General features: G+C 39.1%; 1 protein-coding gene across 11 annotated transcripts; it reads left to right on the top strand.

Annotated features, from left to right (window-relative positions):
* Nucleotides 1–26,228: 26,228 nt before the first annotated feature.
* Nucleotides 26,229–59,052, top strand: SLC35B3 (solute carrier family 35 member B3). Of its 11 annotated transcripts, none has more exons than XM_036350883.1 (10): nt 26,229–26,251; nt 29,840–30,133; nt 32,864–32,985; nt 41,205–41,359; nt 42,691–42,798; nt 49,341–49,438; nt 52,749–52,841; nt 53,247–53,358; nt 56,540–56,609; nt 57,731–59,052. In XM_036350883.1, the coding sequence occupies exons 2-10, from the start codon at nt 29,933–29,935 to the stop codon at nt 57,879–57,881; spliced, it is 1,110 nt and encodes a 369-aa protein (XP_036206776.1). In that variant the 5' UTR covers nt 26,229–26,251; nt 29,840–29,932; the 3' UTR covers nt 57,882–59,052. The 11 variants fall into 11 exon arrangements, 7 of the variants coding, with proteins under 7 accessions (XP_036206776.1, XP_036206774.1, XP_036206775.1 ...); XM_036350881.1 differs by lacking the exon at nt 26,229–26,251 and adding an exon at nt 26,710–26,821; XM_036350882.1 differs by lacking the exon at nt 26,229–26,251 and adding an exon at nt 26,892–27,269.
* Nucleotides 59,053–72,089: the final 13,037 nt, after the last annotated feature.

Genomic DNA, 72,089 nt, shown 5'->3' on the forward strand with positions numbered 1-72,089 from the left:
GCTGATTAGACTGGCTGTCCTTCCAGACGACCTCCCAGACAAAGCCACAGTGGCAGGGGTCGAGGCAGAGGCAGTTCGGGGCAATCAGGCAGGCAGGCGAGTGGTTAGGGTCAATGAGGTAGGCGGAGTGGTTAGGGGTGATCAGGCAGGCAGGAGGGCGAGCAGTTAGGAGCTAGCAGTCCCAGATTGCAAAAGGGTGCAGGCTGGCTGAGGGACCCTCCCCCCCCCCCCCAGTGTACAAATTTCATTCACCGGGCCTCTGGTCCTATATAATAAAAGCGTAATATGCTAAGTGTCCAGTCATCTGGTTGTCCATTTAACCAATCCTATATAATAAAGAGGTAATATGCAAATTGACCATCACTCCAACACACAAGATGGCTGCCCCCATGTGGTCAAAGATGGCCGCCTCCATGTGGACACAAGATGGCCTGCAGGGGAGGGCAATTGGGGTGGCCAGGCCTTCAGGGGAGGGCAGTTAGGGGTGACCAGCCAGCAGAGGAGGACAGTGGGGGGCAAGCAGGCCTGTAGGGGAGGGCAGTTGGGGGAGACAAGGCCTACATGGGAGGGCAGTTTGGGGGGACCAATCCTGCAGGGGAGGGCAGTTGGGGGGGACTAGGCTAGCAGGGGAGGGCAGTTAGGGGCAATCGGGCTGGCAGGGGAGCAGTTAGGCGTCGATCAGGCTGGCAGGGGCATGGTTACGGGGTGATCAGGCTGGCAGGCAGAAGCAGTTAGGGGCAATCAGGCAGGCAGACAGGTGAGCGGTTGGGAACCTGCAGTCCTGGATTATAAGAGGGATATCCAACTGCCCATTTAGGCCCGATCCTTGTGGGATTCCAGATTGAAGAGGGTGCAGGCTGGGCTGAGGAACAAACCCCCCCCCCCCCCAGTGCAGTAATTTTATGCACCAGGCCTCTAGTCAAAGCAATATGCTAATGATATGCTAAGGTTGCTCAACTGCTCGCTATGATGGGCAATGACCACCAGGGGGCAGACACTTCGACCGGTAAGTTAGCTTGCTGCTGGCCAACCTCCTGTGTCCTTCCCTGGCCTTGATCGTGCACCGGTTGGGTTCATCAGCCTGGTCTGTGCCCTCTCACAATCCAGGACTGCTCGGGGATATCGGAGAGCCGATTTCAGTCCAATCCCATAGGCCAGGCAGAGGGACCCCACTGGTGCACGAATTTATGCACCAGGCCTCTAGTAGACTATAAAGTAAAACACATTACCAGAGATAAAAAGGTTGATAAATATTTTTAGTGTACCAATTCACCAGGAAAATATAACAAGTATGAATACTAATAGTGTAACCTCTATATATGTAAAGTTAAAGTTGTCAACTCCTCAGTGATAGTGAGAGATTTTAAGATAACTGTCTATAAAATCAGTGAAGGTATCGAAAATATGATTGCACAATTAGCAACCTTAAGCTAATGGCTACCTAGGACTGCACTCCAAAGCTGGAGAAGACATTCTTTGCAGATCGTACATGCAATGGAACACTGTGACCAGGTGTTAGGCCACAAAGCTAGTTTCCACAAATCTTAAAGAATTTGTATCATAGCAAAGTCCTGATGACAATAAAATTATATTAATATTTGGTACTAAAAAGAACTAAGGAAACAACACTTGTTTGGAAATTATAATACTCTTCTAAACAATTTATATGTCAAAGAAAAATTCATAATAAAATTAGAAAATATTTAAGATTTAAAAATGAAAAAATCTACGATAAAAACTTATGGGGTGTAGTTACTAAAGCATCAATTAGTGGGAAATTTATGGTGCTAAACACTACAATATGAAAAGAACTACAGAATAAGCCCAAGTTATGTAGAAAGCACATGATTAATGATACAGAAAATATACTATAGAAGAGATAAAAGTTAGTTCTTTGTAAAAACTCATAAACAAACCATTAGCAAGAATAGTCATGATAAAAGATTTTTTAAATTCTATTAATAATAAAAAAAGGAATGTAACTTTAGAAACTGCATAAGTGGAACAGATAATAAGATAATATTATGAATAATTTTATGCCAGGTAATGTGAAAACTAGCTGAAATGGGTAGATTTTTACAAATCACAATTTACCAACTAAAAAAGAAAAATATATATGAATAGTCTTGTTACCATTAAGAAAAATAATGTATATTTAAAACACTTCCCACAAATAAAACACCAGATCCTGGTGGCTTCTACCAAATAGTCAAAGAAAAAGCAAATTTAATACCGCAAAAACTCATTCACACTCACACGCATAAAAAAAAGTTACTGGTTGATTAAAAGTCAGTGTGAAAGACAGCAGCATGAAAACTTTTAAAAGATAATATAGGAAAATATCTTTATTACCTGCAGTATTAAATATTTCTTAAACAAGACACAAAAAGTACAATCTACAAGAAAATAATATTGATAATTTTGGCTATACAAAATTTGAAAATGTCTGATGATTAAAAGTTACCATAGAGTACAGATATAAGCTCCAAGCTAGGAGAATGTATGTAAAACATACAACTAGAAAGAGCTTATGTTGAGAATATACAAAGAACTCCTATAAATCAAGAAGAAAAAGACAACACAATATAAAAGATTTGGACAGGTCCTTTAAAGATGTTTGTTTGCTAAAAAAATGTTTAACCTCATTAGTAATCTGAGAAATAAAAATGAACCATAATACAATATTGTTTTATACCCCTGGATTGAAGAATAATCTGTTAAATTCAGACAATGTAGTGTTGGCAGAATGTAAAGCAACAAAAACTCCCACATCCTATTGAAAAGCATGTAAATTGGTACAGCCACTGTGGCAAACAGTTTGACATTACCTAAAAATTGGGACATGTGCCCACCCAGTGATTTAGCAATTCAACTAGTCAGTATATACTTGAGAAAAGCTCTTGCATGTACATACCAGAATTTGTATACAAGCATAATCATAGCAGCATTGCTCAAATAGTAACTTAAAAACCTAAAATGAGTATAAATATCAATCAAGACTATTATGAAAAAAATAATTTTATATTCATACAATGCAATATTATACAGCAGTGAAAATAAATTAACTACAGCTATTTACATCAACATAGAAGAATATCAAAAACATAACATTGAACAAACTAAATAAGTTAGGTAAAATTATATACAATTTGTTTTCACTATATAATTGTCATAAACAATTAGAACAAACAATATATATTTTCACAAAAATAGGAAAACTATATGGAAAAAGTCAGGGGAAAATGTACATGAAAACCTTGTTCTTGTGACCATTAGAAGGAAAGGAGAGGTTGGGAGAAGAATAAAATCAAGGAGGATCATAACAAGAAGAATATCAGGGCACTATTTTAATTCTTGACCTGGAAAATAGATTCATTAAGGCTCTCTTCATTATTATTCTTTACACTATAAATTAATTTGTATGTATTTTTATGTATATTGTAAATTTAACAATAAAGTAAGAAGTTCCAGAGACAAAGAAACAGCAAACAGACCATCCAATCTCAGAGGGAAGGCAGGGGAGAGGCGAAGGGGGTAAGAGATCAACCAGCCCTGACCGGTTTGGCTCAGTGGATAGAGCGTCGGCCTGCAGACTGAAAGGTCCCAGGTTCGATTCCGGTCAAGGGCATGTGCCTTGGTTGCGGGCACATCCCCAATAGGGAGTGTGCAGGAGGCAGCTGATCGATGTTGCTCTCTCATCGATGTTTCTAACTCTCTATCCCTCTCCCTTCCTCTCTGTAAAAAAAAATCAATAAAATATATTAAAAATAAAAAATGTTCTCTCATAAAATTAAAGATAACTATTAAGATGCTTTGTAAGTTACAAAGCACTTTGTTATAAAAAAAAAAAAAAAGAGAGAGATCAACCAAAGGACTTGTATGCATGCATATTAGCATAACCAATGGACACAGACACTGGGGTGTGAGGGTTTGTCCTGGGGGATGGGAGTGGCCAGGGAGGGGTCAATCAGGGAAAAAAGAAACATATGTAATATGTTAAACAATTAAGAAAGAAGGAGGAGGAGGAGAAGGAGAAGAAAGAAGAAGAAGAAGAAGAAGAAGAAGAAGAAGAAGAAGAAGAAGAAGAAGGAGGAGGAGGAGGAGGAGGAGGAGGAGGAGGAGGAGGAGGAGGAGGAGGAGGAGGAGGAGGAGGAGGAAGAGGAGGAGGAGGAGGAGGAGGGGGAGAAGGAGGAGGAGGAGGAGGAGGGGAGGAGGAGGAGGAGGAGGGGGAGGAGGAGGAGGAGGAGGAGGAGAAGAAGAAGAAGAAGGAGAAGGAGAAGGAGAAGGAGAAGGAGAAGGAGAAGGAGAAGGAGAAGGAGAAGGAGAAGGAGAAGGAGAAGGAGAAGGAGAAGGAGAAGGAGAAGGAGAAGGAGAAGGAGAAAAGAGCCAAGAAGAGAAAACACATTTTGAGATAGAAAAAAGACTCTTGCCCAATCAGACATTAAACCTTTTATAAAATTATTAGAGGCCCAGTGCACAAAATTCATGCAAGAGTAGACCTTCCTTCCCCTGGCTGCCGGCACTGGCTTCCCTCTGGCACCCGGGACCCAGGCTTCCCTCACAGCCCTGGCTTTGTTCGGAAGGTTGTCTGGAAGGACGTCCAGTCTAATTAGCATATTACTCTTTTATTATTATAGATAGCATTAAATGGTGTGTAAGAATAGGATAGGAATAGACAAATAAACCAAAGGAATAGGTTTACCTAGGAATAAAGCAGAGCCTAGGAACACTCTTGCGTATGGGTGGGAATTTGTTACATGATAGAGGAGCATTACAAGTTCTGGGGAAAGGATTCACTAATTGGAGGTGAGATGATAACTATACAATAATAATGGTTATTCTTACTCTGAATAACCTATGTTTTGTCCTGCAGAGCAGGAAGAGTGCGCGGGTGCCACTTTCTAACCCCTCCTCAAGTACATTAGAGGTAAAGGCCAGGGCAGGTTCTCTGGAACTCACCTCACTTGTCAGTAAAATGGGGATGATACAATAGCACTTGCCTTATAGCCCCATTAAGATTAAATATTAGCATAATCCATTTCAAGTGGTAATTTGGAGATGTCTAATGATTAAAAGATACCATAGAGTAAAGCTATAAGCTCAATAAATGGCTAGTTTCCAAAAATTTCTAATTTTAAGTTTCTGAAGTTAAAGAATTAATGTGATGAAGGGGAGAGAAGGTTTCTTAAATGTGTTTTCTGTTCTTGGCTTCTTACTTTTGTGCTAACATTTTTTATTGTTAAATTTACAATGCACACAAAAAATACATAAAAATTAATTTATAGTGTAAAGAATAATAATGAAGAGAGCCATCATGAATCTATTTTCCAGGTCAATAAATGGCTAGGGTTAGTCATTTGCATGAAGGCTCAATAAATGGCTAGTTTCCAAAATTTTCTAACTTTAAGTTTCTGAAGTTAAAGAATTAACGTGATGAAGAGAAAAGCGGGTTTTTAAAAATCATTGTTACTTTTCTATCTCACTCAGCAGACTTTGAATTGCTTGAGAGTAGCAATTATGCTTTTTCAAGTTCATTCAGTATGTAACAGAACTTGCCATGTAATGGGTGCTTAATAAATATATGTGTTGCATTGATTCGAATTAAGAAGGGAAGGGAAGTAACATTGCTATAAAAAAGGAGAGAGTCAATGTGGTTGCCAGAAAATGCCACAGCTTTCACCACTGTGTGGAGAAAAACAAAGTAGTGTTTTAAAGGCCAAATTTAATGGATTCCCAAGGTTATGCTACTGTGAAATTATACTCTGTGAAACAGGAATTAGAATCAGTCAATCCAAAATGTAAAATAGCATGGAAGATAAGGTGGTAAAACATAGAATACTTTAAATGAATAGTCCAATTAGCCAAACACCAGGGAGAACTTAAATCAGAATGTAACTTTATATGAGCAGAGCAAGGAGCAACTACCAATACCGACAAGTAAAACGGATGAAAAAATAAAAGAGCAGTACAGCAATTATGTGGTAATATGCTATCTCATAGCAAACCTAATCACCAAAGAAATACCTATAGACTAATGCACCAACACAATTCCTTTGTGGGATATTTAAAGATATATATTTGTAATTAAAATAATTCAAATCACCAGAAAGCAAAATGGATGAAAAAAAATGTATATTGTCCATCTTCAAAGAATAATGTTTGTGTTAAATTATTCATGTTATAGGAGAATAAAGATCATGGCTGCTTAATTCTTTAGGTTAACAGTCACTGGTTTGAGGTTTCATCAAAATAAAATGTACATAGAATAAACATATGACTTAATTGCTATCATTATTTCTAAAAATACTGAAGAAAACATATTTTGTTTTGAAATCTAAATCAGTAATATTGTTTCAGGTGGCATTAAAAAGTTTCATAATTTTTCATTAAAAATGTGTTGTAATTATACTACATATAACATTTTATAGCAAATTTTTTGAAATACTTTGTCTTCCTTTATAAATATATAGCTAAGAGGTTTAAATGGAGAATTATAAGGAAATACTCTTTATCCTCTAAAAAAGTACATTTTCAATTTCATAACCAAGAAGTGAATACAAAAAGCTCTGTTCCTTTTTGCTTTTTTTTTTTTTATCATTCCAGAAATGATTGACTGTATATCAAAAGTAGATCTTCCAAGCTATTACATTTCACCATCTGGTTAACCTTATCAGTAAAGCACTAGAAAATAAACCTCACACATTAGAATTTCATCCACTCTGAAGAGTTATCTTGGTCATAAAGACTTGCCCAAAACTGAGATAAATTATTATGGAGACCAGAACTGGGGCTACCTTAACTGTGCGATTGAATTCATCTAGAACTGCACCGATCACAAACCCTAATGTGTGATGCCACTGGTAGTGGGGCCTGTGCATAACAGATGATGCCAGTCATTCAGCTCATGTTTACCCAACACAGCATAATCATTTACAATGTATCCAGATACAATGACATTTAGAATTTTCGGTTTTTTAACAGTGATTATGCTTGACACACTGGGCATCTCAATGCTCTATCACACCTTTTATACATTTCTCCAATGTTTCTGGACCAAATCAGATTTCATGCAAAAAGTATCATGATCCTAAAATTATGATGAAACTGATTCCTCATAAGTAACAGCAAAAACTCATAAAAATGGTAGGATTGAATTCAGATTTAAGATGAGTAACCAAATCATTATCTACACTACAGTTCTAGGAAATACATGTTTCAACCTGAAGAATTTGTTTAAATGGTCCCAGATTTTACTGGAATTAAATGGAAGCTAGCACCCGAGATTCCTTTTTTAACCTTGCCCCATAAGTGTAGGAAAGAAGGGGGATGTACAAGTGAGAAGTGTCACAAAGAAATTATTTGTGATCTAAAACATTCTGGAATTAATACACAAGAAAGAATGGTGCAAATGTGCTAAATACTCGTGTTGTTTACTTTGGTGAATGTAATTATTGTGGGTGTAGTTATAATTTTTCATAATTCAGAAACTACCTTACCATTTCTCCACCCACAATAAAAAATTACTTGGTGTTTGCCCATAAGAGTATTCCATGGAACTCCTATCACAGTTTTTCCTGTCATTCCCATAGAATGCCAAGAACTTCCAAAGCGCATTACCATGCAAATGTCTTGGGTGACTTTACTACACATTTATATTGCAAGGTAATCAATAAATTATTATTTCAATATTTATTGGAATCTCAGAATAAAAAAGAAGATAGATTACGCAAATTCATCTTCTATGATTAATGGATGTTCCAGCAGAAGGCATACACTGATGGAGTAGGTCAGTATGCAGACTATATTACTGAATATTTCAGCCCGGGTTGTAAATATAGTATCTGTTTCTCTTAGGGACTGTCACACTGAGTGCAGTATAAAAGGCAATAAATTTCAACAGATTAATTAACTCTTTGGTTACTGGGGCTGTGTGTCACCTATCCTGGCACCTAATAAAAATTCCTTTAATGCCAAGACATAAAGAAGGGCCTCTTTGGAAATGAGTTATTAACAGCATTTCGTGAATAGATGGAGAAATTGTAGCCGAGCCATTTAAGTGTCATAAAGTGCAGCAAAGGCTGCTGGAGGCCTCTGAGGGACGCCAGGCAATACCATAACAATCAAATCTGAGATGGAAGAGGGATTGAGCTGTCCACTCAGAATTTTTATATTGTCAAAGAGCAGCGAGGAAATAATGTGATCAAGAAGTGAATTAACCTTGTGTGTGAAAGAAAGGGGATGATCTGATGGAAAAGGCAGTAAAGTAAAAATCACTCCATAATGCCTGCATTGCAGGCGAGTCATGAGGGGCTCCTAATGTCTGCAGGCTGTCAGAGGACGGACGCAGACCTCTAAGCACCATAAACCCATTACCTGCATTAGCCTGTAATTGGAATACATTTATTCATGCTTTCGTAGTTCTTCAGGGCCGGCATCTTGTATACCCACAGAGCATTAATTCCTATACGTGTTCTATCTTTGCGGACTCCTGCAAACAGCTAGATAGTCTTGGGTGGGAATTAACATTCAGCAAGGAAAGAGGAAAGTACTCTGTGTGTAGTACAAGATTCATATCCACCTTCCATTTCATACTATGTTTTAATTTAGTACCTTGACTGCTTGCCCTCAAATATTTCTGGATGCTTTCTGATAAATATCTAGCTCTCATAATTTTATGTTTCAGGACAAGAGTTCCAGCAAGCAGAAAATAATAAACATCAAATACTAACCAATTGTTTTTTACTAATGTTCAGAAAACTATCATCCAAAATGTAAATTTCACTGTGTTACTTCAGGCTTCATCTCAATATATAACAGTTCTACACATAACCCAAGATATATGTAGAAATAATAATAAAATTTAAATCAATAATTTTTTCCTGAAGGCAGCACCGTTAGCCTAGGTTACGTAGTAGAACCCAAACCAGCAAATACTATAACGTAGGTACCTGGTACACAGATAATCTACCATGTACGAGGCACTGCTCTAAATGCTTTGCCTATGTTAACTTGGCTCACCTTGATGACAACCCTATGAGGCGGGTAGTTGTATTACTAACTTCACTTTATAAATTAGGGAAGTGGAGGTTATGTAAATTCCTCAAGGTCACACAGCTAATTTGAAACCCCAACAATCTAAGAGTCTGTATTTTTAACCACTTCGCAAAACTGTCTCACCAAAAAGTGGACAGCCTATGTATATTCCAATAAATAATTAATTCTAAAATTACATTTGGATGTGCATAAATGTGTGTGTTGTTCTTGCGAATTCTACACCTTCATCTTCGTTTCTTCATCTCCACCTCCTACTTCGTTTCTCCTGCATTATCAATCATTTCCTTTTTTAAGGGAAAGTTCCCATTAGCATATAGTTGTGCTTCAGGCTTTAGTGTCTTCTGGCTTTAGCCTCATTCTCCTTGACCCTACCTAACCTGGTAGCTATCCTTGCCTCTTCATGGCAGACTTCTCTAGGGAGCTGTGTTTGCTGTCTTTACTTGCTCTCCTCCCTCTTCAGCCTCTTGTGATTCAGCCTCCTTCTGCACCACTCCACAGAACGGCCGTGCAAACCAAGGGGCCACTTTCATGTCTTCATTTTGATCAACCTTTTGGCAAACAGGACACAATTAACCATTCCTTCCTTCTTAAAAACGCGGCCTTTATGGCTTCCAGGACAACACTATGCCCTCCCTCCTACCCCTACCTACCTGGGTTTTCCTTGGCTGGCTCTCTTGTACCAGCTCTGAGATGTTGAGGTTCTTCAGAGTGTGGCACCAGCCTCATTTTGTTGCCTCTCTTACATGGCCACATAGTCAAATCAGCTACTCCACATATCCAAACCATCTCTTTGCTATGTTTATATTTTCATTTCCTCTTTTTACTCCAGATGTAAATATCCACCTGTTCCCTGACTTCTTGATTTTGTCTTATAGACATCTTAGATTTAATATATACGAAATGGAACTTTTAATCTTCCCACACCACACACACACACACACACACACACAGAAAACAAACAAATAAACAAACAATGGATACCTACATTTCCATATGCTTAAGCCAGAAATGTAGGTATCCTATCCAAAGTCCCTGCTCTCTCCATCTCATTTGCCAGATATTGGTGTAAAGATAATGTGTTACCCAGTTCCGGCCACCAAGAGTGAGGTAAAGATTTTCAGTATCTAAAAAGATGCCGAGGAGGAAATGCCAGTTGTATTAAATATCAAGTTATAAGAAAACAATGAGTTTTTAACAATACTCTATTCCAACTCCCTCATATACAAATCTGTTAATTAAGCACATATAGTCATGGAATATCCCCTATACAGCAAGCACTATATCAGACGGTGAGGATTAAACATATGACATGGTCACTGGTTTCTAAGAGCTTACGGCCCAGTAAAAGAGTAAGGTGATGGGAGAAGCACAAAACTGCAAACACACTGTGATTACTGCGCTAATAGAAGCAAACAGAAGTGAGTATAAGAGTTGCGGTGCCTCAAGAGGGAGAACTGTTAATCTACTTACCAAACAGGAGAATGGCGAGGGATCTTTAAGAAGATGCTACTTCTCACAATCATAGAACTTGAGAATGGCCAACCTTGGTTCAAATTCAGATCTTTGGATTTCCAGGTAGTATTTATTTTGCTACACTGTCCCCTCACAATTTGATCAGAGATCATCAGTACTATAGCTATTGTATACATGTACAGGAATGAGATTTACTTTCAGGCATGCCTTGCTAAAAATTGCTTACTTCACAGAATGAATAAAGACCTTTTAAACAGCTCTACCAAAAGCAGTTAACACTCATGAACATACACAGTATGATATACATATGCATGTATATGTAGTTTCACATAGAAGTTAATAGATATGCACAGCTAGTGAGAAGTGTTATCTCAAAACAAGTCCAATTCAGTTTATTTACAATCAATTTGGTGCTGAAAAGCTTATAAACTAACCAATCGTCAGACTATGTTGTTACAAAACTCTTATCCCAGCAGGGTACTTAGATTGGAAGCAAGAATGAATGTTTTCATTATTGCCATCTCTCTTATTTAACAGAATGTGTTTCAGAGGGATCACCTTGCTTTAAGCAGGTAATTCAATACAAAACTGAGTTGGCTACTTAAATTGTCCAAATAGCCTATCCTCTCCAAATGTGTGCAAAGCAATAAAAACCTCTCATGTTACTTGTGATAAGAGGTAAAGTACTCCAGCATGCCAAATGTCAATTCCCAACAGATAGCCAAAGAAAACATTTGGCATTGTAATAGATAGTCCTTACTCTTTCCAGTAACTGAAAATACTGAGGCAATACATTGCTTTTAAAGGGATAGCGACACTCTACTCAGTCTTAGAACCAATAGCAATAATAATGGATAATAATTAGTGAATCATGCCATCCACACCACATTAATGAGAAGACGCAGCTTGTGTACAACTTTTGGTATTTTCAAAGCTCAAGAATGATTGTTAATATAAGAGGAAAATGCCATTTATAAAAAACAGAGTGGCCTTTAAGATCCTGGGCCCATTATTTCTTAAAGTGATGTGCAGGACGTCTCCCCAGAGTCAGGTATTCACAGAGGTTATACTCAGCAGCACACCCTTAGAAATAGAGCTGGTAGCTAATGTTTAAGTGTATTGTGACACCAGATTTGCTCATTCCCCAGTCCCTCTGCTCTTTATGCTGCCACAGATGTGAATGGCACTTCTGCTTTCTAATAAGCCTGAAAAATACCATTTTTATTCCATTACTTTGAACAAACATAAGACAAAAAAATGGGAGGAAAAAAGGTAAGAAAGAACACCTTCTTCTTTATCAAAGCATGTTAAAATAGAATAAACCAAATGCTACAATTTTTCTCCAAGCTATGTTGGTCTTCAGCCTCACCCCCTCCTTCTGATTAATCTAATAGAATATTGCTACAAGATATCTTAAGTAATTTTCTTTTTCCACGTTACCTCTATCATAGATCATTTTAAATGTAAATGAATAAAAAAATAGCCATTCTATTTCTAGAAGAATTTACTTTGCTCTTAAGACCTAAGTGACATTAAAATAATCACATATAGCCCAGCTGGCATGGCTCAGTGATTGAGTGTCAACCCAGAAACCAAGAGGTCACCTATTCGATTCTGGTCAGGGCATATGCCCGGGTTGCAGGCTCAGTCCCTAGCAGTGGTTATGCAGGAGGCAGCTGATCAATGATTCTCTCTCATCATTGATGTTTCTATCTCTCCCTCCCTCTTCCTTCCTCTCTAAAATCAATTAAAAAATTTAAAAAACATAATAATTATTATGATAATAATATACAATATAAACAAAAGAATATATATATATATATATATATATATATATATATATATATATATATAACTTTTGGCCCAATCCCTCGCCTGCGGGGTTCGGGCCAAAACTGGCAATCCAACATCCCCTGAGAGGTCCCAGATTGCAAGAGGGTGCAGGCCAGGTGGAGGGACCCCACCAGCACATGAATCCATGCACCGGGCCTCTAGTATGTAAATAAAATATATGATGATAATTTTAATACAATAAAGAAAACTATGGGGACTCAGCCATTACTAACACCAGTGACTCAAAAAAAGTGAGCTAATACTTTTCTATGGTTATTAATTATCATTATAGTTTTTAGACTGCTTTTATGGCTCCTGGACTGTGAGTGGGCGCAGGCCAGGCTGAGGGACCTCCCTACCCCAAGTGCAAAAATTTTGTGTAGTAAAATAAAACAAGCAAATCAATTTTTTTATTTGAGCAGATACTGATAGCCAGCAAGGAAGCAAGCTCTTCAGTCCAAAAACTGCAAGGAACTGGATTCTGCTAGCAACTTGAATGAGCTTGAAGAAAGATCCCAAGCTTCAGACAATAGTCCTTGCCAACATTTTCATTTCAGCCTTGAAAAATCCTGAGCAGAAATCCCAGCCAACCCAAACCTAGACTTCTGATCTACAAAACTGTGAGCTGACACAAGGGTCTTGTTTCAAGCTGTTAAGTGTACAGTAATTTGTTTAGCTGTAATAGAGAACTAATATATGTGGTAAAGCTATGATGAAAGAAGTATTGTAGAAATGTTAATATTCATCTCACAAGTTGTACAGTGGGTTAAGTCAGGAGTAGCAGATGCTATTGGTGCCTTGGCTTCTCCATTCTAGGATGCAACCATAGCGCTGAGGGGGAAAAGCAGCCCCTGATAGCTGGGAGCTGCCCTGGCATTATCTACCTGGCCATGGTGTCCTGTTGAACATAAACAATGTCATAGAACACCAACCTCAGACAAGACCACTCATGACCAGGATAGATCAGGACAAACAAGACCACTCAGTAATTGTGTCTGAAGTAAGACAGAAACAAGAACATTGTCGAAACTCCAAAAATGGCCAAACATGCCCCTATCTGAGCTAATGGAGTGACAGCTACTTCCTTACCAATTACAAGTTTATCTTCTCTTTGTTCCTCCTTCCTTATGAAGATAATAACCAATCATAGATAACTCTGTTTCCTGGCAATAGACACATTTCTGTTGGATTTCCGGGAGAAGTGCCCACTTCCTGTAACCCTCCCCCAAATCACCTGACTGATGGTCCAAATTCTTTAAGTCCTTTCTAATACTCCCTTTCTGAGATGCCTCCCAGGTCCCACTTAATATGCATTCCCCCTCATTGCAATAGTCAGTAGCAGAGTGTTTTCATCCTCAAGCACGTTCCTGCTGGCCCTTGCTTGGAGAGCACCGACAGTATCTTACTGACTCCCTGCTGAGCGCTTTCTCTTGGCTTTGCTTGTTGGCATGGGAGGACTGAAGTGACCTCTGAGGCGTTACAGACCTAAAGAAAAGTCCTCATCCAATAGGAAGGAGTTGGAATATAAGTATCCAAGTTTCCTCACGTCTTGAGGAAAATAACTTGGAGCTGTGTATTATACTGTCCCTCAGCAGTCCCCAGCGGGAAGGAGGCTCAGTTGACCGAAGTGGTAACCTGCTTGATATCACAGCCTTTATTGGTTTCCTTCCCTCTGCCAGCTCGCTCCCACTTCCCTACCAGTATTTCCAGGATCCACCTTGCAAACAAACAACTTTTATTCAAACCCTTGTCTTGGAACTGCTTCTGGGGAAACACAGCCTAACACAGTGGTAAGATTGGTGTCCAGAAGTCCAGTCAAGGGCAAGTGTACTGTAGTAACAGAATAATGCCCCTTCCCCAGCATGCTCATGTCCTAATCCTTGTGACCTGTGAATAAATTATGTCACATGGCAAAGGGGAATTAAGGTTGCAGAAAGCATTAAGGCTGCTAATTAACTGACCTTAAAACGGGGAGATTATTCTGCATTATCTGGGTGGACTCAATGCAATCACAAGGAGGTAGAAGAGTCAGTGTCTGCGTGATCTGTCAGTGTGAGACAACTGACCTCTGCTGGCTTTGATGGTGGCAGGAGACCGTAACACCAGGAATGTGGAATGTGGTTAATCTCTAGCACAGGGGTGGGAATGTCCAGCCTGCGGGCTACATGAAGCCTGAGAAATCATTTGATCTGCCCTGCCAAGGCATTAGGGGTGAGTTAATTGTTTGACCAAATACAGCATGCTAATTTTTAAGGTGACAATTTTGTATGGCTCATGAATTATGTTATAAATATCCAACTAGCCCTTGGCAGAAAAGAGGTTCCCCACCCTGCTCTAGATGCTGGAAAAGACAAGAATATAAACTCTCCCCTACAGTCTCCAGAAAGAAATTCAGCCCTTTGACAGTTTGAATTTAGTCCAATGAGACTCATTTTGAACCTCCAGAGAAAGACCAAAAACATTGTCTTTTAAGCCACTAAGTCTGTGGTAACATGTTACAACAGCAACAGGAAGCTAATCCAGCCACCTGTACACAAGATGAACTCAAGTGTACTAACAGTAAGTACAAGAGAAAGAAATAGAAGTAACAGATAATGAGAGTTTCATTGACAAAAATAAAGAAGTGAGGGGAAATACTGTTTAGTGAAAGAAACTGAGGTCAGGTTTAGGATAATCTCAAGGTTATGTTACTACATCCATGTCCTAGTGAGCAATTTGAAATATGAAACTAAAGCATAGGTGGGTGGAGAACTGTACAGGAATAAATATAGAAAACATAGTATGTGGCCTAAATTTGAATGTATGCAAAAGATCAGGGATACAAAGGTTGAAATATGTTTATTCCGAGGCCAGAGTAGGTCAAGAACAAGTGAGGAGGGAGACCTGAAAGTACAGTATTATGGAAGGCAGTTTCAAAATGAAGCTGTTTGCAGCCATGAAATAAAGAACAGCCTTCAGAAAAGGTTACGTAGGTTGGACAGTTAGTACCACATACTCTTCAAGAATGGCAGTGCCACAGAGGACGGCAGGAGGAAGACGCTTACCGTGAGCAAAACAGGAGCTACTCAATGTTCCACCCACTTGCGCCTACAGCCCTGGTAGGAGTCTCAACTACTGCCCAACCCCAAGCTGGCCACAGGTTTTAGCCTCCTTTAAGTTCACCTGAAATAATTCACCTGCACAAAGGCATTAATGAGCAATGCAGATTTACCAAAGCTTTTCAGGAAGCTGGAGTGGTAGAATTGCAACTTACATATTTAATGTATAATTAATTAATTCCAATGAGATACCTGTGCTGTCCCCACAGCCTCCTCTAAGCCAACCTAACCTGATCGTTCTCTTTTCTCTCTCCTTCCCCCATGCAGCTTTGATCTCTGCTCCTGGATTTTCTGTATTACTTTAAACTCCATTCCCCTCCAAATGTGTCATCAAAATTCATCAAAATGCTCTAAAACTGCACTGTCTAATGCACTAGGAATAGTGCCATGTGCTTTTGGCTACCTGCAATGTGGCTCCTCAGAACTGAATAGTGCTGGAAGTTACCATTCACACTGGATTTTTAAAACTTTATGTAAAATAAATTGTAAAATAGCTCATTAATAACTTTTTATTGCATTTTGACATGATAATCTTTTGTCTATATTGAGTTAAATAAAATATATGACTGAAATTTATTTTACTTGTTCCATTTCACCTTCTTAATGTAGCTAGCAGGAATTTTTAAACTGCATAGGTAGTGTACATTATATTCCTATTGACAGCATTGTTCTAAGAAGTGAAAGGAACTTCATGTTTGGAAGACTAATACTGAGTAGCATTCCACTGTATACATGTACCACATTCTTTACCCAGTCATCTATTGAAGGACACTTCAGTTGTTTCCATGTGTTGGCCACCGTGAATAATGCTGCAATGAACATAGGGGTGTTTATATCTTTATGAACAAATGTTTTCAAATTTTGGGGGTAGATAGCCATAAGAAAAAATTAAATACTGCCATTTGTGACAAAAGGAGACCAATACTCCATAGAAAGTATTTTAGGAATAATTTTCCAAGAGACTTACCAAATTCCTTCTTACAAACAAACAAACAAACAAATGTCCCCAAAGAGATTCTCAAATCAGGTGCTAAATGGCTAAATACTTCTCCCTGTCATTACAAATGCTACCTCTTTTGTAGAATTTTCCAGACAGAAATTATAGTGCTGGGAAAGAAAGAGAGTGGGGGCTGGTGTCCAAGTGGCCCAGCTCTGTGAACCTCTGTGCATTTGGGAGAGAGCAGAGCAGAGACTGTAGCCTGGAAGTCAACCAGCCTACAAGGGAGTTGAATCTATAGCCACAGCCTCATTAGCACTGTCTACGGCTCCCATCACATCCTGTAGCTAATTATCTTATCATTAACGCCAATCACATTATAATTACTTGTGTAAATAATTGTCTCCACCACAAGAGTGTGAGCTTGGTGAGGGCAAGGATCCATATCTGCCTTATTCATTGACATCTCCACAGTGCCCAGTAGCAGGTATAGCAAGTGAAAATTGAATTAATTAGATTTTCTGTTCACTTCATCCTAACCTACATATCTACCAATGAACTGCCTAGCTTGAAAATGCTGTCTAAGATATTCTTCATGACAGAAATAGAAAGAGGCAGCTGGTGATAATAATATGTAAATGAAATGAATGAAGTGTAATGATAGTAAATCGTATTAATAAAAATAACAGCTAACACTTACTGAAGGCTCATCAGATGATAAGCATTGTGCTAACCATTTAATCCTTTTTCACTGAACCATCACAGCAACCAGCCAGTTAAGTACTATTATCATCCCCATTTTACACATAGGGAGACTGAGGCTTAGAAGATTGAAGTAAGTTGCTCAAAGACATCCAACAAGCAAGTAGTGGTGTAAGGATTTAAATTTAGTCTTACTCTAGAACTAACTCTTAATGCTATGAAAGATGATTGACCAGGACATAAGAATGTGAGAAACATGGAAAAGGCATCCAAAAGTGTCCTCCTACTGGAAGGCAGGAGCATTTATACATAGGTGCCCATCCCCCACTGGTGGATCACTGCCTGGAGATGTTCACTTCTCCAAACCATCTAAGCAGCAGCTGTGTGTGTGTGTGTGTGTGTGTGTGTGTGTGTGTGCAAGTACATGCATGTGTATGAGAGATGGGGGCGCAATGAGCTCTTCAGGTTTCTGCAGTATCACAAAAGCAGAAAACAAAAACACATAATGCAAGCTTGAGACAATACACTGCAACAGGAAGTGACTGGGTGAGATTGAGAAGATTCCGTCTCTACAGAGGATTTAATATCTAAGGTTTAATAGAATAAGCTAGAGATCCAACTGCTCCCACCTGTCCTGAGGCTGTAGTTGATAGCTACCTTCTCATTCATCCACCATCCATTCTATATTTATCTCACCCTTGGTCAGCACTACAACTGATTGATAGCCTATTGGAGTGCCTTTTCACTAATTTGAGCATGGAAACACCGAGACACTCCAGTGAATCCACTAGCTTTGTAGACATATATTCCCCTTGTCCCCACTAGGTGGAGCAGCATTCATAATACGCAGGGTCTACTATGAAGCAGGTCCTGCTAAGAACCCAGGTTTCTTCTCCGTCTTCTTTCTTGGCCACTAGTGTGAGGCATCTAAATGATCAAGTGGTACATATATTCATTGACTCCTATTATAGTCCATAGTAGAAGAGTTTTTTCCAAGATTTTCTCTAATTAGTAGAGAAATGAGAAGCACAAATTCTGCAATCGAGTCACTGTGAAGCATTGTGAGAGATCAATATTATTTCCACTTCTTGGCTCCCAAGTTCATGTATTCTAGTTATTGGGAGCACAAGACAATATCTGTCAGCCTAGGTTTCTTTGCCTATAAATATTCAGACAATGACCTCTCAACCCTATTGGTGTATTGCTCCTGAGGAGACTTAATGTTCCCTAGACCATGCCATTGTCCTATTAGGCCAGCTGCCTCCAGCTGATGCAATGTATAGTAATAGGACCAGTAGATCCCATGATCATGTGTCCATTGTCACACATCCTTTACCATAAAGCAGGTCTCAATCAGAGGCAATATGTCAAAAAAATAAGTATTTGGAAGTTTATCAGACTGAAGTGCTGGCAGAGGCACTATGAACAGGACAGAGTCATATCAAGAGAGGTGTCAATTACACAAAGACAAATCACTGCTCTCTCCAGGAAAAAAAAGGGCTTTTATGTAATCAAGCAAGTGGCTTGCTCCTCCTTTTTTTGGATTTACCATCAATCTTTGCTGCTGACAGGCTGGACATTCTAAGAGGCAGTAGTTGCACCAGCTTTAGTAAGCAGGAGCGTTAGCTGCTTGGCCAGGTATGTGCCCCTCCTTAACCTCATGGTTTTTCCATATATGAGCATATCAGGCAAGCACTGAAGCTGCTCACAACAAAGGCTAACACACATTGGACAAGTCATCCTGTCTACTTGCTTACTGAGTGCCTCCCCTGCAGTAGGGCTTTACATAGGGCATAAAATGAGACACAAAGATTCAGGACTTTGTGCCCACTCCTTAGGTATATCCACATGCCTCTTCCCCAGAACTCCTTGTATCCAATCTGCCATTTTTATACCTTCTTGTCCCCTGACCAAAGATATACACTATTCAGGAGGGAGAGGCAAGGCCATTTTTCACTCTATACCAAGTGAATATGAAGTGTCCACAGTTCTGTGCACTGGAGGCATTTCACCCCAATGTCTTTTTAGAACCACCCCTGAATGGGGCAGCAGTAGAGCAGTAATTCATTTTCAGCACACACCAAGGTATCCAACCAACTGATCTTTGAATAAAGGTCCATGTTGTGGTGGTGGTGGTTGTTTTCTCTTTCATTAGTTAGTCACAGGAAAGGCCTTCCTGAGGCCATAGGTGTGAGCTGAGGGAGAGGCACTGGTGCAATACAAGTAGGTAATATGAGAGTCTAGCCCACTCTCTCAACTAATTTATTTTGCCGTCTAAACTTGCTCAGGCCTAGTCCTTAATGCACCATTTTCCTCTTACAGCAGATTGCTCTTGCACCTGTCTGTCTTTATGACTCAATGGATCTGAATTTCACAACAGCGAGGTCATGATGGGCACCTGCAATTTCATAGCCACTGGATGTCCAATGGTCAGCACCCAGTCTCTGGTAGACCCCAGAAGCATCACGGGAGCTTAAAGTTGAGCAGTTCTCAGCTACAGAAAGTGGGGGCCGGTGTTCTAATCTGCCAGTATTCACTGTAATTCTTCTATTGGGGTTTCCAGAGTTCCATTCAACAATATCCACCACAGATTCCTCGACCCATTGAATCTACTGGGTCACACAAATCCAGTGGCAGAGTAAGCTGACAATCCAGGACAGCCTAAATCTCGCTCTGGGCTCCACTGTGCTGAAAGTTAAGTGGCCTAATGAATGGAATGAAGCAGTGTGGTATACGTGGCTCCGAAATTAAGGGCCATCAAGTGCTGGATCTCTCTTTTTTGCAATAGGAGCTACAAAGTGCAGTAGCTTTTTCTTCACTAAAGGATGTAACCAATGCTTCTGTGCCCACATGACATCCTTTCAGTAAATCTCTGATTTAAGCCATAGTCTGGAGAACATTTTTGTGGACACTCTGATCCACTTTTTACTGACAGTGTTTCAGCTCAAGCAGGCACTGCAAGTCTTTCTGCTTCCTGTCTTGTGGTCTTCTTTGATACTACAGATGTCCTTTAGAAAGTACATTCAGGAAGTCTGAGCAACAGGCTCTGTGGAGAAATGTTTCAAACTCTAGTCCTTCAGGCTTTCAGTTCCTGAGGGAATTGAGCCCCGCTGCCCAGAGCAGCTTCCTCCATATGAACCCTAATATGCCTTTGTGTTTTCTCTCTCTCCCTCTCCTTTTTGTTTACCTTCTGCTTCCTCGGATGACTTTCCAAACAAACTACCTGCACACAACTTCTTGTCTCAAATTCTCATTTCAGGTAAAACCAAAAGAGGATGCCACAGACTCTCCCAAATCATTCGATGCCCCTAACTTTGGCAGGTTCTAAATCCTTATGTTTTCTCTCTCCCTCGGTGGAACACAGGTATCTTTCTACAGTATCCAGACTTGTCTCTTTTTTCTCTAGGTCCAATTAGTATGATGTCAATAGTACAGAGGAGTTCATGACAAGAAAGATTCCTACAGGACTCAATGTTAACAGAGTGGGAAGGTTGTCCTAGCCCTAGAAAAAAAGACAGTGAATGCCTACTGAAGTCATTTTCACAAAGGAGCAAATTGCTTTTGTTCTGCTTTACCAAACATTTGCCAGCTCAATAACTACATAACATATATGAATGGCTATTTTTATCTATTTTAGTAAAAATACAACAACTGGCACAATAGCAGCTGCTATTAGAGCCACAACTTGTGCATAGTGTACCAACATACACCATGATCCACCTAATTTTCCCAAGGTCTAAAAAGGTGAATTGAATGGGTGTATGATGGAGGTCATCATCTGTACATTTTTGAAGTCTTTGCTGGTAGTACAATCTGCATTTCTTCCTAGGATGCAAATGCTTCCAATGTACTCTCTTGGCCCAGGGAGAAGAGACGATTTCAGGAGCTTCAACTTGGCCCTTCCTACCAGAAGAACTTTTATCACAGATGAGAGAGGGCTTTATCCGTTGCTAAGCATGTCAATACCAATTATACTTCAGGGAACCCATAGACCAGCTGTGGGCAAACTACGGCCTGCGGGCCAGATCCAGCCCATTTGAAATGAATAAAACTAAAAAGAAAAAAGACCGTATACCCTTTTATGTAATGATGTTTACTTTGAATTTATATTAGTTCACACAAACACTCCATCCATGCTTTTGTTCCGGCCCTCCGGTCCAGTTTAAGAACCCATTGTGGCCCTCAAGTCAAAAAGTTTGCCCACCCTTGCCATAGACCCATTGGACATGCTATGAGACAGATTTTGGGCAGAACTCCTTTTATCACCTGGCCTCCATTTTGAATGCTTCAAATCATTCAATATCCATTTAGTCCTTGTATCAAACAGCCCTTGAATCTGGTAATGCATGTTGCATACTAGTATGCTTGTCCATGGGTAAATGGCTTTTGGTACCTTAGGGGATATATTGGGAATTCATTGTAGATAACTCATGGTGGCATTGCAAGATTCTTCCTCAAGGGACTGGGATCCCCCTCCATTGATGGGTCAGCGTATGAGGTTACTTTTGTTAAGGCAATTAGTGTCAGCCTTCTGCTCACTAGTTCTTTTGTTTGCTTTCATGGTTATTCAAGGCAAACAATATTCTTAAGGTACACATCTGTCTCACCCTTAGGAACACTTTGATTAAAAGCCTGTGGACCAAGGCAACATGGTTGCCACTCTGGCTTTGCTGTTATTTTGGTAATTACATCCACCTTGCTTCTATTGGCCAAATGACGTCACTGGGCTTCGGCTCCTCTAGAATTACATCACCCATGTTGTCCCTATTGGTTATTAGGGATCCTACATCTATGCATCTTCTACTTTAGCCTTGTTTTACAGAGGACACTAAGCTTCTCAGAGATGCCAACATCCTTCTCACTAGTGTATTCTGTGTTGCCTTATTGAAGGCAGCAGTGTCCACCAAGCCTTCCCAGGGAACATGGGCAGGTATTGGGTTCTTGGTTCTCACATAACAAATTCATTCTAAAAACACCATCTCCCTGGGGCTTCTGATTCCTTCCTCAATATTATCAAGGTCATTTCACTATCCCTGCTTCATTTATTGTTGACTTTCTGCATTCAAGCTTCAAGGAACTGTCTCGGCAGGCCATTGGGACTAGCTATAGGTGTCCTCATCCCCTATTAAATTCTGAGCCATAGAGATTGCTCCTATGTCCTCCTTTATCCAGCCTGATATTCTGCTCCCTTTTCCTCTCTCCCCAAGTCCAATGGATTCACTCCTGGATTCTGGCATGTGGTCTCATAATTCTTGTTAGTTGTTACCAGCTAGATTTAGTGATATTTCGCATGACACAGCTATTTCCTCCCCAAAGTGAGCTTCACTTCCCCACTCAGGCTATATTGAGAGCTGACCCTAATTTTTGGTCTGGAGACAAAAATTGGAGGTTGGAGCAGACCTTGAGAACAATCATGATCTTGTCAGGCACCTGTCTCTGATGAAACTTTTTCATGGTGTTCAGGTGAGGGAAAGTTGTTCTCCTGATCAAAGGGAAAGGATTGCTTCTACCATCCCAAGGGGCTCAAGGGGATTTAGAGGTTCATGGTTCCTAGAATTGCCCACTCAATTGTCCCCTTCCTAGAGCTCATGGTCCTTTTCTTCCCCTATCAGGACCCTGACTTTAGCATAGAGATCTCCAAGGGTATACATTTAATCATCATTGCAACCCTGCTACCCTTATAATTAAATCCTGAACTGATGTTTAGCAGTCTTTCCTGAGGCTGCAAGAGATGAAAGTCTCTTTAAATTCTAATATGAAGGCTTTCCAGCCCTTGCATTGAGTACTGAGTTGATAGCTGGCTGATCATGAAAGTTTAAAAGAAAAAATAGCCAACAAATTTCCTCATTCTTGTAAGTACCATTGCTCCTTCCCCATTCACATGTCAGAACTACCATGCAGATTGTTTCATGTTCATCTTCTGGCCACCACAGGTAAGAAGAGCCTGAGCAATCGCGATGCCGTAGCACACCAGGAGGTATTCCTGCTGTCATCTGAGTGAGGAGTGACCCACTTTGAGACCGGGGAGGCTGCATTAAGGCTTTCTTCTTACACCAACTTTAGTGACGTGGTTTTTCCACAAATGCAAACTTAAGACAATTACTTCAGTGAAGTTAGATCATTTGGGTGGTGATCCTAGCAAGAAGCAGTAAGGAAAATGGGAAGAAAATATAAAAGATGCAAGAGTGTATTATTAAAGTTGTTGCTGTGGGCAACCAGCACTCAGTTTCACCAGGACCACTTGACAAGTCCACAAATGGCCTTACAAAATTGTCTTGCTAAGGAAAATTAGCCCTTGGGAGGCAAGGTGAATTTTCACAGATGAGCTATTAGCAGTTTTCCTGTTTAATTATGCTTTTATAGATCAGCATATTAGCAATTCTATAGATTGGATTACTGCCTTGTTGAATGCCTCTGTTTATTTTGGTTGACTCTGCTTGGACTACCCTTTCTTCCCCTCTTTTCCCCATACCAAATCCTCAGCATCATTTAGATTCTGCCTTCTAAAGGAAGCTTTCATAATCCACTCCAGTCAACATTTTACTACTTCTAATTTCCATTCTGCTGTCTTAGCACTCATTTGGCACTTAGTCATAGTCATTCATGAAGTATTTACTGAGTGGAGGCTATGCCCCAAGCACTCTGTTCTTGATGATGGTAGTATAGCTGTGAATAAATGAGAGAAAATTCCTGTTCTGTGGAACAAAATTGCAGCAGCACAAAAGATGTGGGGGAGCTCTAGCTGGTTTGACTCAGTGGATAGAGCGTCGGCCTGCGAACAGAAGGGTCCTGGGTTCCATTCCAGTCAAGGGCATGTACCTTGGTTGCAGGGTCCAAGGGTCCTGACCCTGGTCGAGGCTCATGCAGGAGGTTACCAATTGATGTGTTTCTCTCACATTGATGTTTCTCTCTGTCTTTACCTCTCTCTGCCACTCTCCCTAAAAATCAATGAAAAGATATCCTCCAGTGAGGATTAACAACAACAACAAAAGGTGTTGGAGAGACTGACAATAAATATGTAGGAAGTGATCAAAACTGCTATGAAAACAAGTAAAGCGGGGTGAGGACAGTGTGTGTGTGTCTGTGCGCACGCACGCACTTTCAGGGGTTAACTCTCCTAGAGAGGGAAGTCATAGAAGAACTGTATGATCAGTTACCTTTGAGCACTGGCCCAAAGAAAATGAGGAAGTATGTGTTGTGGACATCGGGGAGGGCAGCATTCCATGCAGAAGGAACAGTAAGTCCTGAGCACTGATGCTTAATATGCTTGGAGAGGGTTGGATGGCTTTTGAAGAGTAGCTGTGAATGTGGTCGATCCACATCAAGTTCTTTCTTAGAAGCCACAATAAGGGTTTTGAACTTTAATCTGAGTAAAACCATAAGCCATAAAAGGTCTTTCAGCAGAAAAATGTATATTTGGTCACAGATTCTGAAAGGGTCATTCCAGCTGCTGAATGAATTTGGATATAGAGAAATAAAGAGAAGTAGAAAGACCTGTTAGGTTACTGCAATCATGCATGCCTGAGTGGATGGTACCTTATGACACCTCTTGTAATGTAAATTGTTTTGTACCAACATTTACTTTTTTGTCATGTATATCCATAACTCCTTGAGGGCAGAGAGCTCATACTGTTAAATGATGGATCATGTGTATGACCTATACACATGTCTATTTAATACAGCTCAATAAATTATTTAAATGCCTAAGAGTAGTATTAAGTCCACATTATTTGGTAACAGTATGGGATCACTGAAAGCCTTTGTCACTTACTATTTCTTTAAGAAATTTTTATTCTCCAAGCCTTAATTTCAACATTATAACATGCTTATAACACCGACCTAACCTAGTCTGTTGTAGGTGGCAGGAATAACACCAGGCATTAGACCACTGGGATCAGACCAAACCTGGGTTCAGCAACCTCAGTACTTCAGTTCTGGTTAGGAAAGAATTATTCAGAGCCAAGACTCAACCATAAGAGAACATTTATTTATAAAATCACAGAGGTGGAAGAAGTAACTCGTAAAAGAAATGAGCTTAGGAAACAAGTTATAGAGGCAGAGTTTGGGAATGAGGAAGCTAATGGTAACAAGCCTGGGGGTGGGAGAGGGGAGGGAAAGACATGGATGGGCATGTTCCTAGAGGGAGAGCTCACTGGATCCTACATCCTAAGGGTTTCAAGAGTGGAGATTTTAGGGGAGGTCCCAGGGGAAGATCTTAATAGAATATCCATCAACTCTCCAGGTGTGTCCCTTCAGGGTCTAGGTCTCCACTGATTGATTGGGTGGCACCAGTGCAGGGGGTCATTATCCAAATCAGGTCCTGAGGTCAGCCTTTGTGACCCTTGTCTGGTTTTGCTGCTTTTCTGGGACTAGAGCTGAATACAACTGAGGCCTAGATGGTATCCCTAGGGAGGAAAGGTCAGGGGGTCCAAACCAAATGACCAGCAATATGCTAGGGGAGGAAAGGTCACCCTGGAGGGGGAGGTCCTACCCAATAATTGTCCTTTGCTAGGCACCTGGGATTTTTGCCCTGGTGGCCTTCTGAACCTGGCCCATTGTCCTTGCTCTGCTCCTGTCTGTCTAATTGCCTACTACAAGTCAATAAGGATTGAATAAAAATGCCTGGCCACACCCACCACTTACAATGGAAGATATCTGTGTTACATCAACAGAAACCAAACACCCAATACAAAACACACATGCTCTTTCTGTAAAATGCCTGTGAGATTTTAAAAGCTTTACATAACTGACTGGATTCTAACATATATTAATCCAATTCATTCCTTCCTAGTTATACAGAGCATGCACTTAAAAATGTTCCAGCTCTGTCCTAGCATCTTTGCCTTCGGTATCATTTTAGTGTTAACTAAAATCCACTTATCACCTCTCCATCCCATCTTGGTTTGTCACATCATTACATCCCAGTAATTGTGGATGTAGCCCTAAACTCGAGGTAGATGTTTAGGAGTTTGATAGATGGTCAAGCTATGGAATCTGCATTCTGAGCCGTAAGTGACGCTGTCAAAGCAATGCCGGCAACACTTCTGTTGTGTTGCAAGGACCGGGTTGCGATAGCTCCAAGCTGAATTATAATGTCAGAGGCAACCCAAGTGTTACTTCAGTCCATTTACACCGGAAAGCAGGTGCAAGCCAGGTAAGAACAGGGAAGCCGAGAAAGGTACGTCGACTTCGCCTCATCTCATTAGGATCAAGTAGAGGAAAGAGGGAACCCCAGAGATTTCTAAATGCGGGTCATCTTTCTCCTCTTGGCCGCCTTCTCAAATTTCAGTGCAGGGCCCTTGACGTGAGGTCTCCTCCCGCTTGGGCGCCCACGGGGCTGGAGAAGCCAGGGAGTCCCAGGCCCCTGCTAGCAGGAGGCTGCAGAAGCTGAGGCTTGCACCCAGGAACAAGCGGAGCACACTTGCCCCCACTGGCGGTCGCCGCCCCTAGGCCATGTTTAGTGGGCACGGAGCGCTGTCCTCGCAAGGTAGGGCCCACCTCGGCTGCACGCTTCCCGCGCCCCGGAGGAGAGCGAGCATGCGCGAGAGGTAGCCGGGCGCTGCAGCCAGAGGCCAACCGGGAGGCGGGGCCGTGAGACTGCGCATGCGCGCCGAGACACATAGGCGGAAGTGGCGCGCGGGCGCCGGCACCGCGAGGACCTTTGCGTGGAGGCGGCAACCTGGCGGACAGTGCAAGATTAGTCCGAGAGGAGGAGAAGCCGGAGGTGATGGCGGCGGATGTGGGAGGGGGAGACGCTCGCCTGGCTGGCGCCGCCCAGTCTGGGGTCACCTGGAAGGCTCCGGAGGGGACGTGCCGCACGGGCCCTGCGTCCTATTTGGGACCCGACCGCCCCGCCCCCCTGGCCCCCCGAGAACCTCTCCTCATCCCTCAGGAACCTGCGGAGGAGGCTGAGGCTGGCGTGGAGAGCGCGGGTCACTTCCTCCTGTGCAGACCGGAAACCCGCTGTCACGGTTTCTCGGGAGGAGCGTTGCTCTTGGCCCCATTCCGCCCTCCCCCCTGCCTGGCCCCTGGATCGCAGGCCTGCGGCCACGCTCAGGGGCCCCTGGAGGAAGATCCACCCCCCGGGGTCCGAGCCCGCATCTTAGTTGGGAGCTTCTTCCGGTTCCGCGCCCAGGAGGGTGCCCCGCTGGCCTTTTGGTTTGCAGGGCAAGGTGATGGTTCTTACAGGTTATTAAGTGCGGGTCTTCAGCCTCCCCTGGAAGCTATGCCGGTCCTCCCGTCCCTGCAGCTCAGCTCTCTCCCCAGCCGTTTTATTTTTCTTTTAAATATGGAACGAAGGCAGGAAGATTTGGTGTGCTAAGAGGGTTTTGATTTTTTAGCGTTGGACATATTCAGGAGGATAGCAGATGTCGAGAATTGTTTGTTGGAAAAACTTTCTAAGAATTGAGGTAGTTTGTGACTTGGAAGAGAAAAAGATAGTAGCATTTGAAAATAATTTATATAAGTGTGTTTTATACTTAATATATATATGAAATTATACACACACACACACACACACACCCTACATTTAGCTTTATCGCTTGGAAAAGAAGAGTAACCTTCAAAAGGTACCACACGGTTTCTTAAACTTTGTACAGTGAGGTGTGTCCAAAGAATTGGATAGCATTTATTATTCTCTGTTTTATAATCATTCCCCATAGGTCATGATTACTATCTAGAAACCACTTAATCTAACTGTAACAGTAAGATCCTTTATCTGTAATAATGAGTGTGACAAAATACAGAATCAAGCTTACTTCAGGTTACTTACACTGAAATGGCATAATTTCCTCATATTTTACCCTTTTGTGGGAGACCTTTCAAAGGTTGGAAAAGACTGGATTAAGAAATTTACTGAAGTACTTTTGACTGCAGTAGGTCGTTGTAGATCAACATTATCACCAGTTACTTATAATTTTTTAAATTTACTATGTGCTAGAAATACTGCTTTTTTATTCGGTTTTAGCTGTTATTTGTGCTTTCAGGTAACTAAAATTAAATATCTGGGTTGCCTTTAGTAAGAGGCCTCAGGCAATGTGTTTTTTGTACTTAGTTTCAAGAGTTACTGTAAACTTATAAAGCAAAACAAAATGTCCACCATTTAGTTTGAAATGTTAACCAGTGTTAACTTTATGCTTGATTTTTTTTTTTCCTGCACCACAAGGACATTGGCCTAATTTCTTTAGATGTTGATTTGTAATGTCATTAATGTCTGAAATGGAAGGGATATGACAAACATTTAAGATTACAATTATTGGGTTTCAGAGCTCACAGGGAATTCCTTCATTAGTCACATGATCTGACCAATGGTGTTCTGATTAATAAAACTACATTCTAAATGCAAAGCTTTAAAAGGGAGGTTTTCTAATGCTGGTGCCTCAAGTAAGCAACAGAAGTGAATTTATCTTCATGTTCATTTTAGATGCTCTGTGGAAATTTTCAGTATGGATATTAATATTTTGGCACAAATGTCCAAGAAGTAACGTGCTACAGGGATTTATGCGTGTCTGGTATAGGTCTGTGGCTCATAAGATTGCCAGTAGGTGTGTTGAAGTGACAAAGTATTAGAAGAAGAATACAATTGATATAGAATACTATGCAAAACAGAGTTTATCCTTATCTTATTAATCATTAATTATTGTATTATTTTTCCATACCATCAACTGTAGACCTACTTTAGCCCCACCATGTATAAATCCAAAGAAAACCGACAGTCATCTATGGAGGCTTCATGATTTTTTTTTTTTTTTACAGGCTAACAAAAAATTGTGTGTTTCTCAGCTTTTTGAAATACCAAAGAGTTTTTTTTCCCAAAGACTTTTTTCTCTTGTTTTTAAACAGCTTTATTGAGGTATAATTGATATGTACTTAAAAACAACCTGCACATTTAATATATACAATTTGATGAATTTGGATATATGCATATGCCTGTGATACTATCACCGTAATCAAAGTAGTAAACATATCTATCACCTCCAAAAGTTTACTTCCCCTTCTGTGTGTTTATATGATTAAGAACGCTTGACGTGAGATCTACCCTTTTAACAAATGTTAAGTGCACAACACCTTGTTTTTAACTATAGGCACTATATTGTTAACAGATCTCTAGAATTTACTCATTTTGTTTAACTAAAACTTTACAACCATTGAACAACACCCCCCTAAAGACTTTTAAAATTATTTTCTCCAAAGAAAGAAAACTTTTTTTTTACCTAAGAGATGCTATTGCTAAAGTATATCCTCCTTTCTGTAGTTTCTGATAAATCTAGCTTTTTAAGTCACTTACAGTTGTTTGATTTTATTTTAAAATGTCATTAGCAACTATATTGTCTTAGTATATGAGAAGCATTAGTTGTTCTTTACTCTTCTGCAAATAAGAATTGACATTAATGTGAAGATGTCATGCATAAACTGTCATGGGCTTTAAAAATTATATTCTTCTACATATAAAAACATAAAGGTGTATTTACTTCTTTGATGAAATAAATATGAGATTACCTTTTGGAAATGAGAATGGTATATGTTTAATTTAATGACGTATTGGTCTTTATTAGGTGAAGATAAATTGGAGAGTCGACATGTTTTTGGTTGATTGGAAAATTGAATAGGGGAATTAATATATTAATATCCAGAGACTATGAGATTTATTTGTATAATTTTAAAGTGTGATTTGAAATATTATTTGGAGCATAGTACTTTATGATCCAAATGTTTTGCTTACATGGCCTATTTCCTTCTTTAGGACTTTGCTCAGCAAGCAAAAGAAAAACTGAATAAAGGAGAGGAAACCAACAAAGATACCTTTGGAAAATCTGAATGTGGCAAAATAAGAACAATGGATCTCAAGTTCAACAATTCCAGGAAATATATTTCTATAACTGTCCCGTCCAAAACCCAAACAATGTCACCACATATCAAGTCAATAGATGACATTGTAGTGCTTGGCATAAATCTTAGCAGATTTAACAAACTTACTCAATTTTTCATATGCGTTGCTGGAGTTTTTGTATTTTACCTCATTTATGGATATTTACAGGTAAAAATTAGTTATTTGTTTATGGTAATTATAACAAGTATGGTCAATAAGAGCAGTTAAGAGTTTTGTTCAAGATATTTTCCTTTATAAGGTACTGGTTTATTCACAAATTTGAAGTTTTCAGTATAGTAGTAGAAGAGGGCCTCTTAAAAGTAAATCTGTTTCAGCAGAGGTTACGGTTTCAGAATTCAGTATTTTAAGAGGGAAAGAGAGCAAAGACAATCTTAAGAAATTAAAAGTATGAAAAATTAAAATATTTAACAAAATATAGATAATGTATTTGTTTTTAAAAGTGAATAATTCAAGTATTGATTGGTTTCTGGAACACAATTCTCCATTAAAATTTAATGATAGCACAAAAGCTGTATTCCAGTTCATTCTTCATTCTTGGAGCTTAATAATAGCAGGTCAATTTTGAAAAAAGCTTATATAGATGTTTTATATTTTTCCAAGGGTATCTCTTTGATTCTGTGATCATTGAATGCTTTTGTTTTATTTTTTTGAAACACCTATTGTATTTTCATTCTTGTTAGTTTCTTTTTCTATTCTAACTTTGGCAGAACCTTATTTTTTTTTACCTGTGCCAAAATTTCTAACATTTCCACAGTTTGTCTCACATTTGCATTGTGTTATGGCATAGGTGTATACATTTAACCAGCAGTAAATTCCTGACTTTCAAAGACATGGGTTGGATGGGAGGATCTAGGCTAGTGTAAACAGAATTTTGAAATGGACTAATATTATTAATGGTCAGTTCATTAGTATTTTCAGCCATTACCAACTTTGCTTTTTATGCAACTCCCCAACATGAGAGAACCCTTTATAATTCAAGAAAAGGAGGGTGAAGTGTTTTTTTCAAACACAGATATTTCTGGTATGCTGTAGTATTACTCAGAGTGAGCTTAATCATTGTACTCTGACATTGTCTTAAAGATAAAATATAAATAAAGGTGATTTGTGACTATTCCTTAGCTTATAAAAATGCTATGAAGAGTATTAGTGTAAAACAAAAACATGAATTAAAATCTTAATTTTTATAATAACCGATTTTGCCACTACAAAATGCTATAAAAATTCAGATATCACAGTGAAGAACAATAAAAAATAGTAAATTTTATCAAATAAAAGCTAGAATTCTTGCTGAAACATTTTTTTAAAAAAAAAAAATATCATTCTTACCAAATAACTTGGGAGCAAAGTTAGTCATTGCAAAGGAAAATGAATTAGAAATTTACTGTACAAATTTCATTATATATTAATAATCAGAGACATTATAGCTAATGTGCAGTTTCTTTTAAAATTAGATAAATTGCTATAAATAAGTTTGTAACACCATTATCATTGTGAAATTGGCATTGCTACTAAATAACACAATTGCATATTAAAATAGTTTAAAGAAAATGTTTGGAGTTGTGTACTGAAGTTAGCTATATATTTATATAATCTGAATGCCAAAATACTTAATAAAGCTATTTTCATGTTTTATAGTTCATCAACCAGAAAAATCCTAAATACTTTGCAGACTTACTTAACATGAAATCTAAATTTGAGGAATTACGCTGTATCCTAAATGTACAAAGTCTAGTTCAGAGTCTGTTTAGAAGCTATGTTAAGTTTTTCTTTTAAAGAAAATTTATACATAAATCTTATCTTTTTAAAATTTATTTAAAATACAGTTGAAATGTATATTTGTGGGGGAAATCTGATATAGTAAAATAACTATTAGAACACCTCTTAATGACTTTTTAAGAATGTCTTTTAAAAAATTAATGCAAATAATACTTTATGGTACAACAGTATGTTTAGGCAAAATAACCATTTCCTCACAAGAAGTTTTATATAATCTGTGGCACAAGTATTCAAAAAATTAACATTAAATTGATTTGAGCCCTAACTGGTTTCGCTCAGTGGATAGAGCGTCAGCCTGTGGACTCAAGGGCCCCAGGTTTGATTCCGGTCAAGGGCATGTACCTGTTGCGGGCACATCCCCAGTAGGAGGTGTGCAAGAGGCAGCTGATCGATGTTTCTCTCTCATCAATGTTTCTAACTCTCTATCCCTCTCCCTTCCTCTCTGTAAAAAAAATCAATATATTAAAAATAAATAAATAAATAAATAAATAAATAAATAAATAAATTGATTTGAACTGATTATAGTTTTATAGAAAAACAGACCTGAGATAATAGACTTCTAATGAAATATGCTTTTTAAATAGTAAATGAGCTCTTGAATCAGGTATCTTTTTCACCTTGGGGGCAACTCTTCTAATTTTGGTCTTTTAAAAAAAGAGAGAAAGAAAAGGCCCTGGCTGGGGTAGCTCAGTTGGTTAGAGCATTGTCCCAATATGCCAAGGTTGTGGGTTTGATCCTTGGTGAGGATTTGGAGTCAGGTCAGCCAATCAGTGCATAAATAAGTGAAACAAGAAATCCATGTTCTCTGTTTCCCTTCTTCTCTCTCTCGCTGTAAAATCAATAAATTTAACAAGAGAAAGAGAGAAAAGCATACAATATTATTACTTCATTGCTATCCCTAACCCTTTTAATTTTTCTCCTGGTTTTCATACCTGTACATCTAGTGTCAGTTCTTTGGAAAGGCCTCCCAACTTCTCTAGTTATACCTCTGAGAAGTATCATGGTTTGAGTGTTTTTTAATAAATGTTGTGTTTATTGGAATTTATTGTAAGGAAATTGGTTGTTCTTTGAACTTAACAGTATTCATGTATCTTTTGACAGGAATTAATATTTTCAGTGGAGGGTTTTAAGCCCTATGGCTGGTACCTTACATTAGTACAGTTTGCATTTTACTCCATATTTGGCCTAATAGAACTTCAGATTATTCAAGACAAAAGAAGAAGGTATGTGGTTTGTTTTTATTTTTTGACAGTTAAGTTCACTAGTAGTAATTAAATTTTGTTTTTTAGGCATTACAGAGTGTAATACATGAAATAAATGTAATAAAACATCTAATACCCAAGCATTTTTAGCAGTTTAATCAACTTATTAAAAATATTAAATATGATATTTTCATTATACATTGAAAAACGTAATCTCTAAGTATAAGTTACCAAATAAAAAATATAATTTAGGCTCAACATGTACATATATTTTGAAATGAGAAAGTATTCATATGTACATGTGTGTTTTTATAAATCTCACTGACATAGGTGTGATTACTGAAAGATTTACAGTGCTACTACATCAAAGTGGTGAATTGAAATACCAATACCTGTTTTTGTAGTGGTTTTTAAAATGTATAGTTAGGTTTTGTTTTGTGAGATATATTTCACTTAACATTGTCATACTTGTAATGTCCAGTGGCTGAAATTGCATTCTTAGACATCAGAGAAATTTCATAATATTCCTTTTCATCAAAACCAAAGGAGCTTGTTTGACAGTATGGGTTGTTTGTTTGTTTGTTTGTTTGTTTTATTTTTGTTAATCCTCACCTGAGGATACTTTTCCATTGATTTTTAGGGAGAGTGGAAGAGAGAGGAAAAGACAGAGAGAAACATTGATGTGAGAGAAACACATCGATTGGTTGCCTCCTGCACGAGCCCCACCAGGGCCCGGGCCAGGGAGGAGCCTGCAACCAAGGTACGTGCCCTTAACCGGGAGCCCAGGACCCTTTGGTCCATAGGCCGATGCTCTATCCACTGAGCCAAACCAGCTAGGGCTGACAATATGTTTTAAATGGGCCATCTGTATTGTAGAAACATCTCCATATATTTTAATGGCATATAGAACAATATACAATAAAACCTTGCCTCTGATTATAATTAGAAGGTGGTAAGGAAATTGAATATGTTTTTGGTAAGTGTGGTTATTCTGACATATCAGAGCCTAATATGTAAATATTTCACATATATATTAGGCAGTTTAAAGTGTAATAAGGCGTTCTGATACTGTACTGGTATTTTGTCTTCATTGATAGAAGTGTTTAATCCTTCAGTAAGAATATAAGATTTTCACAGCTTTTTTCTTTCATAAATGTTTTGAATGTTTGTATGGAGATAACTATAAAATTTTAAATATTTTAATTTGTATCTTCAGTATTTCTTCATGGGTCTAATTTTACCTCTCAATCTCTCTATATTGCCAATAAATTATTATAGCAGTGATATTAAAAATGTTTGAATGAGGATATCTTCTTCACTGTTTTCATGCTCTGAAACTCTGTAAGATTTAGCCATAGGTGATAGAATAGAAAATAATTAAATATATATGTCAAGACTAATACATAAGGAACCCTCATGATTCATTACCTATTGCAAACTGCTGGACTTCTGTTGTTTCTAAAGTAAAAGAATCTAATACTGTCTCTATTAAATGAAAAATGACAAAGGAACTGCATCTCCTCAATGTTAAATTTTAAAAAGGTACATCTCCTTCTCAGCTACCCAAATGAGATGGAGAGTGAGCCCGAAGCCATGTTTATCCCAACCATTAAACCACATGATCATACATATTTAAAGGTAACATCATTTGTTTGATTTAAAGAAAGTGAAGGGATTTGATAGTAGATGTATAAGAAATACAATTATGAATTGAAACCTTATTATTCTACAGCCCTTAAAAAACTTTTTATAAAATGTCTTTGGAGGTCTGTTACAGTGAAAGTACGCCTAATCTGATCTTTCTGAATTCATTTCTGAGAATAATTCATCTCTGAATTTATTTAACACGTTAAGCACCATGTCAGTCACCAACACTATACTTTCCATCCAAACCACGTCAGTCACTGTTGACTGACAATATACAGTTTAAAAAAGTATATTCTTCTATTAATTTTAAATAATTTGGAGATCTTAAAAGATCTTAAATATTACTTGTTACCAAAAAAAATTTTAATGAATATTATTAAAACACGGTATACACAAAAATGGCTGTCCTGTGCAGGTTTCACAGAATGTTATAACTTGTTTTGTCAACTTTCTGGCAATATCTAATCCAAATCATGCTGCATTATCTTCGTAGCATTTTTTACAATATCTTCGAACTTTAGACACTCTTCCAGTTTTTTGTTGCAGTTTGTGACGAGATATTTGAGGTATATTTACAGTACTGCTACTTGGAATTTCTTCATCCCGACAATTTGTTAGATGGACAGCTAATTTCTTCTGAAATTCTGTGATACTCATATACTTCTTGCTAATATTTTTAAATAAGATATGAGCATTGAGAACAGCATTATTTAGTAGGAGCTCAAAGGCTAGCTTTTTATAACTGCTGGGGTCTGACCCCAGCAGGTCCAGGGGTCCCCAAAGGTGTGGACGGAATCAGCGAAGAAGGAAGGACACGGAGACAGTGTTCAGTTGATCAGCAGCCCGAGTGTGGGGGTTCTCAATTGAGGGTGCTTACCTAGGGGAATCCTGTTCCAGGGGTTCCCAAAGGTGTGGACGGAGTCGGCAAAGACTATCCACCCTCTTCCTACGGTGGAGTCCGATCCGTCCCGATTGTGGGGCAAAGACTATCCACCCTCTTCCTGCGGTGGAGTCCTATCCGTCCCGAGTGCGGGGCGCTTACCTGGGGGTCCCTGTTCGGGCGCCATATGCGGGGGTCCCACCCCAGCAGGTCCAGGGTTCCCCAATAGTGTGGATGGAGTCGGCGAAGAAGGAATGACACGGAGACAGCGTTCAGTTGATCAGCAGCCTAGCCAGGATCTCCAGCGAAGTTCTGGTTAGGATCTCCAGCCAGGTTCTGTGTCCATGTTCTGTAGCCATGTTCCCTCGCTAGGTTCTCCAGCCAGGTTCAGTCACCAGGTTCTAGTCAGGTTCTCTTGCCAATTTCTGTAGTCAGGTTCAGTCCAGGATCTTTTGCCATGTTCTCTCCAGCAAAGTTCTTCTGTCTCTAGGTCCTGTGTAGGTTCTGTCTTCTAAGTTCTGACTTCTAAGTTCTGTGTGTAGGTTCTGTCTTCTAAGTTCTGTGTTCTAAGTTCTGTGTTCTAAATTCTGTGTTCTAAGTTCTGTGTTCTAAGTTCTGTGTCTTGCTGTCTTATTACATCTGTATTTATACCAGTTGATTCAATCCTATCAATCTCTATTACAAAGGTTAGGGCGTTTCTTATCTCCATTCCAGGGAGTAAAGATTATGTAGCTTAAGCATGATTGTTCATAGTTAAAGTGATTAATTACCCGCCTGGCACTTAGTTAAGAGGTTTTATTCCCTCCCTAACTTCAGGGGAAAATCCCTACCTGGGGAAACACCCTTTCTCAGAGACCTTGGTTAAAACACATAGTGCCAAGAAGGTGAGCAAACAAATTAAGAACAGTATGCCATATATGCCAGGTCCCTTGAAACAGCAAGCAGGGACAGGCTCCCGACAAATTCCCCCTTTTTTATTTTTTAAAAGCCAGGCATTAAAAAGAAAAACCCCAAATGCTCTCTTGTATCCATTTTAAGAGTAGGATTGGCGCTTTCCGCTATTACCTGAGTCCTGATCTATCACCCCAGGGAGAGCTTGCCAATCCTGCACTTTCCCGGGGTGGAAAGGCTGCAGTGGGGTTAAGGATGAGGCTCCTTGGGTCTACCTCCTCCCATGCCTTTACATTTACCTTTCCTTCCTCAGAAAAGCATGGACATACTTCTTGTATAAAACATTCGGTCTGACTGGGAGTAACCTTAGTTCCTCTGCTAGCAAGCATATGTGTTAAAAGATCAATACAGAGTCTTTTTTCTTTAGACTCAGTATGGCACATCTTCTTAATCTAAAGATCAATACAGAGTCTTCTTTCTTTGGACTCAGTATGGCACATCTTCTCAATCTAAGTTCTGTACTATCCACCTTTTTACCCTACTTATCCTCTATAGGGGGGGGGGTCTGCAGTACCCTGGTGGAGTCCTATCCGTCCCGAGTGTGGGGTTCTCAATGGGGGGGTGGGCTTACCTAGGGGAATCCTGTTCCAGGGGTTCCCAAAGGTGTGGACGGAGTCGGCGAAGACTATCCACCCTCTTCCTACAGTGGAGTCCTATCCATCCCGAGAGTGGGGCTTACCTAGGGGTCTCTGTTCGGGCGCCAGATGCTGGGGTCCAACCCCAGCGGGTCCAGGGGTCCCCAAAGGTGTGGACGGAGTCGGCGAAGAAGGAAGGACACGGAGACAGTGTTCAGTTGATCAGCAGCCTAGCCAGGATCTCTAGCCAGGATCTCCAGCCAAGTTCTGGTCTGGATCTCCAGCGAAGTTCTGCTTTGGATCTCCTGCCAGGGTCTGTGTCCATGTTCTCTTGCTAGGTTCTCCAGGTTCTCCAGCCAGGTTCTGTAGCCATGTTCCCTCACTAGGTTCTCCAGCCAGGCTCTGTCCAGGTTCTCCAGCCAGGTTCAGTCACCAGGTTCTAGTCAGGTTCTCTTGCCGATTTCTGTAGTCGGGTTCAGTCCAGGATCTTTTGCCATGTTCTCTCCAGCGAAGTTCTTCTGTCTCTAGAGAACGTTCTGTGTAGGTTCTGTGCCTCCTGGTTCTGTCTTCTTCTCGTTCTGTCTTCTTACATCTGTATTTATACCAGTTGATTCCAATCCTATCAATCTCTATTCCAAAGGTTAGGGTGTTTCTTATCTCCATTCCAGGGAGTAAAGATTATGTAGCTTAAGCATGATTGTTCGTAGTTAAAGTGATTAATTACCCGCCTGGCACTTAGTTAAGAGGTTTTATTCCCTCCCTAACTTCAGGGGAAAATCCCTACCTGGGGAAACAACCTTTCTCAGAGACCTTGGTTAAAACACATAGTGCCAAGAAGGTGTTTTTTGTTGCAGTTTGTGACAAGATATTTGAGGTATATTTACAGTACTGCTACTTGGAATTTCTTCATCCCGACAATTTGTTAGATGGACAGCTAATTTCTTCTGAAATTCTGTGATACTCATATACTTCTTGCTAATATTTTTAAATAAGATATGAGCATTGAGAACAGCATTATTTAGTAGGAGCTCAAAGGCTAGCTTTTTATAACATTTCATGGGTGTTCGTAATTTGATAAATACATCAACTGCTGCTTTTCCTGCATTATAATCCACAACAATTTTTGGTTTCAAGTCGTGACCTGATCTAGTTTCAACATTCACCATCTCTGACATATGTTTTATTGAAAGAAGTAAGATGTTCTGCTTATCTTTCCATTTTAAACTGGTTATTCCTCTTTGTTCTCTTTTGCTATAATTTTCCCCTGTTTTAATTTCTTTGATGTTACTTCATGAGGATTTCCCCGTCAATCTGAACGTAATGTTCCTACTAAATGAGTATTATTATCTAGTAATTTATATGGTAAATCTAAACTCGTGTACCACTTGTCTGTGTACAACGTGTGTCCCTTATTGAATACATCTCTACAGAGAGACATTACAACATTAGTTGGTGTCGTATTTTCTTTTTCTAAACTTTTCCCTGCATATACATGAAAAGCATATGTATACCCAGATCTGCAGTACAACTTAAATAACTTAATACCATATTTGTGTCATTTTTGTTTTAAATATTGCCTAAATATTATGCGGCCACGAAATGGTATCAAAGATTCATCGGTACATATAGCTTCAGATGAATCATACTATTTTTTGAAATTTATTTCCATGTTATCTATTAGTTGTTTTATTTTGCATAAATGATTGGAAACATCTGTCTCCCTATCGTCTGAAAAATGCAGCATTCGTAATATTTCAAATCTATTTCTTGACATTTTTTTCGGGAAAGTTTGCATATATGCAGGATCACGGGACCAATATACATGTAAAGATGGTAGTCTTACTAGTCCCATCCATAGAATCACCCCAAAAAATCTTTTCACTTCATTTTTGTTTGTCACAGTCCACCTACACAAACGCTGCGAGTTTTCAACCCCTAGTTTTTGCGACGCATATAAAGTTTGGCGACATCCTCAAACAATTCATTAGGCACAAACAGTCCATAAGAATTGTCTACTGTTGCACATGACTTTACATTCAAGTCTTCAACCCTAAAGCCAGACAGATTGGTGAAAGCATAATTCTTGGTTGATTACCTCTCAGATCATGCCATTCTTCAAAATCCTCATCCTCATCCTCTGATGACAAAAAACGACTCTATGACGTTTTTTAGGAAAACTAATTTCATTTGAATCGCTTTCACATGCTTCTTCTACAGTCATTGTCACTGTTATGGATAAAGAAAAAATTTTTAAACTGCACTGGAACACAAACCACAGACAACTGACTGAAGAGAAAGCATTTCTAAAAGAATACAGAGTACAGATTGCGATAAATACAAGAAATAAATCTGAAAATATAGGTGCAGTCTTATCGAACCTTACACAGATCTCCGGCCGCCAGCGTATCAGTGAAATCGGATATCGCAGGCTAAATGGAAAGGAAGACAAAACAGGCGTGGCGCTTAACGTGTTAAGTGGCACTGCTCTATAGACCTTTGCTTAGTTTTTGTCTTTATTTTTATGAATACCAGTGTACTTGAAAGAATAGAGGATTTGGAGTCAGAAAACAGGGCTTTGAGTCTTGCACTGCCTCTAATCAGCTCTGTCAAGAGCTTGGGGAAGTTTCTTAACTTTTCTCTGTTGCATTTTGAGAATCAAATGTGGTACATGTGTGGTGAAGCACATGGTACAGTATAATACCCTAAATATACCACTTGTTATTTTACAACAAAGATTACCTTGTAACTTTATTACTTTAAGTTACAATTTTCCCACCATATCTAAGGAAGTATACAATTAGGATGTTAAATAAAAACAGAAACAAGGAGAATCCCACAGGCAAGATGATGAACTCAAATTTCCTCATTTACCAATGAGAAAACAGACCTACAGGAGTGCTGGGATTTTCATGAGTTCATATAGCAAGTTGCTCTCAGAATTGGGCCTTTTGAATTTAGGTTTTTTGAGTTTCAGGCTGGGTTTTTTTTTTCTACCTGTTCTATGCTGCTTTTCTAATCATTCCTTGTGATTTTTCTGGCTGGAATCTTTTATTTTCTGGCCATTGTTTGACTAACGTGATGTCTATCCTTACCGAGAGAAGCAGAGCTGTCCTGCTTCCCTGATGGTATGCACTGGGGATTAAACCCCACGAACAGAGTAAAAATCAGTGTTCATGTACACTGATGCATATGGGCATGCCAAATTATTTCCATGTGACTTTAAATGTTGACCACTGTATTAGTAGTTAAGTAGGAAAAGGCCTCAAAATTGAAATGTAAGTGGAAATGGTGCATTCTAATTGAATTTCTCCAGTAAATTATTTTGCCTTACATCTAGCCATATTAAAATATGAAAGAATTTTGTTCCCTTGATTTAAACATGAACACAAATCCCAAAATAGAAACTAGATCTAAGGAGGCAGCATAATGTAATTATGTGAACAGTGCTTCCTGTGTTAGTCACACCAATGTACAAGAGTATTATTTTAGACCATTAAATATCTACTCAAAGTGAGCATATGCTCACAGTGATAGCTCAAAATTCTGAAGATGCCAAATTAAGAATTTTCTTTAGAAAATCCAAATAGAACTCAAAGTAGAAGATTTGGGATCATAACAAGAGAGATTCCTCATCAGAAAGTTGGTGGTTTTAACATTTTACAGAATACAGACAGAAATAAATCATAAGTTATTATAGTAATAAGTAGTATGTCCAGAGTTTTAAACATGTAATTTTTCTAGAGAAATTCTGCTCGGGTTACTCTAGCAGAATGGGTGGATGTACTTTTCCTAATGCTAGATGGAAACATTAAAAAACAACAATTTAGAAGTTATAAATTAATTAAGGTGCCTTTTACCATTATAAAGGCCCAAATTTATTGTTTTTTCTAAATTTAGTCAAGATAGTTTTTATACCTTATACCTACAGTAAGAATGTAAGTGGCTCTGTAATATACCACTTTTTCACACAGTTGGGAGTTCTCAATTAAGATTGATTGAATAAGGGTGAATCATTATTTTTAGTGATATTCTTTTATATAATAAACAATGCTATAACTTAACCAATATTTCTAAAAATACTAAACAGAAATAAAAAGAGTAAGTAGACATTTACACATTGTAAAGACATTATCTAACAAGTATGAATTGGATCCCAAAATGAAGATTTTAAAAATTGTCTTTTACAGAATACCAGGAAAAACCTACATGATAATAGCTTTTCTTACTGTGGGTACTATGGGGTTATCAAATACTTCTTTGGGCTACCTGAATTATCCGACCCAAGTCATCTTCAAGTGCTGCAAGTTGATTCCTGTAATGCTAGGAGGAGTTTTTATTCAAGGTATAGTAATGATGTATTTTCATCCTGTTGGAAACTTGTAGGCTATGTTATAGCATCTAGCATTAGGAAAAATATTAAACTTTGGTCAATTTAATGAACATTCTAGATATTACAACAATTCTGAGTGATATCACAAAATAAGGTATTATAAAAATACTAAAACTTGTGATCTACTTTAGTATCTGAAATCAATAATTTGGACTCAGAATAAAAGTAGTGTTTTGTTTTATTCTTTTAGTCTGGAGTCTGCTTACATTTCAAGAAATACTATATTCACATATTAAAAGTATAGCTCAGAAGCACCTAAGTACCTGGAAAGCTCCTTTTTTCAGTTCTTCCAGTCCTGTACTCTTCAGGGCTCTGTCTCTACCTCCTTATACAAATGGGCTGTTCTCATGTTGAAGTAAAGCTTAAATGAAGCAGAACTGCTGTTTTACCAATTCTGCTGGCTTCTTGATTTCCTAGAGCCCCAATCAAGTTACAAGCTCTTTGGAAATAGCAGTAAAAAAGGAGGCAATCAAAGCAAGAAGCAGCAGAACAAGTTGTTCATATCACTGTCATGAGGAATGCTCATGTGTTGATAATCAAGTGTTTCCGTATCACTAAGTGTTTCTGTATCACCAACATCCTTATACAACCTGACTTCATTTTATCCATTAGATGTCTTCCCAAAAATCCCTTTTAATGAAAGCATGTCTGTCAACTACTTTGCATATAATTTCAGGATAACTATTCACACAGGAAAAAACAATGATCTCAGTCCCTATTAAAAACCACATTTAATGCGATAACTAACTGAGCATGTATGATATTTCCTTACGTTCCTTCCAAGAAGTTACAACATGGTTTTGTTATTTAAATGTGACTATATTAAAATAAGTTAATACTCGCTAACCTATTAGTTATTTGATTATGGTATTTGTAAATTTAACAGTTATATAGCCTGAATATTATATATAGCCTGGTTATTCTGTAAATTTGTAAACTAGAAGAAAATTCATAGCTGTATATTATACATAAGGAAAAGGAGGCATTAATTTTCATAAACTTTTTAAATGTTCATATTAAGTTCCATAAGCTTTTTAAATGTTCATATTTACTCACTACCATAACAGATAATATAGACTTTCATATCTAAAACATCAGTGCTTGCTGATCATTTAATTTTCAGAAGATCTGTGACTATCTCATGCCTTGACCTCAGTGTTCTTCATATATTTTTGACATTAGATATAAAAAGACTCCTGACCTCCTTGGTTAAACACATAGATCTAAAACTATGCTGAGTGAGTCTTTCCATTCTGAGGTTGACTTACATTTCTATCACACAGGCAAGCGTTACAATGTTGCAGATGTGTCTGCTGCGGTGTGTATGAGCCTTGGCCTGATATGGTTTACACTTGCTGACAGCACAATTGCACCCAATTTCAACCTAACAGGTAAGGAATTTTTTTGTCTTCCTAGATTTTGTAGGCAGTTCGGTTTACAGTAAGAATTTTTACAACTTCGTAAGGATTTTAAATGATGGTGTGACATCTATAAGTCTCATACCTAACATAAAGCTTTCAGACTTTCCAAATAAGATGTAGTAAAAATATTACAACTCTGGAAATATAGCAATTGTTTTTAGTACAAATGTATTCTGATGTGACAGAAAGTTGTTTGCTCAATAAAAATTTTCTGTTATCAAGTACAGTACATGGTAGACCGATTTCTTATGGCTGAATTGGAAATACACACATGAATTATAGGGGAATTACAGTAATTTTTTTATTCTCATTTTTTTAAGTTGAAACTTACACATTTATTTGTCACTGTTTTAGCTAAAGAGGGAAGTGTATGCTGTGCTTAAGTATTAATCTGGGTGATATAAATATGATCATAACCTTAACATGCTTAAAGTTTCCACAGTAGTGTGCCATGTGGAATTTTGTAAATTAATTTTAGATTTTTTTTCATGAGCAGAATAGGTATTATAATATGTTTGGAAATAAATAAGAATAAAAAAATGTTAGAATCTTGTTTCCATTCTAACGATTTTATGGAGAAACTGTTTATATATACTTATTGTCATTCTTAACTATTTAGTTTTACTTATAAAATTATTTTAGTATCATCCCATTTCCCCATCTCCTAACCTGATAAAAATTGTATTTAAAATATCTAAGTCTTCCAAGAAACTCTGAGAGAACAGAAAAAAAATGTATATTACATATATATTACATATAGTACAAAGTATAGTAAGTATAATTATTTATGAGGAAAAAGTATTACATAATGAAGAAAGTAATTTACATCAGCTTCATTATTCTTACCTGTTGTTAGTCAACCTTTCTTACTAATCTGTTTAATCAGGCTAAGTTAAGGGATTTAAATTTAACCAGTTCAGCTTCTTAGAGCTGTCAGTTAAGAACCAGAAGTAGAGCCTCTTATATCTGTTCTGTCACCTTGGATCATTCTGTGCAAGTGGTCCTTACTTCAATGAGTTTTACTCAAAGAAAACTTACTGTTGCAGGTGTTTCTCACGTGGTTTAGATTTTTCAGAAACACTTCATTTTCATATCTGCAAATCTAAAAGGAAGAGTATATTTGAAAACTGAGAAAATTGACTCTTACTTGAGGAAAAGGCAGTTTTAGACAAGGCACAGAACTTGCTATCAGTGACATGCCTTCACATTCTGGTCTGTTCACTTAGAAATATAACCATGGCTAAAGTGCCACCTCCCTTTGCGCTTTTCTTATCCAGAGGTAATGGTGATAGTGTGCCTCACACGCAGGTGGTGAGAGGACAGAATGAGATGATGAAGTAATGGGTGTGAGAGTACGTACCCTTGGTGGGATGGGATGATGGTGGTGATGATAATTATGGAAAGAGGTGGTCTGTAACTTCTCACTATAACTGAAGTGCTAATTCTGTCTGAGTTACATAGAAATACTTGTTAAGAGAATTAGAACCTAACCCTATTTTATAATCTACTAGAGGCCCAGTGCACGAAATTCATGCATGGGTAGGATCCCTAGTCCTGGCCAGAGATCAGGGCCAATCTGTGGGGCGACCGGCAGGGCGATCGGGGGCACCCGCCTTGGCTGGCCTGGTGCCGCCCGCTTGCCGGCCTTGCCCCTTGCCACCGCCACCGCCAATCACCTTCCTCTGCGGGGCGACCAGGGGATCCCCGCTGGCACACACCTTGGCTGGCCTGAGGCCTACAGGCTGGGGGCAGCTCCTGCATTGAGCATCTGCTCCCTGATGGTCAGTACACATTATAGTGACCGGTCTTTCCACCGTTCATTTCTCAGTTCAGAAGATTTGCATATTAGGCTTTTATTATATAGGACTAGAGGCCCGGTGCACAAAAATTTGTGCACTCGGGGGGGGGGGGGGAAGGGAGGTCCCTCAGCCTGGCCTGTGCCCTCTCGCAGTCTGGGACCCCTCGGGAGATAACGACCTGCTGGCTTAGGCCCGCTCCCGGGTGGCAGAGGGCAGGCCTAATCCCTAGGTGCAGCCCCTGGTGGGGCTTAGAGCAGGGCTGATTGGGGAGTTGAGGCACCGCCCCCTGTCATGCACAGAGCAGGGTGGATTGGGAGGTTGCGATGCCACCCTCAGTCATGCTCAGAGTAGGGCCGATTGGGGGATTGGGGCACCGCCCCCTGTCACACTCAAGGCAGGTTCGATGGGCAGGTTGCGGCGCCACGCCCTGTCACTCACAGAGCAGGGCCAATCAGGGGGTTGGGGCGCTGCCCCCTGTCACGCACAGAGCAGGGCCCATCAGGGGGTTGGGGAGCTCCCCCCTGTCACTCACAGAGTAGGGCCGGATCAGGGGGTTGGGGCGCCGCACCCTGTCACACTCAGGGCAGGGTCGATGGGGAGGTTATGGCTCTACCGCGTCACACACAGAGCAGGGCCCGTGGGGGGCGGTTGGGGCGTCGCCCTCTATTACCCACAGAGCAGGGCCGATCAGGGGGTTGGGGCGCCGCTGCCACTCTCACACTCAGGGCAGGGCCGATGGGGAGGTTATGGCTCTACCCCATCACACACAGAGCAGGGCCCGTGGCGGGGAGGGGTTGGGGCGCCGCACCCTGTCACACACAGAGCAGGGCCGATCAGGGGGTTGGGGCGCCCCACCCTTTCACACGCAGAGCAGGGCCGATCAGGGGGTTGGGGCACCTCAGCCTGTCACACACAGAGCCGCAGGGCAATCAGGGGGTTGGGAGCTCCCTCCATCAGGCACAGAGCAGGGTTGATCAGGGGGTTGGGATGTCTTCCCCTGTCATGAACAGAGCAGGGTGGATAGGGAGGTTGTGGCCCCGCCCCCTGTCACACACAGAGCCGCAGGACAATCAGGGGGTTTGGGCGCTGCCCCCTGTCATGCTGATCCCAGTGCTGGGAGGCATATTACCCTTTTACTATATAGGATAGAGGCCTGGTGCACGGGTGGGGGCCGGCTGGTTTACCCTGAAGGGTGTCCTGGATCAGGGTGGGGGTCCCCACTGGGGTGCCTGGCCAGCCTAGATGAGGGGATTATGGCTGTTTGCAGCTGGTCACACACCCTTCAGGTTGGGGGTCCCCACTGGGGTGCCTGGCCAGTCTGGGTGAGGGGCTGAGGGCTGTTTTCAGGCTGGCGGGTGACTGAAGCTCCCAACCGCTCCTTTTTTTTTATTCTGGGCCAGCTTTAGCTCTGAGGCCTTGGCTGCTGAAAGCAGGTTTCTGGCCTTTGTTTACCTTCTGTATTTGAAACAATGTTGCGATCCTGCTGGCTGAAGCCCCACGACTAAAGCAGGTTTCTGGGGTTTTGTTTAGCTTCTGTATTTGTAACATAATTGCTTAGAGTTGCAGCTCAGAGGCCGGCAGCGGCAGGCGGGGAACGTTGGAGTCCTCCGTCACTGAAGCAAGCAAGCCTCATGTTCGTTTTAAGCTGCCTGGCTGCTGGCTGCCATCTTGGCTGGCAGTTAATTTGCATATCGCCCTGATTAGCCAATGGGAAGGGTAGCGGATGTACGGCTAATTCCATGTTTCTCTTATATTAGATAGGATAATAATAAAAGTGTAATATGCAAATCAACCAGACAACCAAACAGAAGAACCACCATCCGGAGAACCTTCCGGACGACCAAGCTATGACACCCATTGGCACCAGGCCAGCCAAGGCAGGTGCAGTGCCATTGGTTGGGGAGTCTCGCCATCGCCCCACGATTGCCCCGCAGGGGGAGGCCCAGGCCACCCTCTGCGGGGTGATTGATGCGGGGCTCCATGATCAATCGCACCAAAGAAGGAAACCTCATCCACCCTCTGTGTGGCGTTCGGTCGCAGAGCCCTGGCTGGGTGGGAAGGGCTTCCCTCTGCTGGGCGATCAATCGTGGAGCCCTGTGATCGATCACCTCAAAGAGGGAGGCCCAAGCTACCAGGCCGGCAGCACTGCAGCAGGTAGGCGGGGCCTCCCTCTGTGCAGCGATCCATCTGGGCGCCCCACAATCGATTGCCCCACAGAGGGAGGCCCAGGCCACCAGCCAGCAATCCTGTGGCGAGTGTGTGGGGCCAGCCATCGATCGCCCTGCAGAGGGAGGTCCAGGCTAGTCAAGTGATCGCACCTCACGCCTATGCTCGCAGAGGGAGGTGACCGGTGGTGGCGGAGGGAGGGGCAGCACCACACAGATGGCAAGCAGTGGCAGCAGCGGGGGCAGGGCCAGCTGCCGGCAGCCCGGGGAAGGAAAGCCCCGATAGGCCCTGATCACCGGCCAGGCCTAGGCACCCCACCTGAGGGGTCCCAAATTGCTAGAGGATGCAGGCCGGGCTGAGGGACACTACCTCCCTTCCCCCCCACCCCTTCACGAATTTCATGCACTGGGCCTCTAGTTAATAATAGTTGAGCATTTATCATAATCCCTGATCTATAAAAGTATATTATCTAAAGGAGATTAATTAACTACTAAAATGGTTAAGATAGACATAAATAAAACTTTGAATGTATAAAGGGGTATATCAGACTTACTTATTCCATAAATATCCACCTTTAGGATGCAATTCAGGTATTTTCTTTTTATTTATTTTTTAATTTATCTTTGTTGTTGGAAGTGTTACAGATGTCTCCCTTTTTCCCCATTGACACCTTCTAGCCCCCTCCTCCTGCCCCCATAAATCAAGTATTTTCATAAAATTTTTTCAGCTTTTTATAATGGCCAGTGAGGCTCTGTTGGTTGGGCATTGTCCTGTGCACCGAAAACTTGCCAATTCGATTCCCAGTAGGAGGCATGTAGGAGGCAGCCCATTGATACTCCTCTCTCACATCAATGTTTTTCTCTCTTTCTCTCCCTCTCTAAAAAAAACACACACACACAAAAACAATAAAAAATCTTTTTTTAAAAAAGTACTTCATGTTGTTTCCATTGTTCAGAACACTTTTGAGATGTCTTTTAGGAACTAGGCCATGTTTTCAGGATCTTCAATAATACCATGTTTTTTTCTTTTGAGGGTAGATTTGATATTTGAAACAAGAAAAAGCATTTAGAATCAAGTTTGATGAATAAAAATGCATGGATAGGTAAAATACCTAAGTTAAGTTATAAAAAGCCAAATTGAAGAATAAGTATGAAAACTTGAAAAGTCTCAGTTATAAGTGCATATCCTTAAATTTCATCAGACTCACAATTGTAACCAAGGCTGCTCTTTATTCTTTCTGTAAAGGACCGTGCCTGGTGACCAGTATCTAAACACTTGCAGATTAGAGCCTGCTTCTCCAGAGACACTCACGTTTGTATGAGTGTGTTGATTTCTGGATTTGTTTATGCCATTTAGGCCTGTTATTAAAATTATGAAATAATTAAATATTTACTTGAATTATTCAAAACTGAGTGTGGCTCAGTGTTTAGAGCTTTGGCCTTTGCACCAAGGGGTATTGGGTTCGATTCCCAGTCAAGAGCATGTACCTGGGTTGCAGGTTCAATCACTGGCCCTGGTTGGAGTGTGTGCAGGAAGCAGCCAATCTATGTGTCTCTCTCACTTTGATATCTCTCTCTCTCTCTCTCTCTCTCTCTCTCTCTCTCTCTCTCTCTCTCCCTCCCTTCCTCCCTTCCACTCATTCTAAAAACCAATGGAAAAAATATCCTCAGGTGAGGATTAACAACAGTGGAAAAAACAGTTGAGTTTGAAGAAAGAATTGTTTCTGTAAAAACTAAGTTAATTGAAACAATTTGGTTGACAAGTTAATAAAATCAGTGTTGAATTACATTTGGATGGAATAACTATAAAAATTGGGGATATCATATAAATATGAAAGGATTCTGCACCCTAATTGTTTCAGAAGTTCCTGAGTTTTTGGTGTACTTTTTTAAATTCCAGGGTTCATGATAATTTATAGATAGATTGATTGATTGATAGATAGACAGACAGACAGACAGACAGATAGATAGATAGATAGATAGATAGATAGATAGATAGATAGATACTTTTTAACCAGAACAACTTGGAAATCATAGAGAGTTGTTTTATGAGTGTGGTTTAAACAAAAGAGAAAGTGCAGAATTTTAGTACCTCTATTGAAAGAAAAGGCCTTCACAACTGTATGCATGTTTGTGTTTTAAATTAAACATTTTAATAATTTTATTTTTTAATGATTTCCCTCTCCATCTGACTAACCACCAATCCCAGTAAATGTAGGAATTTCTTCTATATTTATTTAATACAGTATACCTTTCAAACATAAAATCTAGTTTAAACACAGAACTATTATTTGACAGGAGAGTGAAGCATAGTAATGGTGATAGCATTAATGCAGTTTCTTAGTGTTAGCTACTTTTTTTTATTAACATCACCTATGTGGCTTATGTGCCTGTTACAACTGGTTGTGGATAAAAATGCTCAGCTTTATGAAACAAATGTGAATAAGATCTGCTTTTATTTTTTAGCCCAATTGCATCTCTGAAAACTCTTGATTCTCATTCATATGTTTAAATAAGGAGGTTGTGTTTTTCTTGTGCCTTCCTGAAGGTGTGATCCTTATTTCCCTGGCACTATGTGCTGATGCTGTTATTGGAAATGTTCAAGAGAAGGCTATGAAACTGCATAACGCCTCTAACTCAGAAATGGTAAATATTCTAGTGTTTTTTTTCTTCACAACACACAGACTAAAAATGGTGATATATTTAACTTTATGAAATAGTTATGGTATTGAATACTGGCGTTGCATTTTAAAACTAGTTTATCGTTTTCCTAGCTGGTTTGGCTCAGTGAATAGAACATCGGCCTTCAGGTTTAATTCTGGTGAAGGGCACATGCCTGGGTTGCAGCCTCCATCCCCAATAGGGGGCTTGCAGGAGACGGCCAATCAATGACTCTCTCTCATCATTGATGTTTCTATCTCTCACTCTCCCTTCTTCTCTGAAATCAATAAAAATATATTGTTTTAAAAACCAAAAAACTAGTTTATCATTATTTTCATAAAAGTAATGCATTCAAACATAGGAAGGTAAAAAAATAAAAATGCTACTACCACTGCTAATAGCTAATGGTATGGTATTTGATAAATTTTTCCTCAATGATTTATACTTTTTACATATTAAAAAGATCCTTTGATACATAATTTTTCTCCTATCTTTGTATTTGGTATTATTTTCCATTTAGAAGTTTGTAATTTTTATGTGGTCAGGTTTATCTTTTCTTCATGGCTTCTGGCTATATATTATGATTGAAACAGGCTTTTCTAACACTAAGATTTAAGAATTTTACTGATGTTGCCTATTAATTTTATGATTTCCTTTTAAAAAAAATTTTATACATACATATATATATATATATTTTATTGACTTCAGAGAGAGGAAGGGAGAGGGAGAGAAAGATAGAAACGTCAATGATGAGAGAGAATCCATTGACTGGCTGCCTCCTGCACGCCCCCAACTGGGGATAGAGCCCACAACCCGGGCATATGCCCTTCACCGGAATCAAACCTGGGACCCTTCAGTCCACAGGCCAATGCTCTATCCACTGAGCCAGACCAGCTAGGACTGTTTTATTAAAGCTTTGATCCACTCAAAACTTTAAAAATTTTCTTCCATATGGTTGTTCACTCATCCCAATATCACTTACTGAATAATCCACTTTTTTAGCTTATTTTAAGTGCCTTCTTTATTACTTCATATTCTAACTTAGCATCCAGAATTATATTCTTTTATATTTATGTCTGTACCAGAACCATATGATGACAGTAGTTTTATCCAACATTTACCATCTATTAGGACTAGCCACCATTGTTCCTTTTATTTTTCAGAATATTACTATCAATAGTTATTCTTGGGTATTCATGTCCCCAAATAAAGTGGAAATGTAAGTTTTCTTCATATAAATCTAGCATATTTCTTTTGAAGTTAATGTTAGATGTTTCACCTTTTTGCCATTGTTACTGCAAATAATGCCTTTTCTTCCAGTGTATCTTCTAACTGGTCGGTATTTGTATATAGGAAAGTTGTGTGTGTGTGTGTGTGTGTGTGTGTGTGTGTGTGTTTACATTCACTTTATAGCCAGCCAACTTGCTAGAGAGACAGAGCAGACTGCATAAAGGAGTTACAGGACTGGCCTTTCCTGTTTCTTTGTCAGTATAGTGGGAGTTACTTTAATCTTGTCATCATTTCCTTGATCATCATCATCACTAGTTCTAGATAAGGTAAAGAAAAAATAATTAAGGAAGTGTAAGTAATCAGAAAGTTAATGTAGTACAGTGGTTATGACCATAGGCTCTGGTCTGAGATGGCTTCAGTTCATATCCTATTTTTCCTAGCCCTCTTGTTTGGTGAAGATGACAATATATGTTTTAGTTTCTTCATCTGAAAATTGGGAAATGATGATTAAACGTACTAACGTCATAGGTTGGTTATGAGAAATAAATGTAATAATTGATATAGGGCATTAGTAGTACATAACAGTTATTTAAGTTTGTTTCTGTTTCTGCATACGAGGAGTGTAATACATTGGGATAGAAAGCTTGGTAGGAAAATTGAGAAATTAAGCAATAAATATGCAGTATACTGCTTATTTTTGTTATATTTTAATGTCTTTGCAAACTTAACGTTTGGGTTCTTTTATGTTAATAAGTAGCTGTAAAGGTTTTTTGTTGTGTTTGTGTATGTTTTTAGAATCCCAACATTCAAATCTGGTTTGACTTTAGTAATTAAACCAGTCAAAAAATGAATAATTATGGAACTGTTGTAGGCTACAGGAAAGGCACCAGGTGTTAGGCCAGTGAGGTCAGGCCGGACCTGGGTTCAGCAACCTTGGTACTTGGGGTCTGGCTAGACAAAGACCCAAACTGTAAGAGAACATCTATGTATAAAAGGCTAATATGCTAAGTGTCCGACCGTTCAACCGGTAGCTATGACACACACTGACCACCAGGGGGAAGACGCTCAGTGCACAGGCATGGAAACATGGAACAGACTGATGAATCTCAGAGAGAAGGGGGGAGGTGAAGGGCAGGAAGAGATTAACCAAAGATCTTATATGCACACTAGAGGCCTGGTGCACAGATTCATGCACAGGTGGGGTCCCTCATCCTGGCCTGTGGGGATCGGGCTGAATCCATGCACTGGGCCTCTAGTTTATTTATAAAGTCACAAAGGTAGAAGAAGTAATTTGTAAAAGAAATAGGCTTAGGAAACAAGTTATAAAGGTAAAGGAAGGGCCCTTGGAGCTTGGGAGTAAAAAAGGTAATGATAACATGCCTGGGGGGACAGTGAGGGAAGGGAAAAGCTCACTGGGTCCTCAGTGCTAAAAGGTTTTAGGGGAGGTCCCAGGAGAAGATCTCATGGAATATTCAGCAGCTTTCCAAGTGGGTCCTTTCAGGGTCTAGGTCTCCACTAATTGATTGGTGTGCACACGGGCAGGGGGTTATTAGTCAGTGCAGCCAGTTGGTCCTGAGGTCAGCCGCATGTCCCTTGACTGGTTTTGCTGCTTTTCTGGGCCAGGAGCTGAAATACAATTGAGGCCTGGATGTTATCTCTAGGAAGAAAGGTCAGGAAATCCAACTGAAAGGTCACCCTGGAGGTGAGGGCCCACCCTACAGTTGTCCTTTTCTAGGCACCTGGCACTTTCTACCCCAGTGACCTTCTGTACCTGGCCCATCATCCTTGCTCTGCTCCTGTCTGTCTAACTGCCTGCCACAGAACCATATATGAAAGGGTTAGTACTGCTGTGTTATATTGCACATAAAATAAAGCGTAGACTTTTAAAGAGGATCAGCCATCATTTCCAGAAAGTTAAGCCATATTGAAACAATGATGTTACTTTAAAAATGGTTTGTTCTACAAATTTAATTTAATAGATTAATTGAGCCACATGTTGAAAATCCTTCATTTTCTACCTTTGGTTTAATATCACTTTTTTCCATTTTATTTTTGTCTACTCTAGGTTTTGTATTCGTATTCAATCGGTTTTGTGTACATTTTATTGGGATTGACATGCACCAGTGGATTAGGCCCTGCAGTAACATTTTGTTCAAAGGTAAACACTAATCACATTTTCAAAAATAAACATCTTTCATTAAATAGTGTCCTCTGTATATCTGATTCCCCTTGTTCAAAGTACTATTTTTATGTAATTTGGTCACTCCTTTATATGTAGATCAAAAATTATTTCAGAATTGAAATAATTTATACTTAAATTTGTTTTATCCTTGTTCTACTCTATAGTGTAATGTTTAAGCTATTAATGATGTAGAAGTTGTGGATTTTAAATTTCATCACTGTTTTTCCATTAAATCAGAACTAAATAAGAATCTTTGCTTGACTGCATTATTTGAATGGCTTATTATTGCTCAATAAGTTGATGAAAGTGTGGTTTTATTTCATTTGTAATACCTCAGGGTTTGTTTTGCATTTTTCTCACAGGCTTTTTTATATGTTGCAGAATCTAATGCGAACCTATGGTTATGCTTTTCTTTTTTCCCTCACTGGGTATTTTGGAATTTCCTTTGTCCTGGCTTTGATTAAAAATTTCGGTGCACTTCTTGCTGTAACAGGTAAGAATAATATACCTGCTTAGATTATATATAAAATCAGCATTTAAATTTTCTCTGATGCTCTTTTTCAAAAGATAAGTATAGTACCTAATCTTCATTAAAAAGAGAATTGTCATATTTTTCCAATTCCTGGGCTTATGGTATGTTCTTTTAATTCTAAAGAAAATGATGTTTAATCTTAATTTCTTATCTGAAGGCTTAATTTTAAAGTCAAACATATGCATTTATCGAAATAGTAACCTTTAAATACATTAAAATAAGGTTTTATTAAAAAGTATAATGGATGAACATCTGCATAGAAACATAGTAGCTTTATACACTGTATAACTGAAAATTTCAGTTTTGTTGAAGTTAAAGTATGACAGATCTGTTTTGAACAAAGCTTTTTGGACACTTGCCAGGACATCAACCAAATGAGCTTTTCTTTTCACTAGCAATTATTAGGCACCTGCTCTGTGCTGGGACTTTGCCTCCACTTTAGAGGCATGGAATTTGTATTTGTTCTGCTGTGCAGGAGTGAGGAAAACAGATGAGGGGCTACAGGTGAGGCCTGAAGAGGGCAACAGATGGCTCCCACTACTACCTTGAATTGTTTGCCACATGAATAGTACAGATGATGAGTGCTCTTGGCGTCTCCCATGTGGAGAGAGCCCTGACGCCAGGATTGCAAGAAGTAGAAGAGCTCTGGCTTGCGTGTCAGAGAAGGCGGAGCCCAGTCCCGGCTCTAATGCAGGTTAATGACTTGTGACCTGGAGAGCGAGTCTCTCCTCTTCTGTGGGCTTCATTTCTCTTTTGAGTACTAATTGATTGAACTCGATTTATTTCCAGCAGAGATCTGTAGAATTGTAATTCATAATGCATATATATACATATATGTATATTAGTCAATTTATCTGATTTTAATTTTCTGTGGTTCTAGAGAAATACGTATTTTAATACCACAGAGTTAAACAAATGAACAAATACCTCTGTCTTTGTAAGAGTATATTTGCTTTCTAACTTTTCTCTTTATTTGCTCTGGTATGACTCTCGTTTTTAAAATTTACATCCCTAATGATAAATAGAGGGAATTTGGCTGTAGAATAGGCCATATAACTAATCATTCAATTCATCTCATGCTGTCAAGAAAGATTGCAAATTCATATACTTAGCTTGGGTTTAAATTTTGCTTGTAAGATAGTAATTGTTTTAAACAGTTACTTATATCAATTGGTATGCATTGATTGAACCCTGATGTTTGTATAAAGAAATGTGAGCCCTGGATGGCTTCGCTCAGTGGTTAGAGTTGGCCCTCAGACCAAAGGGTCTCGGGTTCCATTCCCAGTCAAGGGCACATGCCTTGGTTGCAGGTTTCCCAGAGCTGTGCAGGAGGCAGCCAATATTGCATCTTTGCCATGTGGATGTTTGTCTCTCTTTCCCTCCCCCCCCCTCACCCCGCCTCTAGAAATTAATGGGAAAATAAAATATCCTTGAGTCAGGATTTAAAAAAAGAAAGAAAAGAATTGTGAGATTTAGTCCTGGTCTTGAAGGTTTAGGCCGGTCTATATCTAGCTTGTTAAAAGAAATCCAGAAGTGGTGATAATAATTATAGTTAATGCGCACATAGCCCTTACTTTGCACCAGTCACTATTTTATGTAGTTTACGTATATTTCATCTTAATCTTTGCTCTTACCCCATGCGGTATACTGCCTCTTAACCTGGTGTGGTGTCTCCATGCTCATCAGGAATCCAGGCTTCTTCTATGTATTCTGCCATCTTATTCCTCATTCTAGTCAGTGAGATGGAGAGAAGATGAAATACACATTTCTCTTTATGGAAACTTCCTATAAATCACACTCCTAGAGACAGCACTTTTTCTCACATTTTCATTGACCAAAATCTAATCAATCACATGATCACACCTAGTTGTAGGAGAGGCTGAAAGTTAAGCCCATTTAAAAAAAGGGGGAGAGGGGTCCGTTTACTAAAGTAAAAGAAAAGACAGATTTGGGAATCAGGCTCTGATACATATTTCCAAAACAGTTTCTTCATTTTGTATTCATTCATTCATCATTGAACAATAAGTGCCAGGAATTAGAGAATCTGGAAATATAAGGATGAATGAGACAAGGAATTAAGTAAAGTACACAGTCTAATGGGAAGATAGCAACTGATAATGAAAAGTAAGGGAAAAGCTGTAATGGAGATATATGCAGTTGTTTATATCTACCTGGGTAGGACTAAGGAGGAAGGTTTCAGGGCTTGCAACAGACTTCATTTGAAGTAATAACTTCAAGGTTAAGTAAAAGTTAATACAGATAAAGAGGATTGTAAGGATTACTCATCAGCTTAATCATATATGACTGCTATTAAGATATTAGATTGCTACTTTTAAAGACTAACCCCTAATCATATCTTCTTTGGGAAAGCTTTGCTTTCCTGCCAAACTAAGTCTCTCTAAGGCAGAGGTGGGGAAAGTCCGGCCTGAGGGCCATATAAGGCCAGCAAAATCATTTGGTCTGGCCCTGCCAAGGCATTAGGGGTAAGTTAATTAAATGTTTAACCAAATATAGCAAGCTAATTTTTAAGTTGATAATTTTGTTTGGCCCTCAAATGATGTTATAAATATCCAAATGGCCCTTGGCAGAAAAAGGGTCCCCACCCCTGCATATGCCTCCATCATGTCATGGCCTCCATGTATTTACTACATGGCCTCAAGTATTTACTACCGGTGTGCTTTAACATTTATCTGTAATATTTAATGTCTGTACCCTTACTAGACTATAAATTCCATAGTAGCAGCAACAGTTAGTTTTTATTTGCTTTTTTTTAACTTTATTTTTTTTAATATATTTTCATTGATTTCAGAGAGGAAGGGAGGAAAGAGAAATAGAAAGATCAGTAATGAGGGAGAATCATTGATTGGCTGCCTCCTGTATGCCTCCTACTGGGGATCAATTGAGCCCGCAACCTGAGCATATGCTCTGACCGGAAATCGAACCGTGACTTCCTGGTTTTTAGGTCACCACTCAACCATTGAACCACACGGGCTGGGCTGTTTGCTTTTTGCTTTCCATTGTTTCCTTGCACCTCATATAGATCCTAGCACATAGTAGGCTTTGTAAATACATGTTAAATGAATGATTCCAAAATTATTTCCAGGATAATAGGCACATTCTAAACCAACCTTTCTTCCTACAGTGACAACAGGAAGAAAAGCCATGACCATTGTACTTTCATTTATATTCTTTGCTAAGCCATTCACATTTCAGTAAGTATGTTTAATTCAACAAGTTTCTCAGCTTTTAGATACTTTGTTCCACACTTCCTCTGAAACAGCCTTAATTCTTTATAAAGCTTATTTTTTATCTCTATCCCTATTTTATTGATGTCTTTCTTCTGTTTCAGAAGTTTATGTAATTATTTTGAAGAAATCATTTTGTACACTTAAATTCTCTAACCAGAGTCCCAGGGCAAATGTGATCCTGTTTGCAATATAAATGAGTATGAGCTATGTGTTGAGATTAAGGGATTCATTCCCCCTTGTCCTAGTGCAAATATATAAATTATATATATATATATATATATATATATATATATATGATTTTTTTAAAATTATTGGTTTGTTTCCCTGCTTTTTCCCGCAAAGGAGTGAGGTAGAGAAGAATTCTATCTGTTGTGCCCTAATGATTTAGTTAGTTTGTGGCTTTTTGTGAAAGTCTTTATTGTTTTCTGTACTGTCAAGATGTGTTTGAAATTAGCATCATTTAAAGCAATGATGCTAGCAATTCCTAATCAGTCAGATCTAATCTGATCTAAAGAATCACTTACCTTGATTAGGAATTGAGAAGATTCAAACCTAGGAATTATCAATGTATAAAATTAAAGGTAACTACAAAATAAATTTCCATTCATATATTTTGTTTTCTATAAATTGATTACATGTGGAAGGTATACATTATGGTAATCTTTGCCAATTCATCTTTCTCTGGATGTTTCCCTTTTTATCTTCATATTTTCTACCCACCTGGGATAACTAGTTGTATTCCCAAGATGGCCATTGGCAGATTTACGAATCCAGGGCTTTTAAGTGTACTCTTAAGACTTCTGGTGGGAATTGGACTTTGAATTTTCTATTATCCAAAAATTCAAATGAACTATATTTTGTAGTTTGTAAAGTACCTTAATTCTATATATACACTTAACATACTAGTAAAATATGAAATTCTAATCTGATCTAAAACTATCTTTGTTTTAACACTTATTGCAGGTTTCCCATTTCAAAATTTTATTTTATTGCATGATTTTTGTGAATTTATCACCAAATTCTGTGGTGAATAATAAATTGTTATCTTAATATTAAACTTTTTTAATATATATTTTTTCTCTTAGGTACATATGGTCTGGTTTGTTAGTTGTCCTTGGTATATTTCTCAATGTTTACAGCAAAAATAAGGATAAAATAAAACTACCATCGATATATGATCTGATAAACAAAACAGTGGAAGTGAAAAAATCAAGGACGTTGGCACAAACTGTGTAGGCGGTGATGCCTGCTGTTTCATATAGAATTCTAAGGACCAATCATCAATTAATTCACTTGCCAAAGGGATTATTATAAAAACCAAAGGAACTGACGGCATTTGTGACTGGATTACATATGAAGTCAGCCCTTTTCCTCAGAGCACTTTTTGAATGTTCAGCTTCTGAAGCAATCAAGAGAGCAGCATCTGTCACACCTTAGAATAATATGTCAATATAAAGGACTGTAATTATGAACAGTTTGTTGAGAATTTCACTGGAAATGGACCATGGTGTAAGACTAATTAGATATCATTATGGCATATCAGAGAAACTGATATGTAATAGACTGTTTTGTCTTCATTCCATTTTGGTGGTATTTAAATTGATTCTCTGTTATAAGAGTGAACTGATGATTTAAAGTCTAGTGATAATAACTTCATTATAAATAAAAATTATTCTGTGATTATTTTATTAAAGAATGTATTGATAGAATTTTGTTATAAAGAGGGAAGTAAAGATTGGAGTAAGGCTTTACATAAACTTTAAAACTTAGGGCTTTCTCTGATAACTTAAAAATATTCTTTAGAGAAAACATGCTTTAATTTTTCTGTGAAATATAGCCAGTATAGTAAAAGGAGACAACATACTGCACCCTATAAGTATATATCACAAGAAAAACTTGCACTATTCATCAAAGAGGTGCTAAAAGATTTAATCATTAGGATTCTTTAATTGAAGGCAAAATAATTGATGTCTTAAATTATTATAAAATAATAAAATTGTCATCATTTTTCTTACACAATTGAATTTGGAATGTATTTTGTCAGGTTGCAGATGTAATAAGGTAACCTTAAGAAATACAAATAGATACAGCAAATTTGTAGTTTGTTGCTTGCAAGGTTTTCATCTAAACTCATAAGATTTTTTCCCTTATGTTTTAACAGTGAGTTTTTGGAATTGCTTCCACTATATTTTTTAAAATGCTATTAATCTTCATTTTCAGTGTAAGTAATGTTGATTAAAACAGTATCTCTGCTATTGGTGATATTACTTGTATTTTGTCAGTATAATATACTTGGAATATTTAATCTCAATTCTTAAAATTCTGTTGTATGATGATGGTGACTTTAACCTGTTATGTGCTTTTGTACAACAGAGCTCGTGGCAATTTAAGAATCTAGCATAAGGAATTTGGACTGATTTTTATTTGTTATATGTTAAAATACTGTGGGTGTTTTATTTCGAAGTGGTAATCAGTTTTAAGTTTCTATATTTCAAAATGAAAGGAATCTTAATTTCTACTTTATAATTCTGCCTTAAACTCTAAGACAATAAGGATTTATGCTTTTAAAAAAAGTTATTTTTCCAAATCCTTGATAAAATAGTATAATTTTAACTTAATATGGACACCATTTTACCTCCATGCTTTTCTAATTTTTTTACCACTGTTTGCCTATTACAAACTCATCACATCCCCCAATTTTAAACTATTTAAAAAATCAGTTTTCTAGCCTAACCCTTTATACTCCATTTCCTTTTTTTACCTGCCATCAGATGGAGATAAACTTTATCTCACTTATTTGTATCCATGGAGTTGTATTAATGAATAGTCTGAAGTACAGAATAATTTCTAGAGCAGTGGTTCTCAATCTTGACTGCACATTAGAATCACCTGGGAATCTTTTTAAAATCCTGATTTCTGGGCCTCATCCTCCGGAAATTCTGTTTCTTGTTATGGGGTGGGGCCACAACATTAGTAACAAAGAAACAGAATTTCTGGAGGATGAGGCCCAGAAATCAGGATTTTAAAGAGATTCCCAGGTGATTCTAATGTGCAGCCAAGGTTGAGAACCACTGTTCTAGAGTAAAGGAAATCAACGTTTGTATATTTGTACCAGATTTTGTTATATGATCTTTGATTAATATTATGTCATCCCAACAACCAAATAATAATAAGGGAATTAAAAATAATAATTGAAATTGTTAATGTTTAAGTGTTTGGTAGGTGTCAGGCACTATTATAAGTGCTTTATCTGTAGTAACTTATTTAATCCTCACAACATGTCCATGAGGGTAAGTGTTTTCCTCCTCTTATAGATGAGGAAGCTGTGGCCCCAGGGAGTGAGTGACATTCCTCGCCTTACCTAGCTGCAAAGGGCCAGAACTGTCTGTCAAGTACTCTGGTTCCAGAGTCCATGCTCTTAATCACTATGTTGCCTCTCTCAGTAGATGTGATTATTCATGTTCACATTTTTGCAAATACAGAAATTGAAGATGAGTTCACAATTACATAACTGTTATGGTATATTTCTATCCATTGAACCCCGCTATGAACATTTAAGTTACCCAAAGTAACATTAAGTAATGAGGTGTCTCTCAATAAAGAATTTGAGACATATTTCAATGAATAAGCAAGGATGTTTTGCTTAGAACATTTGTTAAATGCAGAGATATATGTGTGTCTTAAGCAGTATTAGATATAAATTGTTTCGTCAGCTATGTTCACATTAATTGTGTATCATACAGTAGGCACTCAGTAAATATCTGTCATATAGGACTAAGAACATCAATGAATATCAGTAGATCAAAAAAGATAATTGGAGCCGAAACTGGTTTGGCTCAGTGGATAGAGCGTCGGCCTGCAGACTGAAAGGTCCCAGGTTCGATTCCGGTCAAGGGCATGTACCTGGGTTGCGCACATCCCCAGTGGGGGGTGTGCAGGAGGCAGCTGATCGATGTTTCTCTCTCATTGATGTTTCTAACTCTCTCTCTCCCTTTCTCTCTGTAAGAAATCAATAAAAATATATTTAAAAAAAAGATAATTGGATAAATGACATTGTGAATTTTGCCATATTATGTCCCCTTCTTTGGCATATTCAGTCAACAAAATACATAGCAGAAGAATCTGGCTAACTCTTGTGGATCATTGTATTAAGATTGGACCTAGAGGTGATCCAGAGCCCTCAGTAAGGCCGTGTTGCGTAATAAAGAATCTGGCTGACCTTCATCCCTGTTCTCTGGAAGGGAACTTTTCATCCTTGGAGTTTCCCAGGTGTTGGGAGTGTCTTTGTTATTCATGGTGGGCCCTTAAATAATGACAAGGTGGAGACCGATCTTGCTAGAAAGACTAACCTTGTGACTCTAGGGTTGGGATTTTGAACCACATTATATCAGCCCAGCCTGTTGGGGGGCAGGGAGGGGAGAAGGTGTTTGGAGATTGAGTTCAATCATGTGGCCAATGATACAGTCAATCATGGCTGTGTAGTGAGACCCCAATAAAAACTGGACACCAACTCTTGGGAGAGCTCCACTGCTTGGAAATACACATTGATATGACAGGACAATGATTCATCCTGAAAACATGGAAGCTTAGTGTTTGTTACTCTCCCAAATCTTGCCCCATCGGTCTCTTGTCAGGTCCTAATTTTTATTCTTTATAATAAAATAATGGAAATTATAGTACTTCCCTGAGTTCTCTGAGTTGTTCTAGCAAACAGTCAAACCTGAGGGGCTAGTGGGAACCCCTTGAATTTGTAACCAGTTGGTAACAGGTGTGAATAACCTAGGAACCTCAGAGATTGCAGCTGGTGTCTCAAGTGAGGGCAGTCTTGTGGAACTTGATCTAACTCCAGATAGAAGTTCACTGCAGGCTTTATGCTCAACAAATGTTTTTAAATAATTATTAGTATTCTCTGGACTATAATCTAAATCTCTTAATTTTCTCAAGTGATTTCTCATAAATCCACTTTACATTCTAGATTCTGCCTTGGTCAAAAAAAATTTTAGTAAGATTTGACTAGGATAATGGACCATTAATATGGCTTAGCATAATGAAAATATTTGTGCATTTCACCCTCGCTGGTTTGGCTAAAGGGTCCCAGGTTCAATTCCAGTCAAGGACACATACCTTGGTTTCAGGCTCCTCCTTGGCCCAGGCCCTGGTCAGGGTGCGTGCAGGAGGCAACCAATTGATGTGTATCTCTCACTGCCGGGAGCCGGTCCATCCTTGCTGTTTCAAGGGACCTGGCATATATGGCATACTGTTCTTAACATGTTTGCTCACCTTCTTGGCACTATGTGTTTTAACCAAGGTCACCTCTCTGAGAAAGGTTGTTTCCCCAGGTAGGGATTTTCCCCTGAAGTTAGGGAGGGAATAAAACCCCTTAACTAAGTGCCAGGCGGGTAATTAATCACTTTAACTACGAACAATCATGCTTAAGCTACATAATCTTTACTCCCTGGAATGGAGATAAGAAACGCCCTAACCTTTGGAATAGAGATTGATAGGATTGGAATCAACTGGTATAAATACGGATGTAACAAGACAACAGGACACAGAACCTAGACACAGAACCTACACAGAACCTAGAGACAGAAGAACTTCGCTGGAGAGAACATGGCAAAAGATCCTGGACAGAACTTAGAACACAGAACCTAGAGACAGAACCTAGACACACAACCTAGAGACAGAACATGGCAAAAGATCCTGGACAGAAACTGGCCACAGAACCTAGACACAGAACCTAGCGAGAGAACCTGGCTGAAGAACCTAGAGACAGAACCTGGCTACAGAACCTGGATAGAACATGGCAAGAGAACCTGACTAGAACCTGGTGACTGAACCTGGCTGGAGAACCTGGACAGAACCTGGCTGGAGAAACTAGCGAGGAAACATGGCTACAGAACCTGGCTGGAGAACCTAGCAAGAGAACATGGACACAGAACCTGGCTGGAGATCCTAACCAGAACTTCGCTGGAGATCCTGGCTAGAGATCCTGGCTAGGCTGCTGATAACTGAACGCTGTCTCCGTGTCATTCCTTCTTCGCCAACTCCGTCCACACCTTTGGGGACCCCTGGACCTGCTGGGGTTGGACCCCAACATCTCACATCAATGTTTCTCTCTTTCTGTCTTCCACTCTCTAAAAAAATCAATGGAAAAATATCCTCGGGTGAGGATTAACAAAAAATAAAATATGCATTTCGATATCACATTTGCTCTGTAAACTACACAGTTATCAAATTATCAGTCTATTATCAAATTATATTATAAAATTATCATAATATTGCTCAGAATCTTTGTGTGCTGCCTTCCTAATGAAGCACATGACAATTTTTCCTAATATGTTTGAGCAAAATGTTCATATTTTCACTTATTCTTATGTCCATATTGAATGTCCTTGTACTTGTCCACTGAGCCAACCGTCTTAACCTTTTTAACAAATTGTGTAGCATCACTGACTTGACTGCTCTATTTTTATTTAACATCATTTATTCCTCCAGGCCAGTATGAGCTAGGCATTATATGAGATGCTGAGCATGCAGAAAAGAATCTATAACCTTCACTCAAGGCATACCCATTCTAAAGAAGATTGCTGTGATATCTATTTAAAAATATATTACTATCCCCAGCCAGAGTGGCTTAGTTGGTTGAGCATCATCCTATGCACGGAAAGGTTGCCAGTGCAGTTCTGGCCAGGGTACACGCCCAAGTTTCAGGTTTTAACCCTGGTTGTGCACATAAGGAAGGCAACTGATCGATGTTTCTCTCCCCCTTCCTCTTTCTAAGTGTGTCCTTGGATGAGGATTAAAAAAATAAAAAATACATGTAGGTTATCTCATTAACATTAAGTTTTCAAAATAATAATTCCCCACAGTGGTAGTGATTCTAAAATTTTAATGTGTATGTGAATCACCTGAACATCTTAAAAAGGAGGATTTTCATTCAGTAGGACTGGCATGGGGCCTGGTATTTTGCTCCAACAAGAAACTGATGCTACATCAGTTTGGTCCATGGACTACACTTAAGTCTCAAGGCCTTAGAGAATAAACTCCAGAAGTTTTCAGAACCAGGACATCTTGAATTATTTGGATAATGTTCTCCTGATTTCCTTCCATTTCCTAACTTCCTGTTCTGTGTAACCTAATCTGATTTAAGAGACTTTCACAGTTTCTTTGTCCAAATGCAACAGAGTTGCTTGCATAAGTGAAAAGATTTCTTGAGTCATTGTAAGTATATAAAAGATTTAATATTCATTATTTTCTCTATAAATGTTACTTTTTAAAATCTCCACGAAAGTAAGATAAAACCCATAATTTCCCACCAGTCATGGTCTGTTGTTTTAATTTCATGGCATGTAGTTAGAGTACTTTTTGTGCTATTCTGCAGTGACATTATGAAGAAAAGGTTTGCTTCAGTGGTTCACCACTGCTTCAGAAGGAACTGGATTCCAGCGGGTTCGGGAAGTAGGACTTAACACTTAAGGGATTCTTCTGAGACTTTAATCACAAAATGTGTTTTATTAATATCTTAATCCTGTGATACCCCCAACATTTCTAAGATATAATAAGATCATTTCAATCAGTGTAATACAATGGATAAGACTTACATAGATAAAACAAGTAAAGAAATGTGGATAATTTTTTGTGATGACGACAGAAATGAGACCTTGGAGTCTGATTATTGTAGATCTCATTGCAGGACTCATCTTCCATTTTCTCCTAATGCCAGGTGCATTGAAAGAAACAAAAGCAATCAGGTATATAGTGTGTTTCATTTCTGACTCAGCAGAATATGAGCACTTGAAAATGGATTTTTATGTTTTGATAAGGTTTATTAATATGTACCTTAATTCTGTCCCCCCCCCCCCAACTGCCCTCCCCTGGTGGCTTGATCGCCCACAACTGCCCTCCCCTGCCAGCCTGATTGCTTTTGTTCCTTTCAATGCACCTGGCATTAGGAGAAAAGCAGGGGAGGGCAGTTGGGGGGGGGGACCTGACCTGCAGGGGAGGGCAGTTGTGGGAGGGGGACCAGGCCGGCAGGGGAGGGGCAGTTGTGGATGATCAGGCCAGCAGGGGAGGGCAGTTGGGGTGGTCAGGCTGGCAGGGGAGTGGTTAGGGGGTGAACAGGCTGGCAGGCAGGGGAGCGGTTGGGAGCCAGCAGTTCCGGATTGTGAGGAGGATTTCCCAGATTGGAGAGGGTGCAGGCTGGGGTGATTTAATTAACAATTCTCTGATTACCATCCCAATCCATATAAATAATAGCTTGCTGGCTGTTAATTCAATTTATTTTTAAAATACTGGTTTATTTACCAATTTAAATTAGTAAAACTTCAAATTTAAGCAGTAACATTTATAATGTTTAACAATTTAAGTATAGATTTAAAATCCTTTGGAAGGAAAATTAATAGAAATAGAAAATGAAATTCAGTCATTACAATAAGCTTAAATTTCATATCATGATTAATTAGATAAGATTGTTTTTAATATAATTGAGATTGGAAGACTTTACTTCACCTGAAAGTATTGATTATTTGAGATGATACCAATTCAAATATCTTGTAAGATTTCTCAATTTTGCTGTTGTCTAGTTCACAGTGAAGAAAGCATCACTTGTACAAAACCCAGTGAAATTTGAAAGGCAGAAATCATTTCTATTGAGTAGACGTGGAACAGGCCTCAGCCAGACAAATGACATGCCTAAGGTTCACATGTAGGAAGTGGCAGAATGGACCCGAATCCAGTTCCATTGACTCCAGATCCTAATGCCTGTCTAATAGCCTGCCATTCCTGAACTTCTACCCTTTCCAACTTCATTACCACCTTAGGATGGCATCCTCTCCACTTTTTCTTTGTCCTCCCGAAGAATGAATGCTGCCTTCCTTCTCTGGACCACTTACATTGGTCAAAACTTTACCATGGAAGGACTTTTGTGTGTATTGGTGTATTTATTAACCCATCTCAGAATACCGACTTCCTCAATCAGGCTTTAGGAGGGATGCACAGACAGAGGTGAAAGGGCAAGGGATTTTCTGCCTGGTGCCTCTGATCAGCCAATCCACCTATGCATCAGTGCAATAGCCCTGTTTTACATGTAGGCATTAGGGCAGTTTATCAGCATTTAATGGAAATCAATCATAGGGTGTTTAGGGACAATGGGGTGGGGAGTAGAATCAAAGGACTGATCACAATCTGAATTTTGTGAACCAAGAAGTGCTGAACAAAGAGCCAAGGCAAGTATGGTCAGAGCTGAGAAGACATCAGTGGAAATAGGACACATGGCAGAAGATTAATTACCGGGGGGGAAATAGAGAATGTAGCCTCCAAGGTCAGAGGTGAACCAAATGGAATCTGGCTTGCTAAACGATGGTCCATTAGCCTCCCCCAGCAGGAAATCAAAATGGGACTAAACCTAGAGCTGGTGTAGAGATAAAGGTAATTAACAATGGGAATTTCAAAAATATGGCATGTAAGAGCAAGATCAAAAGTTATACTTAATGACTTCAGGTGACTCTTCTATGTTAGATGGAGGTATTGTTACCATCATAAGAAAGAGAATAGAGAATTGGGAATCAATACTCCTGAATTATTGTCAGTAATATGATGAGATTTAGTATAAATTGCTTGATTTTACTAACTTTACCCACAATATTGAAAAAGAGATGATTAAACCTTCACCACAGAATTGAAGTTTTTTGTGATAGTTTTGTTAAATGGCATATAATTTGAAATTATAATATTGAGAATTCATATGATCCTCAGCTTCTCTAAGCATGCAACTTAAATAATATTATGATTTCACTATATCTGCCAAATAGACATAAATATTCAAATGAGGTGGCTATAATGTCAGAAAGCTTCATTGTAAGTGCATGAACATGGACTTTTTCTAGAGAGCAGAGATGATCATAAACAACTCAGCTCCATTTTAAAATGACATTGACACAAGTCCACTAAAATTAATAGTCCCATCTGAACTGATTTTTTAGAAAGGTTAATAATAATAAGCCATGACCCACATGACTTCTCCACTGAAAGTATGAATTATTAGTGATTGTAATAAGTAATGGAAAAATAGTGAGCTTTGATTTTTCTGTAGTTGTTTTTTTCTGACATCCATTGACCCAAATGACACTTTGCTTCATCCCTTCCACAAATATGTATTGAGCAATTTGCAAGGCTCTTAGAATATATAGACCAATGAAAGACTGAGAAATTGCCACAGATTGGAGGAGACAGAACAACTAAATGCATCATGGTATTCTGGTATTCTGGATTGAATCCTGGGACAGGCAAAGAACAATAGTGGAAAATTTGGTGAAATCTGAATAAACGCTGTAGTTTAGTTAAGAGTATGATATCAATGTTAATATCTGAGTTTAAAAAATGTTTAATATATTTGATATGTTAATATTCAAGGAAGCTGGATGAAGTGTATATGGGAGCTATTTGTATTTTTTTCTACTCTAATGTAAATCTAAAATTAATTCAAAATAGAATTTTTTAAAATAAGAGGGTTTATTAATAAAAAAGTGTATCATCAAGAACGTAAAACTGGGAGCCACGAAGTAGGAAAAGAAAATTACCACAGAAAACCAAAAAAGAGCTCATATCTAGAATATGAAACTTGAGACATTTTACAAGAGGATGGCCAAATGTTCATAAACATATGAAAAGGTACTCAATATCATTAGTCATCAGTTAATATAAATTTAACCTCAAGTGAAAGTCTACTACAAACTTACCAGAAAGGCTACAATTAAAGATATCTAAATATACAAAAAAAAAAAAAAAGAAAAAGTTGCAGATCTATCCAGTGTTAGGGCACAAGGACACATACCTAAGTTTCAGGTTCGGTTTCCTAGTTAGGACCAGTATGGGAGGCAATGATCTCTCTCTCTCTCTCTCTCTCTCTCTCTCTCTCTCTCTCTCTCTCTCTCCCCTCAGTAAACATATCCTTGGGTGATTAAAAAAAAATAAAAGAATATTTGGAGCAGCACCACTAATAAAATAGAAACAGGCTGGGAGATACAGAGAACAAACTAACAGCATTCAGAGGGGAAGGAGTAGAGGGGCTGGGGGCAGTTAGAAGGGGGCAAAGGGAGGATAAATGGTGATGGAAGGAGACTTCACTTGGGGTGGTGAACAAAATATGTAGATGATTTATTATATAATTATACCCCAAAACCTATATAATTTTATTAACCAATGTCACCCCAATAAATTCAATTTTTTTAAAAAGAAAATTTACTAGAGCTATCTATCCTATCTAATAAAAGACAAAAAGGGTAATTGACCGTATCTTCGCTACGCTTCCCATTGGCTGATCAGCACAATATGCAAATTAACCACCAACAAAGATGGCAGCTAATTTGCATACGTAGGCGCCAAGTAATGGGGCGAAGCCGGCTGGCCCCAGGCAGGAGCAGCAAGTGAAGGCCAGCATGGCAAGTGAAGAGCAAAGAGGGAAGCCCACTGTGCCAGTCCGGCCCCCGGGTCCCACCCAGTGGGCGAAGAGCTAAGCTCCTCCCCTACTGCATTAGCCTTGCCCCCGGGGCCGGAGCGGCCAGCAAAAAGTGAAGAGCAAAGACCGCCGCGCTGGCCCCTCCCGGCGAAGAGCGAAAGCTTGGGTTTCGGGCGCTGGAAGAAAACTGGTGCCAGCAGCCAGGGGAACGGGCCCCCGAGGGGCCCCAGACTGTGAGAGGACATAGGCCAGGCTGAGGGACCCATCCGAGTGCACAAATTTTTGTGCACCGGGCCTCTAGTATATATATAAGCCTAAGCGATCATTATGACTGAATGACCAGAATGACCGGTTGACCAGTCACTATGATAGTCACTGACCACCAGCGGGCATATGCTCAATGCAGGAGCTGACCCCTGGTGGTCAGTGTGCTCCCACAGCCAACCTCCCACGGCCCACCAACCTCCCCACAGCTCCTCCCCCCAGCCAGCCGAATCCCCATAGGCCCCAACTGGAGGACCAGCCAGCCAACCTCCCAGTTTCCCTCCCCCTGGCAAGCCGGCCCCCTGATAGGCCTTAATCGCCAGCCAGGCCAAGGGACCCCACCTATGCACAAATTCGTGCACTGGGCCTCTAGTAGGACAATAATTGCCAATGTGTGCTGCCTTAAAAATAAGTCATTCCTTATCTCTTACTGAAGTCACTTCCAGGTGAGGAGATTTTTAAATGAACCAAAACCTATCTTTCAATTAGTATTGTTCTCATAAAGTATTAATTAAAAAATAAATAAATAAAATAAAAAGTCCTCAATTCCTTGATACTGGAGACAGAAGAGTAGGAAGTCTTTAAAAAAAGAAAAAAAAGTTGTTAACCTTATAAATTGATAAATTCAGAGAAACGTTTCTCTAGTAAAATACTGTACAACCACTATCTGCTGACCTGATTTATCCCAAGCATTTGCTCAAATCTCATATTTTATTAGTGACTTACTTTAAAATAAACAAAAAGTTAGGCTTCAGGAGAAGGTAACTTGGAGTCAAGGAAGAAAGATTTCAGAGCCAAGTCACAGCCAGCCTCATATATGATGGTCTCATGGAGTTTCCTGTGTCCTCCATGCTTGTCTAGTGGACTTTCCATCATAATTATCCATTCAAATGGGACACCTGAGGCCGAGTACACCCGAGGCATGCATATTCATTACCAATATTTGAGGAAATGCCATGTTACACCCCCACAAGGGCAGCCTTATGGAAAATAAACATGTCCTCACCCTTCAAATTGAATTACCTGCAGCCCATGGCATTTTGGGACTGTAACATTTAACACAATTCCTAAGCTCAGAACTTCCCTCTTCAAAATAGCTTTAACTTAATTGGTATAATTCCATTTTCACATTTGCCAAAGCAAAAGTCCCATTTGTTCTGAACCCATCATGACAAGACATGTCTCATAAGCTATATTCCCCAAAGCCCCTCTATCCACAGAACCTATAGGTAGATCTCTACTTAAAGGGACGAGGACAGAGAAGTATCTAAAGGAAAAGGCAGTTGGAGGAATTTTAGGATTAAATAGAACTACAGAAAGAGTCACTCTATTGTCAAGTAGAGTTGTAGATTCAGATATATGTATATAAATGATAGATAGATAGATAGATAGATAGATAGATAGATAAATATAGATATACTAGAGGCCCGATGCACAAAGATTCGTGCAAGAATGGGCTTTCTTTTCCCCAGCTGCCGGTACTGCCTTCACTCCGGTCCAGAGCCACCTTTCTGCCTTCGTTCCAACCCAGACCCGCATTGCTTCCTTCCCACGATGCCCAGAGGCCTGGAGCGGCTGGAGCAATGCGGAACATGGGCGTCCCACCCCGCCCCTGGCTGCTCTGCGCCTGCATATACAAATTAACCCGCCATCTTTGTTGGGTTACTTTGCATACTCACTCCTGATTGTCTGGTGTGTGTCATGAAGGTATGGTCAATTTGCATCTTTCTCTTTTATTAGTGTAGATGGTATACACACTTTAACAGCTGATAGCTCAATTTTAAAAATGAAATGATGGAATTTATTTTAATAAACACTGCCTTTATAATTATACATATATACATATACATATATTAAATTGGCAAATATAAGAATTCTGGACAAATATGTATTAGAAATATGGGCTTGAAATTAATGAGCCCACAATGTCTCATCTTGAAGTGTATTAAAAAAGCATCTCAGTACAACATAAAATTTCAAGTAAAAGAACTATTGACATTTAATCATTGCATGCCAAAAAATAAAGAATATAAGTACAAAAGAATATAAACTGTATTACTGCATTTATACAAAGTTCCAAAGGAAAAAAAGGGCAAAGCAAAGCTATAATGTTTAGAGATGCATTAAATGAATGTAACTTGCCTACCTCCATATGTGTGTTTCTTTAAACACTCTGGTAAAGATATATATTCAGTCCCAGATACTTTTTCATCACATGCTGCATTTAGTGTTTTCATTTAGAAAACAGATCTAAAGCACTAGTCATATCATTCTTCTGTTGGCAATCTAAATATAAAATCCTGCCAGTATTGCATCCATTAAAACAGTCTAGGACATTAAGCACTAATTCCCTCTTTAAATGGCCATTTCTGTTTTTTTTATTTTCTAATTATCACTGTAATGAAGTGGCCAGTATTATGGTAGGAAGCGATTTCAAAGGCAGCCATTCTTCTTATGAATCATACACTTTATTTCCCCCCTAATGTGAGTCTGCCCCAGTTACATAAAATGCATGTGCAAACTCCATATCTGCTGAACGAAGACAGTTCTGGAATAGCAAGTCATACTTTCAGCTCAGAGAGCTCACCAGCGTTTCACTGGAGGAAGGTCATGTATTTTCACTGTTAGATCATTTCTGATCACCCTGATATGTTCCTCTCAGCAGTCGATTTTCACTATCTTAAAACACTGCTATAGTATTAACACATCTGATAAGAACAACTTGTATCAAAAAAAAGTGTACCCATTTTAACAGCTGATAGCTCAATTTTGAAAATGAGATGTATTTTAATAAACACTGCCTTTATAATTATTCGAAGTGTGTATATGAGAAAACTACAAAACACTGTGAAAGTATTCATTTTTGTTAAGCTATCGGTCTGCTCATGCTCTCCCATACCATTGGTCATGCCATTCTCTCAGCTTCTCACATGACTCCTCTTTCTGTTCCCCATACTTGTAAAAGCGAGACCTAGCAAAAGTTATTTGTCTTCAGAGTCAAAAGGGGATTTCTTTTTTAACTTGGATCATAGCCCATCTGATCTTTCTATGTCCCTTAAGTTTACTTTGCAGCAAATGACTGCAATGTGGTCAAGCGAAGGTCAGGGCTTCTAGCCTGCGGATTGCATGTGGTAACATTGAGTCCTGCTTTCAGCTGCTGTATTACGCTGGTGTCCTGATCATTTACTCCAAGACAAACAGTGATACTCATGCACTAGCAATTCTAAATGGGAACAGCATCTAGAAATGGGTCGTTACGGTATCTATTTGAAAATGAGCAGTGCTGAAGTCTACAGTTTGAACTCTTGACTGGGTTTTGTTCTGATGGAAAAATACAGAAAATGATAATACTGACACTGCAATTGCATTTAGACTATATATTGGATGTATTGGATGATTTTATCATTGTCATATGTAAGAAAGGAATAACCTTTTCTAAAACAAATTTTTATAAATATGTTTTTATTGATTTGAGAAAGAGAGGGTAAGGAAGGAGAGAGAGAAAAAAAAATTGGTTGGCTGCCTCCTTCATGCTCCCTACTGGGGATCAAGACAGAAACCTGGGCTTGGGAATCAAACCAGTGACCTCTTGGTGCACAGGATGACACTCAACCAGCTGAGCCACACTGGCCAGTGTAGGAGTGGCCTTTTACTAAGCTTACACTACTCCTGGTTGCACTTGGTACTAAAGAGAATTCAGCATCTTTCACGGGCATTTCTGG

This window comes from Myotis myotis, unplaced genomic scaffold, assembly GCF_014108235.1.
Source record: "Myotis myotis isolate mMyoMyo1 unplaced genomic scaffold, mMyoMyo1.p scaffold_m19_p_2, whole genome shotgun sequence".
NCBI classification, from domain to species: Eukaryota; Metazoa; Chordata; class Mammalia; order Chiroptera; family Vespertilionidae; genus Myotis; species Myotis myotis.

Excerpts from the sequence above, each read along its gene's own strand:
- SLC35B3 (XM_036350879.1), top strand. The coding sequence starts at position 28,829 with ATGATTTTTTTTTTTTTTTACAGGCTAACAAAAAATTGTGTGTTTCTC. Across the intron at positions 28,949-29,839 it reads TTTTAAACAGCTTTATTGAG|GACTTTGCTCAGCAAGCAAA; the intron begins GTATAATTGATA and ends TTCCTTCTTTAG. Across the intron at positions 32,986-41,204 it reads ATTCAAGACAAAAGAAGAAG|AATACCAGGAAAAACCTACA; the intron begins GTATGTGGTTTG and ends TGTCTTTTACAG.